This window comes from Schistocerca cancellata, chromosome 8 (assembly GCF_023864275.1).
Source record: "Schistocerca cancellata isolate TAMUIC-IGC-003103 chromosome 8, iqSchCanc2.1, whole genome shotgun sequence".
In the NCBI taxonomy this organism is placed as follows: Eukaryota; Metazoa; Arthropoda; class Insecta; order Orthoptera; family Acrididae; genus Schistocerca; species Schistocerca cancellata.
The window spans coordinates 209,951,216-210,023,304 of NC_064633.1; the positions used below are offsets into that span (position 1 = coordinate 209,951,216).

At 43.4% G+C, this 72,089-nt stretch overlaps 1 long non-coding RNA gene across 1 annotated transcript; it reads right to left on the reverse strand.

Moving 5' to 3' along the window:
* Window positions 1–17,569: 17,569 nt before the first annotated feature.
* LOC126095162 (uncharacterized) lies at window positions 17,570–36,635 on the reverse strand. The gene is made up of 3 exons (XR_007521915.1): window positions 36,515–36,635; window positions 27,219–27,323; window positions 17,570–18,065 (listed from the first exon to the last, which is right to left on the reverse strand). It is a non-coding gene; the product is annotated as an uncharacterized LOC126095162 (long non-coding RNA).
* Between the last annotated feature and the right edge of the window lie 35,454 nt (window positions 36,636–72,089).

Genomic DNA, 72,089 nt, shown 5'->3' on the forward strand with positions numbered 1-72,089 from the left:
TATCTTATCCTTGAATACTGACCGTTCCTCCTGGGACACCCTCTATACTTCTCTTAGCCAGTCATACGCCCGTAACGCCTCCATACCGCACCCAGACTCTTCGTGGGCAGCTTTCACAGCGTTTGGCTCGTGAATGTATGTCTATCACAATTCAAATGTTTCCAGTTTCCAGTTTCTTTTTTCTCTGGATTTCCCACTGTCTACGTTTCCAGCCATCGAAAGATATATTATAACTAGATAGTGAATGCCAACGGCCTTGTCACAGTGGTAGCATCGGTTCCCGTCAGATCACCGAAATAGGCGCTGTCGGGCTGAGCTACCACTTGGATGGGTGACCATCCGGTCTGCCGAGCGCTGTCGACAAGCGGGGTGCACTCTGTCATTGTGAGGCAAACTGAGGAGCTACTTGACTGAGAAGTAGCGGCTCCGGTCTTGTAAACTGACATACGGCCGGGAGAGCGGTGTGCTGACCACATACCCCTCCATATCCGCACCAAAGACGCATGTGGGCTGAGGATGACACGCCGGCCGGAGTGGCCGTGCGGTTCTAGGCGCTACAGTCTGGAACCGAGCGACCCTTACGGTCGCAGGTTCGAATCCTGCCTCGGGCATGGATGTGTGTGATGTCCTTAGGTTAGTTGGGTTTAATTAGTTCTAAGTTCTAGGTGACTGATGACCTCAGAAGTTAAGTCGCATAGTGCTCAGAGCCATTTGAGGATGACATGGTGGCCGGTCGATATCGTTGAGACTTCCATGGCCTGTTCGGACGGAGTTTAGTTTAAATTTAGACAAGTGAATATCATGCCGATAGCAGCTATCAGAGTATTAATTCAGTTACAAATAAAATTAAGCGCTAAGTTATGAAAATTTTGTACTTCATTGAACAATTTTGCTAGTAATATTGAAGATAGCCTAGCCACGCTATACATTGGGAATACTAGCAGGAATCTCCTCCAAGCGTTGAATGATTTTAAGGAAGATTACAGCAATCAGATTGAACAATTTAATTTAGGCGACGAGAAATGATGTAACATAATCGAGAATATTTTCTTTGTTTACTTAGCCCCGTGTTTCGAATATCATTTTAACGATTAACTTTATGGCGTGAAACAGTCAAATCTTCTCAGATTTCAAATACTTCATATTAGAAAAGCACTTATATGACAGTATGCTGGTCATTTCAAGGTTTTCGTTGATTTTTTTTTATTTCTGTCGAAGGATTCTACCTTACAATGGAGAAGTAGTTCTTTAGGAAGAACAACTGTAATCTACGTTAGAAAACGTATTTGATGCATGTCGCATACTTTACTGGCCTTTGTTGTTTGTCAAAGAGCTTAACTGTGTATTCGAACTTTTCTTTGACAGGGTTAGATTCACTAGAGAGTAATGAAGTTTACTTTTCATTCTATAACTGTATTTGTGAATATTTTTATTACTCGCCATCTCAAGTACATAATTGACATAAAGAAGTAATTATTCTGAGACCATACGACTGAATTAATGCCTTTTGCATATCCTTCTGTGACTTGAATACATTAATGTACTAGCTTTTGAGCAACAACTACTCGTTGTCGACAGAGTAAGCTAAAAATATTACCCCAGAACATATCAAGGAATGGATGTATTTAAAACTTCTCTTTTTTTTAAACTGGTTTCTGTGATGATAATGTCGTCAATTAGTCATACGGCTAAAGGCCTGACTAAATGTTTTAGCATGTTTATTATTTGATTTATTCAAAATTAAACTATTGCACATGTGCTCACACCAGCAGCTTACTAATTCTTGTTAGTGGCGGTTTTGACTTTACACAGCTGACGGAGCTCCACAGTTTTTCTTCAAAGCTTACAGTTCCCTGTTTGTTTAAAACCAGTTAATAACTTTCATAAAACATCATGTTACTATTTTTTTCGTTAATTCTTGTTTTGTCGGCTTGGAAACTAATTCCGACTCCTGATTCACTACTAAATGGTAGTCAATTAACACAGCAATATTAGTAACAGGCTCATTATAATTTCTTTCCATGCAGATGAGGAAATATCAATCCGTAAAATAGTTGAATAGCCTTGTGCTAACTTCGTGAGGCTATAAAGCTGTTACGCTTTCATACACGATGGTAGATCTTAGTTACAGCACTTCGGTGGCTGCGTGAGTATTCGTGTTCATCAATACGTAGATCAATGTTGACTGAGTTCTGTTACAACCCGACAAATGAAAGAAAAAGAACATGCTCCCGCATGTTGTCATTAAATATTTCATAGTTATCTGGTTGTTGCTATTCACATTCGTTCACAGTTCATGAAAAATTACGAGTTCTTCTCTGGCTAAAGAAATCTCATTTGGGCACTTCTGGAGGCCATTAATATCTATTTTCAGTAACAAAAAGTTGTTTTTTTACAAGTGTTTCATGACCCGAAAAAGAGCTTCCCCACATATGTGTGACAGTGTATTTCATTTATTTTGGAGAAGGAACTGCATAGAAATTTTCAAATATGAGTGAGAAGACTCGTGGACTGTAGTTTTACCAGTACTCTAAATTACGATTTTCTTTCTCAGAACGCTATTTGCCATGTGACTTCATAATTGTTGCCCACTTTTCAAAATGTGTTACACACTGACCTTCGGCTATGCCATTCAACATGATAGCTGTATTTAAGTTGTGCTCTCCGTTTCTTTTCAGAGTTTAGCTTCTGTTGCTTCACGTTCTGAGTCTTCAGCGACGTACGCTTGTGTGAAGTGTAGAAAATGTGTTTGGAAACGACTTGACCCGAGGAATTGAACGGTAGTGACACAAGTGAACGAACTTCAGCGACACAGACTAGCAATTTTCACTGATCTGTTAAAACGAAGCACTTCAACGTCACAAGTGCAAATAGCAGCAATAAAAATATTAATTCAATTACGGATAAAAATGGAATAAAAAGGAGTAAATCGTCATCAAAAATTAGCAACAACATTACGTAACTCATTCCTAGTAATATTGGCCATAACCTGGCCATAGTACACATGGGAAATGCTAGTGACAATATATGACTCCTGCAACAACTTAAATTTTTTTTAAGGATATTTGATTGAGCCGTGTGTACTTCCATCTTTCCACGGCTCGTTTCCTGAGCGTTGTGTGGAGCCAATATTTTTGGTAATCGACAGTGTTTGGGCGCGATCGCGCTCTAACATCTCGTTATTGTCTTTTATTGCTTCGCTTCTATTTCGTTTTTCCGCAGTTGTTCAGGGTTGGTGTAAGTTTGCACTTCTATGTTTTGGTAGTTCATCCTCCCGCCCTGTGGTTGCAGAATTTCGGGTGGGGAGTTACTTCCTTGTCTCCTAAGATCTAGTGCGGTATTATTAAGGTTAATTCTAGTTCAGTCTAGTGTTCTGTTAATCCCTGGGTATATGTGCCCGCCATACTATTTGCGCTGTATTTATTCTAAGTGAGTTGCACTGACAGTAGTTGGGGGTTACAGTCCTGTCACGGAGCTGATAAGGGGTCACATTGGTTTCGGCTTGTCAGTTGGAGGGTGTTGCCTTAGAGGTTTGTTAACATTGGCATGTCAGCGTTATCTAGCGCTACCGGGACCTAAAGAAGAACATTGTGCTGGTTAGGGAATGTTGTTACACGTTCTTGTTTTCGTTTCGATACCTGTATTTGTGAAGGCAACCGCATGAAGTAAGATCTGTTCTGAAGCTATGCTGGATCTTGCGCTCTTGGGATTTTTGGTTTTGTTTTGATCCCGACTACTTGGGTGTCAGGAATATGGAACTGTGTTGTTAATGTTTGGCTTGAACAGCGGATACGCGGCTAGTTCAGTACGTGTGTAGTGGCATGGCGTCCTCGTGAAGGCGTGCCCGCTAGATTGCTATTGCGTCTCCTCAAAGTGTAATTTCCACCTTACTAAAACCCACTTGTTAAAAGGGAGGAAGAAAAAAACTTTAGAAATACCTTCTATTTGCATTAACTATCTTACCTGTCGCTTAAGTAAATATCTGCTCAGTGATTAAGCTAATGGGAGCACCTATCCTAAAAGCAACTAGCGCACTTCTGTTATGGTGGCCCTCGTGCCTAGTTTGGTCCGAAATATTGTATAAACAGGCTTACATGCTCCGTATCGAACTTCTGATGTTTTTTTGAGTGATTGTGGATTATTAAAATTGATTAGAGCGCAAACGTTTGTATTTTACCAACCGTGCTTATAAGTTATTGATGTGATAAGCTGGAATGTAATACGAAAGTTTTAGGACCATAGGTTATCCAGGTAGAAATTTTGAAGCCATGCTGTGTTGTGAATTCATGTATTTATGTTTTATATTGCAATGAGAATTTAAATGTGGTAAACCCACGCTTTGTGATTAATAATTAAAGATTTAAAAGTGCGTTCACTTAGCACGTACGTATGTGTATTAAAGCTTGTTAGTACAGTTGAAGGATACGCTTTTTTTATTTAGTGTTATTTGATATTTGAACATTGATTATTTGTATTCATGTTAGATATAGGCAGTGTTTTGATTGACCTGTACCAGTTGCATTTATCTGTATGTGTACATTAAGAAACTAGACACAGAAGTACTATCGTGTGAAGGAAGTTACATTTAGTGACAGAACATTTATATGTTGTTATTATTTTTAAAAATTATAATAGGCGTTTTAGCTTCTTATATTAAAGCCTTTCCAGTTCGAAAGTGGTGGCCCTCCCATTTTGAGCAATTGTAAGCATCGAAGCAGGATTTACGTAGTTGGTGTTATGTATTGTATGTTATGAATAAATTATTTTTGTTAAATCCCGTCTGATATGTCAATTCCTTGGCCTCGTCCACACCTTGGTCGTAGTCTTTTAATATTAAATGATCAGACCACCGTTCCATTGCTGGCGTGATCAACGAATAAATCTACTTTAATTATTTCATCAACATAATCATTACCATCACCTTTTTCAGGTATTAGGACTGCCAACTAGTAGATTTCCGATCAGTATTTGACAACAGTTTCACAGCAACACAAAGAGAACTTTTGGAAATACATGTCGAGTTATACCTGAAATCAGTTACAAATTAATACCTTTGTAGAACCATAACTCATATTAGTAACTTCTTTACTTTGTCTCACGAATGTAAAATATGGTGTCTGTTTTCTTTAATGTTGGCAATCGCAAAAGTACCCAGAAAAACACCAAAGTTTTTCATCGTTGGTGGTGCTATTTGGAACTCAGTCATATGGTTAGCTGCATCAGATTTCAATTAAATGGTCTTAGTTTTATTATAGCACAATCTATTTCGAATTTTCTATCCACATAATGAGATTTAGCTGGTACGTATACACTCAAAGACAAAAAGACAACGCATCACAAAGGAATTTTTCGGATGAGACGGAAATCGATAGATGTGACGCATGTACAAACAAATGTCCAATTTCAGAAAAATTAGATGATTTATTCAAGAGAAAGAGCTTCATAAATTAAGCTAGTCAATTTCACCAGCTGCGGCATAGTCGCAAATACAGTGATCCAGGTACAGTCAATATTTGGTTTTTTTTTTTAAATTCCAGTCTTTGATCACACTATAAAGTCCTTTGACGATAACCGGTTTCAGTCAGTAATGACAATCTTCAGATCTACAATCTAAAAAATATACACCTACTGGGCCATATCTTTTTTTTCTTTATTGAATTTGTATTCCCTCCCAGAGGGGCTGCAGTCTGGCAGCAGCGTAATATGCCGCACTACAGCCTACAGTAGAGTTAAAAACATAATTAGGAGCTAACAAAACAATAAAAACAAGTGGAAAAAAACGGTGACAGTTTAAAACTTTAACATGGTGATAAGTTGAGAAGTGAAAATATCAAAACAAAGGGTTGGTGATGCTGATTAAAGCACATAATTAGACAAGCACAATTAAAAAAATGGTGAAAGTCTGGTTTCTAATCGCAAGAGTTAAAAAACGCACTGAGCGACAGTATGGTGTCTGTTCACAACACTTAAAAAGAGGACGCACAACACTGAACACTCACGTAAACACTGCACGATAGAGCAGATGGGGGGGTGGGGAGGACCCGGACAAATGAGGGGGGAAAAGGGGGAGGAGAGGAAAAGCAAAAAAGGGGGGAGCTTAAGGAGGGAGAGTTCGCAGAAAAGGGGGGCAGGACAGACGCGAGAAGGAGTGGTGAAGGCAGTGGAGGGGAAAGCAAAAGGACTCAGGGGAGAGAATTGAGTCACAGGGAGAGTAGATGGAGGGGAAAAAACATAATGGAAGGGGGGGGGAGAGGGAACCTGGGAAAAGGACAGAGGGAAGGAGAGGGAGGGAGGTGAGGATCAGAGTTGATAGGAGGTATAAATGGAGGGAGAGAGGGCATCATCCGGGAGGAGGAGTTGACGGAAGCCACCTTGGGAAAGGAGACGAAGGTTGTAGAGGTGGAGGGTAGGGGGTACACAGCGGTGAAGGCGTGCCAGTGGGTGGGGGTTTGAGAGGAGAGAAGTAACCAAGGGATGGGGGTAATCAAGTAGGTAGGAGGTGTAGAGGACTCCGATATGTTCGAGGAAAAGGAGATGATGGGGGAAAGGAATCAGGTCATAGAGGATCCGCATGGGGGACTGGAGGCATATACAGTAGGCAAGGCGGAGTGCATGGCGCTCAGTGATTTGGAGGGACTTATAGAATTTGGGGTGGAGGGGTCTATCTTTCAAAACAATACAGCATGTCATATCACAATATACTCTCATACAAATTGGGAAATGTACGGATAAAATAAGGTTCTATACCATGTCTTAATGTGATTTAGCCGTAATGGCATCGTCAAAACATATAAATACTCTCACCAAAGCATAGTCACGTAGAACTACAATATGGATTAAAATAGCCTACATCGCCGACACAGCTATTTTGTAACTCGCGCTACTGTACAAAACATACTGAAGTGCAGCAGCCACCAGTAATATGTTTGCCTTTATGCTTCATAGATGTCGCTCCTGTGGGCTTAGATGTATTATTCAGTTACATAAGAACCATAATATGATGAAAATAAATTAGGTAAAATACATGTAGCAGACTTTTAAATTTTGATAGCTATTATAGAAACCAATTGTGATATCTTCGTGAAATTTAAGACCAGGAAGACTTGCATGAAGGGCAACAAAACGGGACATAGAATATCTTCGTCAGATTGCTGTGCTGTAAGGCTTCAGTGGATGACAACGAAAGGAGTCCTGCTATAAAAGAAATGACACCCCAGACGATCACTACTGGTTGTCGGGCCATATGGCGGGCGTGTCAGGTTGGCATCCCATCACTGTCTGGGGCGTCTCCATACACGTCTTCGCTGTTCATCAGGTCTCAGTTCGAAGAGGGACGCATCACTGAAGATGATTCTACTCTAGTCAATGAGATTCTAGGCCAAAGACGTGTCTGTAAACGCCCTTGACAGCGGTACGATACTAACCTGGTTGTCGCGCGCCATACAGCCCGACAAGCAGGTTTGATGGTCTGAGGTGCCATTTTTCATAGCAGGGCCCTTTAGTTATCTTCTGCTGCACGCTTACAAGACAAGCGGTACGTTATGGGCGTACATTTCAGCAAGATAATGACCACCTGCAAATGAGAGTTTCTACTGCTCGCCTTCGTGCTGCTTAGACCTTACCTAGGCCAGCAAGGTCGCCGAGCCTGTTGGACGGAATCTGGCACAATATCTCTCAGCAGGACAAGCAACTACTCTATCAATCACTGCCAAGCTGAATAACTGCTTGCATAAGGTCCAGAGGCGGCACAACACGTTACTGACTTGTTCAGTTTATGAAGCTCTTTCTCTGGAATAAATCACCCAATTTTTCTGAAATTATAATTATTTGTTTGTCGGTACATGTACATCCCACTTACCGATTTCCGTCCCATTTGGATAATTCCTTCGTAGTGCGCCTTCTTTTCTACTTTTTCTTACTTTCATGGTCTTTTCGCGAGAAAGGCTACATGTAGGAGGAACCATATATTGAATCTTCTAGGAATGCACTCCGTCTTCAGGCCACAAGTTGCCCATCGGGACCATCCGACCGCCGTGTCATCCTCAGCTGAGGATGCAGATAGGAGGGACGTGTGATCAGCACACTGCTCTCCCGGTCGTTATGATGGTTTGCTTTGACCGGAGGCGCTACTATTCGGTCGAGTAGCTCCTCAATTGGCATCACGAGGCTGAGTGCACCCCGAAAAATGGCAACAGCCCATGGCGGCTGGATGGTCACCCATGCAAGTGCCGCCCACGCCCGACAGAGCTTAACTTCGGTGATCTCACGGGGTATCCACTGCAGCAAGGCCGTTGCTCTACGAATGCACAGTGTCGGAATTTTAACAGTAAGCCACAGCATGATGCAGAACGCCTCTCTTCTAGCGTCTGTCACTGGAGTTTGCTTAGCACCTCCGTGACGCTTTCGCGCTTGCTGAATGAACCTGTAACGAAACGCGTTGTTCATTTTGGATCTTCCCTATTTTATCATCTGTTACGCATTCTGGTTTCTAAAGCTACGTCCTTTGTGAGTGAGCTACACATCCTGAGGAGTATTCCAGTGAACCGAACTCTGGCATCTGCCTTATCTCCGACCAGCTTTATTTGATCGTCCCACATTAATTCGCTCCATACGCATTCTCCTAGACATTTCATGCATGTAACAGCTTCCAACTATTTTTCTGCAATTGCGTGACCTTTCAACATTGGTTCTTCGTGCCTGTTTATGTAGAAGTCTACCTCACTGACATAAGTTGCTCTTCAATAAACTGCACTGAGGAAATATGTGCGTCACACGCTATACACTGATCAAACATTATGACCACTGCCCGCGGCGACGTTGGATGCCACCTAGTGGCGTTGCGGTCACGTAACAAAAGTACGTAGGCGAGGCAGACACGGACGGGGGATCACCCTAGCTGCAAACGGGGAGACCCATTGAGATAAGCGATTTTGATAAAGGGCAGATTATTATTACGCAGACACTGTGAACGAGCAAGTCGAAAACGGCGGAGCTGGTCGAATGCTCACGTGCTATTGTCGTGAGCATCTACGGAAAAAGGTAGATGTGCAGCGAAACTAGCCTTGACGCTCAATGCTTGGACTTCCACGACTCTTTACAGAACGTGGGGTTCGGAGGCTTGTCTCCTCTGTAATGTAGAGTAGATGGTGATGTGTGCCATCTCTGCCGATAAAGTACAATGCTGGTGCACGCCCAAGTGTTTCGGAGTACACTGTCCGTCGTCCATTGTCAAACATGAAGCTCTACAGCAGATCACCCCTACGTTTTCACATGTTGACCCAGCGATATCGTCAGTTACAATTAAAGTGGGCACGGGACCATTAGAAATCACCTGTAGCCCTTCATGCTTGATGTCTTCAACGACGGCGATGTCATCTTTCGACAGTATAATTATCCGTGTCTCAGAGCCGGAACCGTGCTACAGTCTTTTGAGGAGCATTATAGTGAACTCAGTTGATGTGTCGGCGACCAAATTCGCCTGATGTAAATCCTGTGGAACCTGTATGGGGGGCCGGCCGCTGTGACCGATCGGTTCTAGGTGCTTCAGTCCCGAACCACGCTGCTGCTAAAGTCGCAGGTACGAATCCTGCCTGCGGCATGGATGTGTGTGATCTCCTCAGGTTAGTTAGGTAGAAGTAGTTCTAAGTTTAGGGGACTGATGACGTCAGATGTTAAGTCCCACAGTGCTCAGAGCCATATGAACCATTTGAACCTCTATGGGTCGCTCTCGGGCTCCATTACCGCGTACGAAAATCAGCGGCCCGTTATTTACGCGAATTGCATGACCTAACGCCACATACCCCAACATTGCCCTAAGGGCTCCGTTAACCCCGCCTCTCTCCGCTGTCACTTCCTCTCGGTTCTTGACGTGTGCCGGGGCTCTGAAGTGGTTTACACCGACGACTCAATGGCTGATGGTCAAGTGGGCTTCGCATATGTTCATGGAGGACATATTGGGCAGCACTCCTTGCCAGTTGGCTGCAGTGTTTTCGCTGCAGATCTGGCGGCCATATCTCGTGCTCTTGAGTACATCTGCTCATGCCCTGGCAAGTCATTTTTCCCGTGTACTGACTCAGTGAGCAGCCTAAAAGCTATCGACCAGAGCTACCCTCGCCACACTCTGGTAGCGTCCATTCAGGAGTCCATCATCTATCCCCTGGAACAGTCCCGCAGTTCCGTGGTGTTTGTGTGGACCCGAGGACATGTCGGAGTCCCCGGCAACGAACTTGTTGACAGGCTGGCCAAACAGGGGACGCGGAAACCGCTTCTGGAGATAGGCATCTCCGAAGCTGACCTGCGTTCTGTCTTACTCCGCAGGGTTTCCCGTCTTTGGGAGACGGAATGGCACAACAGCACGCACAACAAACTGCGTGTCATTAAGGAGACTATGAATGTGTGGAAGTCTTCCATGCAGGTCTCTCGCAGGGAATCAATTGTCCTCTGCCGGCTCCGCATTGGCCATACGTGGCTAACGCATGGTTACCTACTCCGTCGCGAGGACCCGCCTCAGTGTCGCTGTGGCTCCCAAAGACTACCTCTTGCTGGACTGCCCACTTTCAGCCGCTCTCCGGCAGATTTTTAACTTTGCCAGCACCCTGCCTTCAGTGTTGGCCGACAATGCCTCCACAGCAGCTTTAGTTTTACGTTTTATCCGTGAGTGGGTTTTATACTTCTATGTAGGTTTCAGCGCATGTCCTTTGTCTCTCTGTGTCCTCCATCCTAGTGCTTTTAGGGTGGACGTTTTAATGTGTTGTTGAGTGGCTGGCTTTCCCTTTTTCTGCTCGTAGTTGGCCAGTCACTGTAACCTGCTTTCATGTTTTACTCTCTTCTGTTTCTAGTGTGTCTCTGTTTTCTTGTCCTCTTTTGTTCCTTTTAGTGTTCGTTACCTTCCCTTCGTTCATGTGGCTTTTCCTTTCTTTCCGTCTTGTGTTATATGTTTCGTCCGTTTTATTCTCACACTTGTGGCATTGTTTTATTAGGAACAAGGGACCGATGACCTCGTAGTTTGGTCCCTTCTCCCGCCTTTAAACCAACCAACCAATATACCCCCACAAAGCTATCAATAAAGTCTCGGATCCCTGATACCCAGATTCAGTGGTTTATTTCGTTTCAAAGATGGTCAAACAAGCCATTAAAGAAGAGGTTATACTCTTTTGGCTCATCAGTGCGTGTTTGGCATGCATGGCGGACAACACCCACTTCCCCGATGCCACTCTACCTCTCAAATCAGGGACCACGCCACCACCGACGCAGCGACATTCACAGTGGTCGGTTGCAGATTCTTCAATATATCTGGGGGCGGGGGGGGGGGGGGGGGCGTTCAAAAGAAACGGTACGAAACAACACTGTGGGCGTAATTAAAGTCCTGATTCAGAAGTAATCACCAGAGGCCTCCGCACAACTGATCCGCTGTTTCACGAACTGAACAGGTTCCCTGTTGCCAGAATTCCTGTGGCTGTGACAGGAGCCAGTCTAATACTGTGTCCTTCGTTCGTTGTCCAAGTTGAGGCGCTTCGCTAAGACATGCATTTTAGAAGACCAAACTCATGGAAGTTCCAATGGTTCCAAGGGCTCTAAGCACTGTGGGACTTAACATCTGAGGTCATCAGTCCCCTAAACTTAGAACTACTTAAGCCTAATTAATTTAAGGACATCACAGACAACCTGCGATCGTATCAGCAGCGCGATTCCGGACTGAAGCGCCTAGAACCGATCGGCCACAGCGGCCGGCTAAACACGTGGAAGTTGCAGGCCGACATGACCATGTGGATGCGCAAGCTGCTCCGACTTGAACTCAGCCATTAGACTTTGCGTGACCTTGGAGCCGTGTGGACGCGCCTTATCGCGAAGCAGAATCACTCCCTCCGCGAGCAACCCACGTCGTTTGCTCTTGACGGACCCGAGCGGGCTACAGAGTGTTCCACAGCACACATCGCTGTTAATGGCTTTTTAGTACTCGAGGAATTCGATGAGTATCCGACCTCGGAGGTCGAAAAAGGTGGCAAGCATCACTTTGCCTGCTGAGGGCACAGCTGCGAATTTTTTGGCGGGAGGTGACGACACCACATTCGCTTCCCTAGATGTCAAACTACGTTATCCCTAAGCGGTATATGTAAATTTCAACCGTTTTGGTTGTTGCAATGTTTCGGAGCTTTTCATTTGAACATCCTTACATATTTCTCCAGCACACTTTGCTAAAGGACAATTGAATTCAGTAGCACACAGTCCAAAGATGAACATACCGCACCTCAAGTCTATGTATATGCCACCTACATCTTATAATGGACCTTGAACTCTCCAGATCGATGACCGTACTAGAAATGAACATTCCATTGCAGTCTAAGACAATTTCTTTTTTTAACTACTTAAGAAAAATTTGTGTACTATCAGTAACTGCATTTTGACTTCAAAATTTTGCTTGTCTTTACGTTTTTCATAGAAATAATGTAGGAAACTCTGCAATTAAAGAACCAGTTTACAAAATGCAGTGAGAAATAATAAAAGGCAACTACTTTTGGTAACTATGGGGAAAGGAATTTTAACACATAAAGAAAGAATTCTCGGGCTGTGTTGATCTCTTTATTGAAACAGAAACAACATTTGCATGGAATAAAAACGACTAGAATTTAATAAGTTCTTGCTAGTTAATATTTCTTACTCATGTAAAAAGCATGACTAGTTTGCTAAGCCTGACTAGAGAGACAGTATGCATTCATCTGATAGTTTGACACAGAGTGTTCCACAAAGAGAGAAAGAATAAATCTAATTTGAGAATGAGCAGTTTCATGAGAAAAATGTATGGAAATCTTTCGCAGTAAATAGCTTTGTGATGAATTCACTTGTTACGAATAACGGGCTCCTAAAAGATCATTAATTTTAGAATAACTACAGATTACGGAAATGAGAAAGGTTGGTGGAAGTGATAAGGAACATAATGGGAGCTACTTATAAGGGAACGCTACTACAGTGTAGCCAATTAGAAAGGTGGATGATAACAGAAAATAGGTGTGGAGGCGGATCCCACAGGGAAAAGGGAAACGAAATCGACCGCCTAGGAGATGGATGACAGGTGTCGAGGAAGCTATGGACTCCATAAACCTCCAGGAAGAAAATTCGGAAGACTATAAACTACGGAGGTTGTGAAGCGCTAAACTGCAGTAGCTATAAACAACTCGCAGTGTATTTGAACTTACTGGAAAACATACGTGTAACCCAATTAGTTGTTTACTTTAGTACATTTTTCGTCGCCGTCTATTATATTCCTGTTTTATTTCTTAAATATGGCTGTTAATTATGGGTAATGCTTAGGGGACGTCCATTAATTAGGTAAGCTCGAAATGGGGGAGGGGGTCCGTAAAAATCTCATTTAAGGATACGAGGGAGGGGGCAATAGTTAAAATATAACTCAGAGAATATGCGTTATTATAAAGGCTAATATTTTGTTTCAGGTAAGTAATTCCGAGCATAGACAATCTTTATGGCCTCTCTAAGCTGCATGCTTCACATGAGTGCATGCCCGGCATTCCCCGATTTGAAACAAGAGCCGAACAATAGTGAGATTTCATTCGAGGAGTTCCCTGCCGTGCCAGTCTAAATCACTGCGTGCCAGTCATGGAGTCACTAGTGGCATTCTGCAACGCATATAATCTTTGTTACTGTGTTCAAAATGAATCTGTACCAAAACTTTTACAGAGCGAATGGAAAGCAGCATGCGGACAAGTCGAAACAAACGCGCCACCGAGGCGTTAGTCGTTTGTGGAACAAAAGTAAGCAGAAGTTCACCGACGAGAATTATTTTATTGATCACATAACTCAAGAGATTGAAAAGTTAAGTAATCACACGGTTCAAAGGAACGTACAATCAGTGTTGTCTTTCACTTGCAGAGTAAGTAAACGTCCAGTGAGATGTAATGTATATAATACATCAACAGAACGTCAGTTTTTTAGGGACCCTTCTAAAAGGTTAACACTATTTTCACGGAATTTTTTGTCTATCTGTCTCTGCCTGTCGTCCGTCCAAATCTAATCACAACTGGCACATTTTAAATAAAGTATATTTAATCACGAGCTAAAAGCACTGTTTAATACACTTTCTAAATTTAGCTACTAAATTTTTTCTCTGAAATTAAGGGTGAAAATGATAACTTCGTTTAAGATGCATTATAACGAGTTTAATCAAATTAACTATCTTGAAAGCTGCCAAATGCCAGTGAATATTCCGAGGATATCCATTTTTATAACGGATAACGTTTTATTTTATAAAATTAATTCTGACCAACGTCATAGGTATTTTAGTAGTATGAAGCAAAAACATGAACACATCAATTAAATATAATTGTTAAAAAATTGTAGGGCAAAACTCACGTGAGGGGAAGGATGGCAGTCGCACCACATCTCACAACATCTCTTATCAAGGGGGCAGGAGGTCCATTAAAAATAAATAAATAAAAATACCCCACGTAATTAATGGACGTCCTCTTAGTATGCGGAGAAAGCCTGAGACGTAATATGGTTATTTAACAAGAAAAGAAATGTTGGAATTCTGCTAAAGGAAATGCTCTAACTATCTGTGTTTGTGACAAACGCAAATCGAGGTTTACGTGCATATCTGGGAAGAAACCGAGTGTAGCATGTGTGGCAAACACTCAACTAGGATGCAGAAGCTGACGTAGTGAGGTTAGTTTGTAGAAGCAGATTTTTAAATATCTCTTAAAACAACTATTCTGTGCGACATTATAATAAAGAAAGTCTATAAAAAGTGAAGAAGGCTGGAGGGCAGCTGGTGTAATTGAATATTCTGTATTACATCCCTAACACCACCGCATAGACCTGTCAATGAAGCAAGAGATCCGTAAGAATTGTGGAGTTACAGTCCGTTTACCAGCAAATACGAATAACTATTTTATCTTCAAAAGTCAGTTTAGTGGAAGGAGGTATAAAGTTCTCATAGCCACAGAGGTCACTGAGATGGAACTGCATGTTTAGCTAAGAAGAATGGGAGAGGGAATGGGTCCTCGTCTTGCTGCAGTACCCGCGCAGGTATTGGTCTCGTGTGTTTAGTGAAACAACAAGTGTGTTAGATCAGTCACACGTGGACTCAAACCCTGCTCTTCCACAATACAAATCCAGCAACTTAATCAGTACAGCTTTTTCGCTCGTCGAAAGTAAAAGGGCAACTTACGACAGGAGGTGGATTAACAATAACAAAGCTAGAATGAAAGCGGTGAAGAGTTGTTGAAGACACAATAAGGATTTTTCCAGCCATCTGTATTTGGGGCAATACGATGTGTATAAATAAAGGAATGTGACTGACAGCGTAGTGTTTGATTCGGCAACTCTGATTATGGACTAGGAGAGGAGGCAGGTGAACAAGTGACATGCCATCAGTGCACGTAAGATAGCGCTAGTGTCTCGTTGGGTGTTTCTATCAATCCTTTTTTAGTGAAGAAAGTTTTTCTTGTCCGTTCTGGCAATAAGTGACACGAATTACTAGCAGCGTTGTGCCATTAGATTTTGCTTCAGATATGGACACAGTGCAAAGGAAACTGTTGCAAAACTTAGGCAGGCCGACAGAGACAGTGTTCTGTCAAGGGCCGATGAGTTTCGGAGGTTTAAGGTATTTGCAGAAGGACGACGATCAACTGAAGATTTACCTCGCAGTTGAAGACCTTCTGTTTTAAGAAATGACTCAAATGTCGACTGAGTCCGGCATCTTGTGTGTGCAGATCATCGATTGACAGCCAGATTGATTGAGGCATAAGAGATAATGACCAATGGATTGGGGATGAGAAAAATCTGCTCAAAACTGGTTCCGAGAAACCTCGCACAGGACCAACATGACATCGGGAGAAAAAGGCGCGCTGACATTTTAGAATCGATTGAATATAATCCATTTTTTCTGGGACATGTCATTACTGGTGACGAGATTGAAGATACACCTCAAGGGACGCCGCTTCGGTCTCTTGGACCACGTTCAAATGACTGTAATCGACCAGCTGAAGGTTATTCCAGTATCCGACTTCCAGCACTGTTATGAGAAATGGAAGAATCGTCTCCAACAATGTATGGCTTCGCAAGGCAAGTACCCTGAAAGGTCAGTTGCAACATTATTGGAACAAAACAGTTGAAAAAAAAACAGTCTCATTTCTTTAGTTACACATCTAACAGGCTGCAAAACGCGAAATAATTATGATATCTTCGAATCAGTATTACTGTAAATCGTCAAAGGAAGGAAACCAAGAGAATCAGATTAATGTAATCCAAGAAACTTTGTTGAACAAATGTTGGTTATCCTGTCATCAGGTGGTATGGAACTGAGGAACACGAAACAGGCAGCTTCTGATTGTATTTCTATAGAAATATGTATTTACTATGGCCAAACGAGGTATTAAATATGGGGGCATTAGTAACTGTGACTGTGAAAATAATGCATATGATAAGCCATCAAGTAATAGTCAAATTAGGAACGAATTCTCAAAATTAACCATCTCTCGGAGTTTTATTCCATTTATTTGAGCCTGAAACCTCAATTTTTCTCACTTGACATTTTTGGTGTCGAGTTAAATAGAATAGATTACTGACGACATTGGATGTACTACATGTCCAGAGATGAAAAGATTAGTGCAGCAACCGCTGGAGGACCACCTAGTAGAAGTCTAAAAGCTGATATGTCTAGCAATACTTTTTAAAACAGATTTATGAGTTTGTGCTCGAAGATGCGTGCCTTGAAATAAGAAACGTTGAATGATCTTTCTTTCATCGACAGTAATTCCAAAAATTCACCTGTTCTTATATTTTTTGTCACAGAAAATAGTTACACTGCACATGACGAGCGTCATAGACTTTGCTGTGTGTACACGCAAACAAATAGTCCTATACATACGCTAGGCTTTCATATTGACCCAGAGTTAAGTTAAAAATGGTTTCCATCTTCTGTTTCCCATCAATGTTTTCGTGGGGATTCCCTTTGTTACAAAGGAAATGCTGAAGCTGATAGTGCCCTCTAAAATATTCCCAATTGCGACTTACTCTGCTCCACTACCAGCTGGCCTTATACATATTTGGATGAAAAGTCCGACTCCAACAGTCTACTCTACCTTCACAGCTAGTGATTAAAAGTATAAGAAAATTATAAAAAATAAATAAGAAACAAAACCATGGAGTTATGTGTAATGACAGGCCGTCACCTACTTTGAATGACTGACATATGCAGCAGTTATTATCCTTAATAAGCACAGGTTCCCTATCACTACGCCACACGCTTACTTCCTTTTACAAACAATATTGCTAATACCAATTACACTCTCTGCAATTCCAAAATGCATTTTGCACTGTAATTAACTAAACTGTTAAAGTAATTGCGCTTTTCATTAATCAAGGGACGAGTTCTGCATTCTACACTAGGAAGTTCTGAGACACTCGCTCTAGAAATCAGAAGACAAAAATTCTGTGTATTTTTAAATTTCTCATCAAGTACTGTTCTGATTGTCTCTTAACCACCCAGTATAGCGAAAGTGAGACATCTGTGAAACGCCTTTTCAGTAGGCACCGTGGTTGTGACGAGTTGGACGAGTGATGACTAGATCTTCAACGCTTCTTGAAGTGTTTATATACCGACGAACTAAGACAAAACATGGTGATGTGTTCGGCACGGTGACTAGCGAAGAGAAAATGTCGCGTCCCTAAAAGATACACTAACAGCCTAATCGTAAACTGCAGTTTCGAAGAAGACAGTGTGCGCTCATCTTCTCCGCTATTTCTGACGTTCTAAGTTTTCTCTTCTACTGCATACGCTAAGCACGCTTGGCTTTATGATGAAACGTCCTCTCTTTTCACGTATTCCCACGCACGGTCCTCTTCATCTGACCTGCTGCCGCTACCGTCACTGATGCTACAGCTAAATGTTCCCTTAGGTGACTTCGGGTACGCTGTTTAGCGTTCAACCCTGGCGAGTGGTAGAGAAGCGCCTTCAGGAACCGTCAGAGGAGTTGGTGGTGGTAGCAGCCGCGCAGCAATCCATCCAAATCACAGTCGAGACCTTGCAGGTAGTTCCCTGTCGTGCACACCTGCCAACACAACACAATCACATTTTTAGCTTCAAATGAAAAAAATAGACATTGACGGAAAAGAAATGGCAACACCAAAAGGAGTCGTGACGCGTAAAGGAAAGTTGGTAGGCGTGTTACTACATCTGAAAGACGAAGTCTAATTCAGATTTCGCCAGCAGCGCCGTTATGAGGTTGAATATCAGGTTTGCGTTAAATACACGCTCTAACGGTCGTGAGTGTTAATTAACTTTGAGATTGAAAGTCGTGAGTTGATGTTAGTCAAGAATGCCTTTAAGCGGCAAAAACGTCATTATCAACACCTCACTAAGTTTGAACGAGGTCTTAAAATAGGGCTACGAGGAGCTGGATGTTCGTTCTGCGATATTGTACAAAAACTTGGCTGGAATGTAGCCACCATACATGATTGCTGGCAGCGGTGGTCACGAGATAGTACGGTTGTAAGAAAAGCGGGCTTCCAACGGACTCGTCGCACTACCGAGAAAGACCATAGTATTCGGTATATGGCTCTGGCGCATCGTACTGGCGCAATCTGAGCAGCAGTTGGCACCACAGTGGTTGGTTGGTTGGTTTAAAGATTAAAGGGACCAAACTGCAAAGGTCATCGGTCCCTTGTTTCATAAAAACACAGAGCACAGTGAAACCATCCACCAGTCAGGCGAAGCACTAAAATAAAAATTCCGGGGGAAGAAAAGCCCCACGGTCAATGGTAAGACAACACGGAAAACGGAGCACAGCAACAAAAACAACATAGAGAACAAAGGCAGAAGGAATCAAAACTGCACAGCAGAGGACTGTGGCTGGCTGATCACGAAAATAATAGGATGAGCCAGCCACTCTGCAACACGTTAAAACCTCCAGCCTAAAAGATTAGGGTGGAGTCGAATTTCAACACAAAACAAAGTAAAAGATACAGCACAAAAGAGGGTGACGCAATAAAATTAGAGGGACCTATAAAAGCCACTTGCTCGAGTAAAACTTAAAACACGATCTGCCTTAGAGACATCGTCACCTAAAAGAGATGACAAATCACCCAGGAGATTAAAAGTTCGCCTGAGGGCGGTTAAAAGAGGACATTCCAACAATATATGGGCCACCGTCACGGTTTCACCACAGCGACAATGAGGGGGGTCCTCTCGACGCAGCAGATGACCATGCGTCAGCCAAGAGTGACCAATGCGGAGCCTACAGAGAATAACAGAAGCCCTGCGAGAGGCCCGCATGGAGGAACCCCACACGGTCGTGGGCACCACAGTGACACATCGAACTGTTACAGATCGGTTAGGTCAAGGACAGCTCCGTGGCAGACGCCCTGTAGCGTGCATTCCACTGGGCTCAAACCAGCGCAATTTGTAGCGTCAGTGGTGTCAAGCGAGAGCCCACTTTAGGGCAGCTTGGGGATCTGCTGGTTCTGCCTCGGTGCCAGTGATGGCCGTGTCTTGTATAGAAGAGCAGCTCTGGGCCTGCTACCAGCCTGTCTGGGTTCTAGACACACATTGTACCTGGGCTATAGTCTGGGGTGCGATTTAGTATGGTAACAGGTGCACTATCGTGGTTATCTCACACAACATGATTGCAAATTTTACGTCTGAGCCGTGGTCGGCTCGTGCTAATGCCACTATTCCTTTTAAGCATTTTGTCACCATCGAGTGGCGTCTTATTCCTCCCTCAGTTACTATAAGAATTCACCCTGATTCTGCCAACGACCTTGTCAAAGAGGGCGGAGTAGTGGACAGAGGTTCAGGGCACTCTCTTACCCATTTCATGGAAAACTGCCCCTGAAGGCGGAAGAATCAGCAATGACCAACGGCATGAGGATGCACAAGGGGTTGGGTCTCATCGGACTAGGGAAGGAAGTCGGCCGTGCCCTTTGAAAGGAACCATCCCGGCATTTGCCTGGAGCGATTTAGGGAAATCACGGAAAACCTAAATCAGGATGGCCGGACGCGGGATTGAACCGTCGTCCTCCCGAATGCGAGTCCAGTGTCTAACCACTGTGCCACCTCGCTCGGTGGATGCACAAGGCAATGGAAACCGCTGCATTAAAGAGACATAATGTGTAGCCACAGGACATGTGGCGTCTAATTGAAAAAGAAGTGTCGTGAACATCTCTTCACTGGCAAAACGTTCCGGGGAACGCCAAAAGGGAGATCACCATGAGAAAAAGATTGAATACCCAACGAAAGGATAACATTAGAGGAGTCGGGGGGAGGAATGTCAGAAGCTTGAACGTGATGAGGCAGCCAGAAAATCTAAACTGGGAAATGCGAAGGCTCAGTCTAGATATAGTGGGGTCAGTGAAGTGAAACAAAAAGAAGACAAGGATTTCTGGTCAAATGAGTATAGGGTAAGATCAACAGCAGCAGAAAATGGTATAATGGGAGTAGGATTCGTATGAATAGGTAGGTGAGGCAGAGAGTGTCTTATTGTGAACAGTTCAATGATAGGTTTGTTCTCATCAGAAACGACAGCAAACCAACAGCGACAGCCATAGATGAGGTGTGCACGCTCGGGTGGCAAGCTGAAGATGAAGAGATAGATAAAATGTATTACGATATTGAAAGGGTAACTCCATGCGTAAAGGGAAATGAAAATCTAATAGTCATGGGGGACTGGGATGAAGTTGTAGGGAAAGTAACAGAAGAAAGGGTTACGGGAGAATATGGGCTTTGGACAAGGAATGAGAGAGAAGAAAGGCTAAATGAGTTCTGTAATAAATTTCAGCTTGTAAAAGTGAATACTCTGTTCAAGAATCACGAGAGAAGGAAATATACCTGGAAAAGGAGGTACGGGAAGATTTCACTTTTAGACTACATCACGCTGAGACAGAGTTTCCGAAAGTGAAATTGAATACTCAGTGAACTGTGGATGAAGCCCGACCAACAGGCATTACATGCATTGATCAAAAATGATAGTGCATTGAGAATGGCTAGTTTCTAGCTGAAATCTAGATCTGCCAATAAAATTTAAAAAGGACGACTGATAGCTGAAATGTATTATTTACAAGTTTATAAATTATATACAAAAACCTTCCTCATGAATCGTTGTATCTATTAATGAAAAGCGGATTAAAATCCCTATAGCAGTTCCTGAGATTAGCCTGCACATATAGATAGACGCGAGGAAGTGACTTCAATTTATATATGCAGGACGAAGAAAAAATGTCGCACTTGGCTGTAGGCATGCGATCCCTCATCCCAATTGAAGAAGAAAGTACATCTAGCATAACCTAGTCCAGCCATTAGGTTCAACAGAAATGCGATTTAAAAAAAGAGGCTATGGCAACGCTGTAACTGCGTTCAATGTTGCCGACAACAGGCAGCATGAACTCTGCGCTGTGCCGGGGCTGCTTCATTAGCTCACTGAGATGAGTGGGGAACAACATGCAGACTCGCCAATGTTCGAGTCGCGTTCGCTAAAACTTTATTTTCAGTCAAAGCACATAATTGTATCCAATTTGTATCTCCACAATGCAGTACCTTCTGTATTTCTTTCTGCTACTGTTACCTTTATTTTAACGTTAAGACATAACGTAAACTTCATATAGACATAATCGAGCACTTTGTTTCGTTCGTGACACAAATAAAGCCAACAGAAAATAATAGTGGATACAGTAATATCGTTTTATCCAATGAGGTACAAAAAATACAGTACGAGGCTACACTAGATTGCACGTTATGCTACGCACAATAATTCCATTTGGTACGTTTGACGTCCAAACAGCTGGTACGTACACGTACGAGCCATGTATGCTTTAGAGAAAACGTTCAAAGCGACCACCTTGCATTTGCCAAAACTTCGGCATTTGCTGGATTGTTCGTCGTGGGACTCTACGCAACTCGTCTGCACCCACCGAAGCCGAAGCTTTGTGTCCCGGCAAATAAAAATCTAGTGGATTAAGGTCCGGAAAACGTGGCTGCAAGAAGATGGCACCACTACGACCAATCCATTCCCTTGAAACATTTTATTTAAATAGTTACGCACGTTCATTCCAAAGTTGGCGGTGTAACCTCTAGCTGAAACCATAGCTGTTGTCGAACACCAAGTGGAACGTTTTCTAACGCGCCCGACAAAGTATTGTGGAGAAGCTTACGATACGTGGGCCCAAAAGCACTGCTCCCACAATTCCGCCCCACAGGTTTATGAAATTCAATGAAATGAATATCCCTAGCTGCATATAGGCGTTGATATAACTCAACGGAGACAGTTGAAAATGTGTGCCCCGACCGGGACTCGAACCCGGGATCTTCTGGTTGGCTCTGAGCACTATGGGACTTAACATCTATGGTCATCAGTCCCCTAGAACTTAGAACTACTTAAACCTAACTAACCTAAGAACATCACACAACACCCGGGATCTCCTGCTTACACGGCAAACACACTATCCATCTGAGCCACCGAGGAGAGAGACGGTAGTCCGACTGTAGGGATTTATCTCTGGCACGCCTCCCGTGATACCCACATTCGCAACTTATTGTCCCACACTATATTCATAGTGATCCTGCCCATTATACTCATTACTCGCGGCTTTACTGCCGATTCCCGTAAGAGTAGTCCGGACACTGCTTGTGCATCCGCACAGAAGAAGATGGTCAAATGGCCGGTGAGCCATATATATATATATATATATATATATATATATATATATATATATATATATATATATATATATATATATTAAGCACATGTCCGAAAGAACAGATACCATCTTCATATATATAACCACAGGTTTATGCCAAGGCGTGCCTTACAGCCGAGTTCACTGGTGCCCTGTGGATAGTGTTCCAACCAAGAAGGGCTGCTGTGCAAGTTGAAAATATCTCCACGAGTGAAACTGAATTCTGCAATCCATATCAGGTAATTTGTAAAATGTTCGTTATCTTCCACTTGGTGCAAAAGCTATTCGCAAAACTATTTTCGTCGAATACGGTCTTTTGCTCGCTGGCGTTGAGTCAATGTGTAATGCTACGGACGCAGTTCTTCATCGTGTAACACTTCGACAATCAGTCTTTGAGACATCTGGCACTGCCTTGCAATATCACTGGTACTTCGCCGAGGTAATGGAAATGACCGTTTGGCGTCATTGGCCGGGAGGCCCCTTGCGGGGCAGGTGCGGCCGCCTTGGTGCACCTGTTATTACATTCAACGTCACGTTTTCTTGACTTCCGCAAGGCGCTCGATACAGTTACCCACAGTCGTTTAATGAACAAAGTAAGCGCATATGGACTATCAGACCAATTGTGTGATTGGATTGAGGAGTTCCTAGATAACAGAACGCAGCATGTCATTCTCAATGGAGAGAAGTCTTCCGAAGAAAGTGTGATTTCAGGTGTTCCACATGGGAGTGTCATGGGACCGTTGCTGTTCACAATATACATAAATGACCTGGTGGATGACATCGGAAGTTCACTGAGGCTTTTTGCAGATGATGCTGTGGTGTATCGAGAGGTTGTAACAATGGAAAATTGTACTGAAATGCAGGAGGATCTGCAGCGAATTGCCGGCCGCGGTGGTCTAGCGGTTCTAGGCGCTCAGTCCGGAACCGCGCGACTGCTACGGTCGCAGGTTCGAATCCTGCCTCGGGCATGGATGTGTGTGTTGTCCTTAAGTTCGTTAGGTTTATGTAGTTCTAAGTTCTAGGGGACTGATGACCACAGATGTTAAGTCCCATAGTGCTCAGAGCCATTTGAACCATTTTTTTGCAGCGAATTGACGCATGGTGCAGGGAATGGCAATTGAATCTCAATGTAGACAAGTGTAATGTGCTACGAATACATAGAAAGATAGATCCCTTATCATTTAGCTACAAAATAGCAGGTCAGCAACTGGAAGCAGTTAATTCCATAAATTATCTGGGAGTACGCATTAGGAGTGATTTAAAATGGAATGATCATATAAAGTTGATCGTCGGTAAAGCAGATGCCAGACTGAGATTCATTGGAAGAATCCTAAGGAAATGCAATCCGAAAACAAAGGAAGTAGGTTACAGTACACTCGTTCGCCCGCTGCTTGAATACTGCTCAGCGGTGTGGGATCCGTACCAGATAGGGTTGATAGAAGAGATAGAGAAGATCCAACGGAGAGCAGCGCGCTTCGTTACAGGATCATTTAGTAATCGCGAAAGCGTTACGGAGATGATATATAAGCTCCAGTGGAAGACTCTACAGGAGAGACGCTCAGTAGCTCGGTACGGGCTTTTGTTAAAGTTTCGAGAACATACCTTCACCGAAGAGTCCAGCAGTATACTGCTCCCTCCTATGTATATCTCGCGAAGAGACCATGAGGATAAAATCAGAGAGATTAGAGCCCACACAGAAGCATACAGACAATCCTTCTTTCCACGAACAATACGAGACTGGAATAGAAGGGAGAACCGATAGAGGTACTCAGGGTACCCTACGCCACACACCGTCAGGTGGCTTGCGGAGTATGGATGTAGGTGTAGACGTTGGGCGACCTGCGCTGTATGGGGTTGAAATGATGAAGACAACACAACACCCAGTCCTTCAGCGGAGAAAATCTCCGACCCAGCCCGGAATCCAACCCGGGCCCGTAAGACGGCAATCCGTCACGCTGATCACTCAGCTATCGGGGCGGACTTCGCCGAGGTGATTGATGAGCTTTCAAGAATCGCGTCCTGTGCTTGTGGAGTACGTCCTTGTACGACTAATGTCCATTACTTGTTGACGAAGATAACCGGTTTGACGAAGGAGTTGTTCCAGCCGACAAAAACATTCTTATCCGGATGGCGCCTTTGCGGGTACCGTGCGGCATATGCACGAGCAGCGGTAGCAGCTTCGTTATTGGATGCATCCAGCACCAAAAGCATACCGTGGTATCCATCGTTTGTACATCCATCGGGAAGCCACTAACATGAACTTGACAGGACCAACTATGATTGTGCACTGCACAGTTGGTAGATATATGCATGCAGTATAACGGATCCCACTGTAAAGTGATAGGCCATTGTTACATGACAAGATGATGTCCGGCTTATACGAGAACTAGGGAATGGATCTCAGCAAAATTGAAAAAGAACATGACGAGGAACAGCTCCCTGGTGGATGTGAGTTTGATGTCCCAGCAGTCCTCTTAGTAAGCTACGACGGCTGGTACGGTAGTGCAGAATGACACACATTCCTCTGTGCATTCCCAAGCGCTGCACGATGTGACAGTGTTGCCGCTCCTCGTTTTCAGACATGTGTTTTAAGAATCCACCCGATATGATTATGATAAATAAACTTTTGTCTTGAATGACTGGATAAGGAATCGCATGCCGACCTCAAAGTGGCATTTTTTCTTGACCCTATATACATTTAACAACGGTAGGAACTGATTAAACGATTTCTGAATGTTGCACAGTTCCACTGTTAGAAATTTCTGGATGATGGTATAATGAAAAATGAAATATAGCTACACAAGGAGTGAAGTTCTTTACCGATACATGGGAAAAGGCTTTGCAGAAATGGTCTACTTTATAATGTTTATGACTAAGATAATGGAACGTAAGATACACACGACAATACAATCCTTTATAAGTACAGAGTGATACATGATAATGGTTATGACTATATTAGGAGCTAAGATGTGTGTGAGGAAACAATTACACTCGCGATGATTACATACGAATGTGTTACCTGAAAATCGAAATATTGTTTCGAAACTTTTAAAGAAATTGCTTGACTTGCTTTCAGAATGCTCGTTTAGTACATCTGGGCCAATGTCCCAGTAATAATAGAGAGCTGAAAATGCCACTTACCTTTCGGCGGGACGAGGCCACCTTCTCCAAGACATCGTCTAATTATTATTATTATTATTTTATTAGTGCTGTTATTACGATTTCAATTCCTTTGCTCACGTGTTTCAGAGGTGGTGTCGCTGCAACGCAAAGTATGCAGTCTTTACCGAAGCTCTATGTTTAAAACAAAGCATTGCTAATAAGATGAAGCGCATGCAATAAATTTTTAAGCTGGAGATAGTTACAAGAATGACCTGTCCGTACAGCTTAACGCTCAGAACCAGATGGGGATCGAACCCATACTGTGGATTGATTTTTATCGGCCTGGTATATCGGTCAGCCTGAATGTGGTTTTCAGGGAGTTTGCCACACTTATTTAGGCTAAGGCTGGGCTGGTCACCAATCTCAAAATCAGGAAATAAGATACACAAATCGTTAAATTACGATAGAATGCGGAACAGAGTTTATCCGAGTCACAGATAGTTGCCGCGTATCACTTCGTTCTCTCAGGTTAACTGCCGACTGTGGCTACAGCAAGGGCATCCGGCCACAAAGAAAAATAGTTCACTGTACTACAAAAGCAGCAGACCTTGTACGCTGGGTAAATGCTAGTAAAGAGAGAGAGAGAGATAATCACGAGATTGTGAGATAGCTTATTAATAGCTTACGTGATGGTCCTATTTTCACTATTATTTCTGTTATTTCATCACTCTTGCGAATGCTTTCCGGAAATGTCGTGGTGGTGATACAAAACGTACGGAAGGCACTATTTTTAAAAGGAACAATCAGTCACAATTTTAACTTGAAGACGACTGTGAGTTTTATATTCGTTGTTAATGACGTAACTTACGAACAGCTCTTTCGCACATGATGTAGGATAAGTTATGAACATTTAGACGTGGGTACGAAAGATATTCATAAGGAAAAGACAAAAAATGGTTCAAATGGCTCTGAGCACTATGAGACTTAACTTCTGAGGTCATCAGTCCCCTAGAACTTAGAACTACTTAAACCTAACTAACCTAAGGACATCACACACATCCATGCCCGAGGCAGGATTCGAACCTGCGACCGTAGCGGTCGTGCGGTTCCAGACTGTAGCGCCTAGAACCGCTCGGCCACTTCGGCCGGCGGGAAAAGACACAGGTAATCTATTTATAGTAAACAATTAGTATGAAAAATATGGTCTGCATAATTTTTACGATGTAATGGTCACAGTAGACAAATTTCCATTTTTTTGCACATGCAAGGAAAAACTGTTCCCTGAGGAGCGGTGTGAAAATAACCAAAAATCAGACGTGTATGGCTTTATCCTGCGACAAGTGACTACTCGATAACTAATCATTCCGCACTAAACAGTGCCATAAAACTACCCTTGTCCTTTTTACGTGGGTAGTAAAGTACTTATCACTAACCTTGTCAGTGTCGCTGGTCTCCTGCCGAGGAACGGTATACTGGCATTGCTGCGGAGACGGCAACTGGTGGCCCGACGTCGAATTCTCTTTATCGCTCGTCTGCAACTAAGCACAGAGGTACACGCTAAATAATACGCTCAGGAACATACATTCGATTAGATTCTGTTTCTTTTCCTCATAAAGCACTGTTAATTTGTCTTTGGAAATTGAGGAAGCTCTAAAGCTTCTTATTTAACAAATCTTATGATAAGAGATTGGTTCGTCTAGTGGTTCATATAAAGTTCAATTCATTTTCCTCTTCTACCGCCTGTGATCTGAAAGATCTTAAGGATAATACCAAATTCTATGAAGCAAATATAAAGTTCATCACAAATTATTAAATTATTTAATTACATAAAGATGAGAACAATGTTCTCTGACCGCAGCACTTTTTTGCATCAAGCACATTTCATACAAATATACCCAAAATTATAAAATGAGTATGTTACACTATAAGATTAAAAAATTATTTCAGAAATAAATTTTGCACTAATGAGTTACATTTTTGCAATTTTAGTTATATTTAACCTTCCTTCGATTAATTCCAAATAAATAACCTCTGTTATCACTAACCGGATGATCAGCCAGTAAACTTCCATATCTCATATTGACATTTGACATTAAACGACCATATAAGACTATAAGTATTCCGCTGTTCGGTGTTCTCCCCCACCGCACGGTGTGCGGTCAGTTACTCTAGACTTCACTTCCATAACGTGGTTATGGTGACGTCATACTTACATTTATATGAGATAATATAAGACTGGGTTATTGTAATTAAGCAGTATGCGTACGAAGAAAGGTGGAAAAAACACGAGAGAGTTTTGTCGACATCGAGGTCAGTAGCGTAGGCGCTCAAACTCGGACTTGACAAGAATGGATCAGGAAACCAGATTCAGCGTTTTTGAAGAAATCATGCAGTAATTCGCCCCACGTTGACTCAGGAAATACACCGAAAACGCGAGCTAGAGTAATCAAACGGGTATTTGTACAACGTCTCTCACGAATACGAGTCCATTGCCATAATCAAGGCACGCCTATCTCGGTTCCTACGTTCGAGTCCGGTTTCAAGAACACGATGATTTCTGTATGTGCAAGAATGGCATAAATCGGTGTCAATAATAGCACTTCCCAAGATATCCACGTAATTACCAAGAACGGAGCCTGCTATTTTTATTAAAGTGTCTATAAATTGCATCAGAGATATTATAGCACTGATATACCCAGTTAGGAATTGGTTTCTCGGTGATGAGACTACCATCTGTTTCATTTTCTCTCGGCTCACATAATTATCTGATGCAGCTTGAACTGTTCGTAATCCGTGTAGTTTCCAGTAACTCGGATGAAAACACCGATAAATAATAAGATTCATAATCACGGCTTCAAAACAGAACAACGGCTAACGGTGTGTTAACCATAATGTCTGGCGCATGTTGTCCAATGCACCTTAACCAGTGGACAAAACTGTGTAAGGATACGTACGTTAGCAACAGCTGATCATTATTGTGTGACCTACCCTCTCCCCAGAGTTTGTCGGCGGGGTGCTAAAACAACGTGTGTTCATTGTAATACAGCAGGCTTGATCGGTGACGTCGAATCTAAATATCTTGGTTTGCTCAGGGAGTCGGATCTCTTTGAGTGGGTAGCGCCTACCGTGCAGATATTCTGCTCTCCCGCAATGTTAGCCGGGTTGCCTAGCTCGCGGCACTCCAGCAAGTTTAACGAAATATCTACCTTGACTACTATGATACAACATGAACGTAAAATATTGATTTCTTTAAACTAAAAATGCTGGAAATTTCAGAACAGACGCACGTAGTATCGAAGAAAGCACGAGTTTTACGCCGTCATTCGGTCGAAGTCAGGTCATCAGTTCCCGAGGGATGCAACCCTCAATTTCCAAAGACGTTTGTAAGGGGCGGTCATAAATGCAGAACTCCGATGCGGATATATAATCACCGGCGTGTAGGTTCAAATGGCTCTGAGCACTTTGGGACTTATCTGAGGTCATCAGTCCCCTTGACTTAGAAATACTTAAACCTAACTAACCTAAGGACATCACACACATCCATGCCCGAGGCAGGATTAGAACCTGCGACCGTAGCAGCCGCGTGGTTCTGAACTGAAGCGCCTATAACCACTCGGTCACAGCGGCCGGCACCGACATGTAGGCAAGGGGTTGATGTGAAATTCGCATCTTTCCGACGTACGTACAATAAATGCGGAAACATGAACTAGGCGACCGTTTTTACCAAACGCATCCGAGCAGGACCAACTCGATGTTATTCTTTTCTTGGGTGCCGAAGGACAAAATCGGTAGACGTCCGTCCGAGAATGAAGAATTTGTATGGGGCAGCACGTCTGTCGAAAAGCACCGTTGTGGAATGTTGCGCCAAGTTCTGTGCTCTTCAAAATTCGACACAAAACGCCGGTCGATGTGGGAGGCCGCCCTCATCCATCAGTTCAACTCAAGTGGGAGATACTGAAGCATCCATCCTACAGTCCTGACCTATCTGCATGCGTGTATGAAGCCTTCGTTGCTTTAAAAAGGCCTAGAAGTGTCGACGATTCCCATCCAATGAGGATGTGCAACAGACGGTTCTGGACTTCTTTACGCAGCAGAACACGGTGTTTTATCAAGCGGGTATCTTCAACCTAGTGTGTCGGTACTATGATTGGCTCAATGCCCACGGCGACTTTGCATGATTGGCATATCGATTCTGGATTGTATGGGCTTCGAACGAAAACTTTTGGATTGCCCCTTACAGGAATTTTGGTGTAATTCATCTTCATGGATGTAACCTTACGGGCGTACACCTTTATTACATTAATACAATAGGACCTTTCTTAGCCATCATATACAACCGCTCACCTGACGAAAGGTCTGTTCCTAAAGACTGGAAAGTAGCACAGGTCACACCAATATTCAAGAAAGGAAATAGGAGTAATCCATTGAATTCCAGACCTATATCATTGACCTCAATTTGCAGTTGGATTTTGGAACATGTATTGTACTCTAACATTATGAATCACCTTGAAGAAAATGACTTATTGAAACATAACCAACACGAATTCAGAAAATATAGTTTTTGTGCAACACAGCTAGCTCTTTATTCCCATGAAGTAATGAGTGCTGTCGACAAGGGATCTCAGATCGATTCCGTATTCCTAGATTTCCAGAAGGCTTTTGATACTGTTCGTCACAAGCGACTATTAATCAAATTGCGTTCATATGGAGTATCGTCTGAGTTGTGTGACTGGATTCGTATTTTCCTCTCAGAGAGGTCACAGTTCGTAGTGACAGACGGTAAATCATCGAGTAGAACAGAAGTGCTATCTGGCGCTCCGCAAGGTAGTGTCATAGGCCCTCGTCTGTTCCTGATTTATATAAATGATCTAGGTGATAATGTGAGCAGCCCCCTTAGATTGTTTTCAGATGACGCTGTAATTTACCGTCTAGTAAAATCATCAAACGATCAATTCCAATTACAAAACGATCTAGAGAGAATTTCTGTATGGCGCGAAAAGTGGCAATTACCACTAAACAAAGAAAAGTGCGAGGTCATCCATATGGGTACTAAAAGAAACCAGATAAATTTTGGGTGTACGATAAATCGCATAAATGTAAGGGCTGTCAATTCGACTAAATACCTAGGAATTGCAATTACGAGCAACTTAAATTTGAAAGACCACATAGACAATATGGTGGGGAAGGCGAAACAAAGACTGCGCGTTGTCGGCAGAACACATAGAAGATGCGACAAACCCACTAACGAGACAGCCTACATTACACTTGTCCGTCCTCTGCTGGAATATTGCTGCGCGGTATGGGATCCTTACCAGGTAGGATTGACGAAGGACATCGAAAAAATGCAAAGAAGGGCAGCTCGTTTCGTGTTATCGTGCAATAGGGGTGAGAGTGTCACTGATACGATACGCGAGTTGGGGTGGCAGTCACTGAAACAAAGGTGGTTTTCTTTGCGAGGAGATCTATTTACGAAATTTCAATCACCAACTTTCTCTTCCGAATGCGAAAATATTTTTTTGACACCAACCTACGTAGGGAGAAATGTTCATCATAATAAAATAAGAGAAATCAGAGCTCGAACGGAAAGATTTAGGTTTTCCTTTTTCCCATGCGCCATTCGAGAGTGGAATGGCAGAGAAGTAGTATGAAAATCGTTCGATGAACCCTGTGCCAGGCATTTAAGCGTGAATTGCAGAGTAACCATGTACATGTAGATGTAGAAATATACTGTTACTGGATAGTCCAGTCACCCATTTTTATTGATGACTTTTAATTCACACGATCGAGTTGGAAATTATACAATTTCAGCTTCAGACGTGTTTGCTGCTGAATTATTGAACTAAATCAAGTGATATAGAACACAACGATGTCGAAAAGCAGTTGTTCTAATATAGGGATAAAATAGTCCAGTACTCACACAAGAACTGGTATATTTTATGATTACAGTAGTACTGATTTGCGCGACTGCTACGGTCGCAGGTTCGAATCCTGCCTCGGGCATGGATGTGTGTGATATCCTTAGGTTAGTTAGGTTTAAGTAGTTCTAAGTTCTAGGGGACTCATGACCACAGATGTTAAGTCCCATAGTGCTCAGAGCCAGTACTGATTTTTGATGATACTACGATTTGAATCACTTTATGTACTTCAGGTTTCAGCTGATGTGGAGCGCCAGAAGCGCATCCGAAGATGAAACTCTACAGTTTCGGTGTCAATCATGTGAGCTAATGCTGTAATAATACGTGATGAGTTGATGGAAGTGCACAGGAACGATGCATTTACAATGGTTAGTTTGCGCAGTATCTTCCATTATGGCCAAACAACTCTGAATGTTGGAGAACAAAGTGATAGACCATCCCTCTGTGAAGACACGAGGGCCGCATTAAGGAGTGGAGGCCATGGTGGTCAAAGACTGGCGCATCAGAATAATGGTGATAGGGAAAGAAATTCAAAACAACTCAGGGATCATTTTTCAACATCTTGCATTCATTTTTAACATTGACAAATGTCGCCACCCATTGGTTCCGCAGCTGCTTACACACATTCAGATAGCCAACCGAACAGAGGCTACAGTAGAAATGTTGCGGCTGTGTCAGGCCAATCCAGATGACTGCTTCAGCCGCATAACTACCATGCACGAGCGCTGAACATAGGCGCAAACAAGAAAATTAACATTGGAAACATGTGAATTCACCAATGTCGAAAAGGTAACGACCCGACCGTCATCGGAAGAGGTCATCCTGGTCATTGCCATGGCGTGGTAACATAATTTCCATCCACAGGTCATGACGGGCCCATCGATAACGACCGACCGTAGTCTCATCCTTTGATAATGACGTCATTGCATGCAGCATGGAGGGTTACGGGGTCATCATACCGCTCTTCCGGCCGTGACATGGAGTAGCTACAACTCAATCAAGAAGCTTCTCAGTTAGTCTGACGACGCTGAGTATAAGCCATTCAAGTTTTCCCTCCAAGAAAAGCTCTCTGACAGTATCGGGAATCGAAACCAGGTCCTCCGTATGGCACTCAGCCGCTCTGACGACTCGGCTACAGGCGAGGACGCTATGGCCTGAGGCTAAGAAATTATTCGCACAACGGTCAAACCATCGGCGGCACATGCTACCGAAATCTCATAACGAGGTTCCAGGAGAAGGTCAAGAGGAAGAGATCTACGACAAAGGTCCCGTTCATTTTCGCAGGGGTCCCGGCGGAGGTTCGAGTCCCTCCTCGGGCATGGGTGTGTGTGTTTGTCCTTGGGATAATTTAGGTTACGTAGTGTGTAAGCTTAGGGACTGATGACCTTAACAGTTAAGACCCATAAGATTTCACACACATTTGAACATTTTGATTTTCGCAGGACACAGATACGCATGTTTCTTTATCCTATCAAATGCTGGCTCGCTTTCCACCTAAACATTCTGCTAACGTGGTATGCAATTATTTCTTCTTCATTATGAGGAAGCCATTGCGTGGCAAACATTTTCATAAAGAAGACGTGATTTTCGAGATGGAGCGCTTCCTGAACAACCAGGATCTCCGCCAAGTCATTCATCATTGGGCAAAATGTGACGCAGAAAAGGATGAATATGTAGAGAAGGAGTAAAACCATACATCGCCACAATATTTTATCAATAGAAAAAGGGCCATTTCAATATTAACGAAATACAATAATCGAGTTCACTGTAAAAATCAGTTTAAAGAATTGGAGATTGTACATGTACGGGGTGCTCAAAAAGTCTCTCCGCAGTGCCGTATGATTGTTAGCCGCGCGTGCCATATGCCGCAGTGAATACTCCGAAATGAAGCTCAGTGAAATACAAGCTATTAATTTATTAAATGTTCATTTTTGCTTACAAATTTTCACATTAAATGTTGAAAGTGTACCCCCTGTTAATGAGTACACAATTCAGTTCGTCTAATCATGTTTCAAGACACAAGCTGTAACATTTCTTCTGTAACAGAAGCAGTGAAAGTTGATATTGCAGTTTTCAATTCATCGATGGATTCTGGACGGTTTTTATAGACCGTTGCTTTCGCTGCACCCCAGAAGAAAAAGTCAGGTGGTGTAAGGTCAGGCGATATTGGAGACCAAAGTCCCTGTGAAATTATGCGATCACCAAAATCATCAGCAAGCAGTGACATTGAAACGCGAGCTGTAAGCACGGTTGCACCATCTTGTCGAAAATAACCGTTCAGTATTTCACTTAACACAAGTTCTCCTATGAATGGGTACAGAATATCACTGCAGTATAGTTGGGCATTTATTGTTTCGTTGTTTCGTCACGCGCAGTTTCCAAGTTCCAGCTCATAATTTTCAAAGAAATAAAAGAACTCAGTAAAATATTACTCGTGAATAAAACAGTTTGGTTGGGGAAATATTACTTTAATGACGCGTTTCGCCGTTGTAGAGTGTCGTGACGTTATTATGGACTGAAAGCCGTTCGTAGAACTGTTTTTCTGTGGAATAATAATATTCACAGATCGAGCTAACTGGGGCATGTGCCTCCGATACGGTCATGACGGCAGGTACAGTGGTTAAGCGATACGTCAGCACTTGCAGACTTGCACATATCATGTTTCACTGATCATAGTACAATGAAAACTAGCTATTACAGTAGAATATGTCAAGCGTGTGTACACCTGAGCTAGGTAGCTGAGTACCTGCAATTAACCTGTCTATGTGCTAGACACTGAATCTACACCTGGAGTTATCGTCTGGGGTGCAGGAGCACTATCGCGGTTATCACCTGTTGCAGTCGTTGTTCTTTTATACTTTCCATATGTGACTCAGTTCTTTCCGCAGGTTTTTAGCGTCTAATACGGCTTCTGCCCGATGCACTTAGTTCCCCAGAACAGAACGTTTCTGCGGCGGTAGCTGGTAGCGTGCAGATATCGATACCTGGGTGGGTTTCCAGTGTGGTTGAGACAGCCATTTGATTTACTACGGACGAGGACGTGAAGGAATGGAAAGGCACCATCTGTCTCTATCCCCTTCGTGAACTTGATGTTGCTGTGGATATTGTTCATGTTGTCCAAGAATACTGCTCGTTAGTCTGGGATCCGTACCAGATAGGATTAATATAGGAAACAGAGGCGATCGAAATAACAGCAGCAAGTTTCACTACAGGTTCACCTGGTAAGCGCGAAAGCGTCTCTGAGATGCTCAGCCGAATCCAGTAGCAGACGCTGTAAGGGAAGCGTTCTGCATGACCGGTTTCTTCTACTGTTCAAACACTGAGAGGGTACGCTCCTAGAAGGCTCAACCAATATATCGCTTCAGTCTACATATATCTCTCGAAGAGACCATTAAGATCAAATTAGACAGATTCCAACCCGCGCGGAGGCTTACCAGCAATCGTTTTTCACGCGAGCCATACGCCACCGGAACAGGAAAATTGGGAAGTGAGAGTGTTACAAAAAATACCCACCGCCGCACATCGTCAGGTGGCTTGTGGAGTATACCCGTAGTAGCAGAAAGGAGAACGACTGCACTACGAGAGGATCGTGGGAGTATTCGACTGGATCTTCGACCGGATCTGATGAACAGACGGATGACAACAGCTGAAATTCGGGCAGAGAATGAGGGCGGAGTATCACCACGAACCGCCTGGAACAAACTACGGGAAGCTGGGTTGAGATTGGAAGCAGCCATGCGTAGAATATACCAGAAATGAATTGGGGAATGTTTCAATTAGGGTCTAAAAATACAACCGGTTGAAAATTGGTGCGCTGGCGAATAGATAACATCAAATCACACCGTAAGGAACAAGTAAAAACTTCACCTTCTTAAGCATAAGAGTAGAGTCAATGTAACAATCAACAAAAAAAATAAAAATAAAAAAACATTGTAAATAATAAAAAACATGTTGCATACCTAAGCGAGGAAGATAGTTTAGACAAGAAGAGAATAGAAGCTTTCGAAATGTGGTGCTACAGAAGAATGCTAAAGATTTGATTGGTAGATCAGATAAATAATGAGGAGGTATTGAACAGAAATGGGGAGAATAGGAGTTTGTGGCACAACTTGATTAGAAGAAGGGGTCAGTTGGTAGGGTATATTCTGAGGCATCACAGGATCACCAATTTAGTATTTTGGGGCAGCGTAGAGGGTAAAAATCGTAGAGGGAGACCAAGAGATGAATACACTAAACGGATTCAGAAGGATGTAGCTTGCAGTAGGTGCTGGGAGACGAAGAAGCTTGTGCAGGATAGAGTAGCATGGAGAGCTGCATCAAACCAGTCTCTGGACTGAAGACCACAACAACAACAAACCTAAAAATTAGACTGTTCCAAAGTGAGATACAAAGAGTTGCGGGAACACCCCTTACTCACAGTAAGGGGATTTACAAACCCAAACAAATCAATGCGTTACAGAAAAAGCAAAGAAAAGGACATGCATACTAAGAATCACACAGACAAAATTACAGTGAAGAAAAGTGTAGCTTGTCGGAAACATAATGGTCAAACAAATAAAAGTTTGAATTAATACAGAGGTATACAAATGTTGGTGAACAAAAATAACACCTACAAGCCAAAGAAAACAACGAAGTCCACAACGGATCAACAGAGAGGCATACTGTCATTGGCTCTTTCTATGCTCGATCCGCGAGAGTAAAGAAAGTGAAACTTAATACATGGCCCAGTTAAATATATATCCTATGCCAGTAATTCGCGGCAAACAGATATAGGTGCAGATGCAGCGAAAAGGATCGAGTAGCAAGAGACCTACTTCACAGCAGTCGGGGATGCGTGTCCACGGCGACGTAGACACGTCGTCGACGTCAGGACGCTGAGGGTGCAGGCGCTCGCCGGCGGCGTGGAGCTGCAGCTGCAGCTGCAACTGCCGGATGTAGTCGATGGCGCGTCGCAGCGTCTTCACCTTGCTGACGCGGCGCCCGCTGCAAAAACAGCCACCACTGAGTGTCGCCCACAGTCCGTGCAGTATTATTATTTATTTATTTGCTGCGCTATCTTTATGACCCGCCGCATAGATATGACGCATCATACATTCCACTAGTTACACAATTAATAAAAAAAAAAAAATGGTTCAAATGGCTCTGAGCACTATGCGACTTAACTTCTGAGGTCATCAGTCACCTAGAACTTAGAACTAATTGAACCTAACTAACCTAAGGACATCACACACAAGATTCCCGAGGCAGGATTCGAACTTGCGACCGTAGCGGTCGCTCAGCTACAGACTGTAGCGCCTAGAACCGCACGGCCACTCCGACCGGCACACAATTAACAATTATAACCCCAGTACAAAATGAAATACAATGGTCGTAGTCAATCCAATTACTGTGAACAATGTTGTTTAATAATACAATAAAAATCAAAGTTCTGTCAGTCTTTTCTGCTGCCTATTACTACTTAATCTAAAAGATACAGTGGTCAAATTAAATGTTGCATACGACGAATCCTTTACTGGAGTTTTGATCCATAAATACGTTTATTTGTAGTATTATTGTAGTGTAAACAATCCATACTTGTGCTATGTCCGCGGACCTAACCGAATCACGCTCGCCCTGCCGCCACGCAGCCCGGCCGCACGTGCGCGGTGGTCGGCCTTAGCTTCACGTCGCGGCCACCAGAGGTTCATGGCGTTATCTCCGGCTGAAGACGTCGCGCCATTCAATAGTTCCTGCCCGCAGCTCCCTCTATGGCCACAAGATATAACGTGAGCTCAGACCTGACGCCACCCCTCTCCCCCCCTTCCATCCTCTTTCTTCCCCACCTCCCCTCTCTTTGCCCCCTTCTCTCCCCCGAGTCCTTTTACATTTCCCTCCTCTGCCTGCTCTCATTCCCTCTCGCGTCTGCCCTTCTCCCCCTTTATTAGTCCTCTCCCTCCTTGGTTCCCCCCCCTCTTTTCGTTTTTTCCTCTCCTCCCTCCTTGTTTTTCCCCCTCCTCCAGGTCCCCCCCCCCCATCTGCCTTTGGATCGGGAGTGCCATATTTGCGCCGCCATTTTCGTGCAGTGTTTTACGGTGTGTTTTTCCAGTGAGTGTTCCGTGTTGTGTCTTTTGGGAAGTGTAGCGAACAGCCGTCATACTGTCGCTGGGTGTGATTTTTTTATCTCTTGCGAACAGAAACCAGACTGTCGCCATGTTTTTTAATTGTGTATCTACTATGTTACTTGTCTGATTCCTGTGTATTTTATCAACATTGCCAACCCCTTTTGCTTTCTGTTTTAACTTTCCGCATTTTTACGCCATTTTACACTTTAAATCACCATTTTATCGCCTGTTTTTCCTTGTTTCTTTCTTCTTCCTTTTTTTAAAAAAAAGTCTGTAGGCTGTCGAGCAGCGTAGTAAGCTGCTGCCAGCTCGCCCCCTTCGGGGGGGAATTGAAAATCAATAAAGGAAAAAAAAAAAAAAAACTGACGCCACGGCCACCCGCTCTTGCTCGCTAGCTGTGTTAATATCGAAGTGTTACTGTATAGATCTTATATGACAACCTTGGGCTTAGAACTTAGTTACGATTTGGACTGCACTGTGGATTTTTGAATTGTATTGCGAACTTATTACGTAGCTACTTGCTATGAGAGCAATAGACGGTGCCTGCTTCAGTGTGGAGAATAAAGATAAGTAATCTTCCTGATCGCTGGCGCCTTACTTTGAGACTAATCTTTTCTCGGCCATCAGATCTCGCGTCACACCCGGGTCACGTCCTGCTACCAATTCCAACTTATGTTTGCCACTCCAGGCAGACATAAAAACTTGTAACGTGAGGGGACGGTAGGCACAGTCTGCGGCAACCGAGTCACCTGTAAACATCGCAGTACTGTCCGCCCCCGGTAGTTGAGGGATGACCGGCACGGTAGCTCAGCGTGTTCGGTCAGAGGGTTAGCTGCCCTCTGTAATAAAAAAACTGAGTTAATCGATCAACAACGAACTTAAACGGATCTCTTAACCGTCCGCCCCGAGCAGATGCAACGAACAACAGCGAACAAAATGAGATAAAAAAAAGTGGTTAGCACGACAGAATGCCAATCCTAAGGGCCCGGGTTCGATTCCCGGCTGGGTCGGAGATTTTCTCAGCTCAGGGACTGGGTGTTGTGTTGTCCTAATCATCATCATTTCACCCCCATCGACGCGCAAATCGCCGAAGTGGCGTAAAATCGAAAGACTTGCACCCGGTGAACGGTCTACCCGATGGGAGGTCCTAGTCACACGACATTTTTTTATCGCAGTACTTGTTCTGTGTGTCCCTACGAGAGAAGTGTTGTTTCAGGAGGGTTAAAGCAACAGTAGCGTATGATCAGAGGCTCTGTATACTCACTCTCATTGAGCAGGGAGTGAGACAGGTGTGTCGCACTCTATGTCGCTGTGAGTCAAAGTGATATCTCTAGATTTAGGAACAAATTCCTAGCGGCAGGCTCAGTTGAGGAGCGCTATAGAACGTGGAAGAAAACCAACAGGTGTGCGGCACCAATATCTGCGTATAAAAGCAAGCAGAAACCTTCAACACAATGCTACACGTCTACGGCGGCAGTTCCAAAAATCTGCAGGAGTGCAAGAGTCAACACAAACGATGAGAAATAGGCTCCACGAGCAGGGATCGCGTGCCAGAAGATCTCACAAGGCTCCTATTCCAAATCGGGTCTCGTCTAGCATTTCCACGAAACCACTTTTTGTGGACTAGGCCGCAATGGGACACAACGCTCTTTTCTAATGAGACGCCTATCAGTCTGCGCCCTGGCAATACTGATATTCGTATATGGAGGCAACAAGGACGACGTTTACACCCTAACTGTATCGTAGACCGCCATTCTTATCAAGGCGGTTCAGTCATGTTTAGGAAATTATGTACGGCCGCGGACACCCATTGCGCCATTACATGGGAGGATGACTGGTGTGAAATATCGGGATGATATCCTTGCACGCATTGTGACTCCATTTGGTGAACGTATTGGACCGGGGTTTCACTCTGATGGACGACAGCGGACGCCTCCGTCGTCATAATCTTGTGAAGACCTTCCTAGTGGACCACAGAATCAGTTGAATGGAATGGTCTCCATATTCTGCAGTTCTAACTCCACTGAGAATGCATTGCCCATGCTAAAACGAGCGGTTTGTAGTCGTTCTGACCCGCCAGAGTCCTTATAGGGCGCAACAGAGGCCGGTGTGGAGGAATCGGACAATGTTCTACAGGCTTATCTGGGAGATTTGGTAAGCCTTAACACTTACATTATGTTCATTGTGCCTGTTTTCAGTACCCAAAAACGAATTCATTGTGCACGTCTAAATTTTTTAAATCATTACTTGGCGAGCTCAGAGCCAAATAGGCCAACTCAGAACGGACGAGTCAGCACGGTATGCCGTCAATACATGAGATGGCGTTTCGCATCTGGGCAACTCCCTGGTCATTCCGTCAGCCACTGCTGTAGTCTTGGTCGTCCCAAGATCGGAGAGCAGGGCCTGTCCTTCACGAAAACTGCCCTCCTGAAACGTGCAGTCGGCTTCACTCTCCTAAGCACACGACGAGCTGTCCACAAGAGTGACGAGGTATCGAGCCGCCCTGTACTGCGATGCGCCCAGCAACAGACAACGCCTACTCATGCTGCAGCCCGCATGCCCTAGTGTCACCAGCTGCTCATTCACCTGCGGTACCCGCTGAAAAGCGCTGCACGGCACTAGGGAACAGCTACATTAATTTGTGCATTCATCCTGACAATGAAGTGTCATTCTAGATATCGCTGTGTTACTGACGTCTCTGGATGTACCAACGGATCACTCACACACCACCGCTCGACTCCCTAACCCATAGCAACCTTGGCCAATGTCGGCTCCTACAATATTCTGTCAGAGAAATCATTATGACAATCTCAGTAGCAGTTTCATATTGGGGTACACTTTTAGAATAAAATTTATTGGCATAAAACGTATACATGTATGTGCTTTTTAAAATACAGAACTGCTTTCGGTTATTCGTTGACTGCATTCCATTCAATAGTGGGACTAATAAGAAACGACTCTTAAAAGGCTAAATCTCGGTAATTGCCAAATTTGGCACTGTTCATTCAGACACATCGATGTACGCTACAAATCTCATTCTGCCTTATAACGGTGGTGTGTTGTATCACATTCAATACAGAGGTTGTTAAGGGTATAAGTGTAGATATTGTGATCATTGGTACCTTTGTGCGTATCCACTTCAGAGTCTTAGTTGTCTTTTCCCTGCGTCTAACAGTCTTCCAGCAAACTAGGTTTAAGTAATTCTAAGTTCTAGGGGACTTATGACCTCAGAAGTTAAGTCCTATAGTGCTCAGAGCCATTTGAACCATCTCATGTCGACGGAAGTAGTTAGTCACTGGGCACGGAGGGTGAGGTCATCAGAAGGCCGTTCGGCGGAGCTCCACGATTTGCAGCGGTCATGAAGACCGTGCACTGTTGTCATACCCGACAACCCTGACCTAGCCCTCTCGGATTTCCATGTGTTTTGGCCATTAAAGGATGCCATTCGTCGAACACATTTTCAGGAATATGAGGAGGTGATTCACACAGTGGTCCGCCACCAGGACAACAATTGGTACCGAAAGGGTATACACGCTCTTGTTTCGCACTGGAGGAAGCCCATAGAATGGGATGGAAATTACGTGAAAAAATAGGGTTTGCAGATAAAACACCAAACTTTCGTGTGTGTAATTCCCATTATGTTCAATGAGGAATTGTTGAAGAAAAAATGCAGTGATTTACTTTCTGGGCAGCCCTCGTACTTGGAGGAGCTAACCAATCTAAAAACATACTACTCCTAATGAAACGTCCCCTTTGAAAAATTTAGAATGACTGTGCTGATAAACTTCTACGTTATTTGATACAGAAACAGCTGAGTAAAACTGAACGTACTCAGACAGTTTTCTCTTTACTTATTCTGATCATCCCTAAACTGACACACAATATTTTAGCGCAACGCAATCTGACTTTCAATAATCCCTACCAAAGAATAGCCCTGATTAACAATAACCTATACTTCTCATGAATCACTTACCTCACAAAAATCTTCGTTACTCGAACTATTGCAACACAGCGTGGGCCAATACTGCCAGCTAAATAAAAGATTCTAACTTCTGAAGGCCCTAACTACTGATAGGCATATAGATAGCAAATGAAAGATTCTGATAGAGAACAAACAATGTATTTACCTTAATAGTGTTCAAAAGTCATCATATATATCTATCAGTTCATAACAACCATCTTTACAAATTTCCTTTTTCTAGCAGACACACGTCCAGATCGTCCGCTCATAGTAACCTCTCAAAACTCTGGCATCTCTCTCCCCACGTCCACCACTGCTGGCGGCTCACCTCCAACTGCCCAACACTACGGGCTGTTCACATCCAACTGCCCAATACTACACTAGCGAATATTCCAACAATGAATCCAACCAGCCACAGACTGCACACAGCGCAGTCAGCGATTTTCATACAGAGCGCTACGTGGTGTCACCAACATAAAAACTTAAACAGCCTACTTACACTAATAGCTGTAATTATTAGTCTGCAAATGAATTAAATACTAAAGTAACGTTGTTCAGTACACTGTCCTCAGTTAGCAATAAAAACATCTGTATTTATACCGGCAGGACTCTGCATAATGTTGGCCATCTGACAAATCGTTCTTAATAGGAGTACTTTCGATTTTTCAACAGGAAGCGCAAGTTTGAACAAATATTGTACTATGGTGTTAACTTGCCACAGGAGACACGAAGTTTCAATTACCAACTCGAAAAAACAAAGTAGTGTAATTATTTTTGTGTTGGTTTGTTTGCAGTCCTGATACATGTCAAAATCCCCGCACCACAGCACCCTGGCAAGCTGCAAGCGGGGCCAAAACAAAATGGCGCATATCATTGGTAACATGGATTATCGTGAGGTGATTCGTTTTCTGCTTTGACGGAGAAGAATGCTCGACCACTTCATGGAGCGTTGGTGGAAGTGTACGGCAACAGTCCACCGTCAAATGACAAGTATGTGATGAACACAGGCCTGAACAACGAAGAAGAAAACGGTAGACTGTCTCTCTGGGAAGAATTGGAAATCGTAACGGAGGTGGAGGCCATAGTGCTCGAAGATCGGTGTATCACAGTCCAAGAGATAGTGGAAAAACTGAAAGTCAGTATCAGTTTTCAACATCGGGTACGAAATTTTGAACTTCACAAATCCGCCGCTAGCTGTGTTATGCAACCGATCACTGCACTTAAGAAAGCCCGAGACTACAGCTAAAATGTTGTAACTGTAACAGACCAATATATACGACTGGCTGCTAAGCACCAATCATCGTGGGCGTGTTTTGGGAGTATCACTACGTTCACCAGGCAAAGACGAGGTTTTTTTCCTTTACTACGAGGTATGACGCTAATAGATTACGCTGGTAAGGTGGAAACGGTCACAGCAGCATACTACCGAAATCTACAGAAATGGTTACTGGATGCGTCAATGTGAAGGGTCGCGGGGAGTTGTCCAGTTGGGTATTTTCACTCCACAACGACGCTGCAGCTAATTCTCCATAGGACATGTTGCTTCCTGCCGCTACTAAATTTTGCCTGTCTCCCCGCATTTCCTGAGACTGCACCGAATGACACCTGCCTTTTTCCTGGAATGCAAGCTTCTACGATCAAGGTGCCTTTCAATTGTACCGCAATGAGGGGTGAACATAGACGGAAAACAAAAATTCGCATCTTGGACGTGACTGCGCGATTTGTAGCACACAATAATACGAAAATACCTGTAACGTAATGTCGCCCCATGTACACTTTCGGCAGAAATGGGTGCCAAAGAAAGGCAGTATGGCAACACTGCAGCAACGTGTACGAGGAAAATCTTCGTTCAGCTGTGCTGACCTGTTTGTGCAGCGGCAGAATTTTGCTTTTGCGGAGGAGTAGGAGATGAGATTTTATCATCCGGTCGACAGCGAGGTCATTAGAGATGGAGCACCAGCTCGGATTAGGGAAGGATAGCGAAGGAAATCTGCCATACCCTTCCAAAGGAACCGTCCCGGCATTTGTCTGAAGCGATTTAGGGAAATCACGGAAAACCTAAATCTTTATCGTCGGACGCAGGTTAGAACCGTCGTCCTCCAGAATGCGAGTCCAATGTACTAACCACTGCACCACATCGCTCGATTTGCTTTTGCGTATTCCAGTTTAATTTCAGATCTAGAAGTAGTCTCTCTTTCTCTCTCTCTCTCTCTCATTCTCTCTCGCTCTCTCTCTCTCTCTCTCTCTGTTTCTCATTTTAGACCATGTGATATCGTGATTGACTTATTCAACGTTAACAGCAATTACAGATAATCTCATACAAATTACTTAATATTAACTAGGAGTAGAGTACAATCGTTTCTATTACTTCCCTTTTGAAGGCATATTTTGGTTCGAAACGATCACTCTCTTCCACACACTGTACCCCTTCATACTTTCCAGTCCATTAATTTATCAGAACTGTTTCTCTTTCCCTTCTCCCAAAGTAAAAATAAGAAAACCCGACAATTATGAGTAGAATCCGCGCTCTCCAGGCTCTGTACAAACTAAATTATGTAATAGTTCATCTAAACGTTTTGACGAATGAGTTAGCAAGTATGAAAACATGTGACATATAAGGCCGTATCTTTTGACTGCATTGACTTAGAGGTTTAAAACTTGTACACCGCCAAGAAACCGTGGATCGTAGTATTTGATATAAATTTGAACTTGACCCATTACCCGTACCTGAGGAAAAGGGGGCTTAACAGACGGACAGGGAGGTAGACATGGACTGTAGAGTAATCTTATAAGAGTTTCGTTTTCATCGATTGATGTCCAGAACACTAAAAACCGACTCCATAACTCCCCTTCTTGGCCTATACATGCTTTTTTTATTCTAGATATTTCCGCTTCAACCATGGAAATCGCATAGCTATATCATCGAGGTGCGTTCTTTCGCAATACTTCATTGATTACATTCGAACCTTCTATCAGGTAAACCATAACCCCGTCCTTAACCCCTCGAAGAAAAACAGCGCTAGCAGTGGACTCGAAACCAAGGGAGGTGGTGGAAGGATAGGGGTGGATAATGCGTGGAGCAGAAAAACGTTTAAAGGCAGAATATGTCTTTAACAGAAGAAGAACAATAGAGACGACAATTTGAGAGACTTCGTTGGTCTCATACAGATATGATTTTATGTATATAGACTGAAGCGACGAGTGAAAATTTTCAGCAAGTCCAGGACTCGAACCCGGGTCTCCTGCTTACTACACAGGTGTGTTAACCACTTAGCCACCGTGGCCCAGAGGTTTAGACAACTGCACTGATTAACCTGCCATGCCTCCCTCCTCGATCCAAAGTAGATGGGGTCGACGCCTCCCTCTTCGATCCAGATTCTCACTGCCGCTCCCATGTACTTTGGATCGAGGAGGGAGTCGTGGCTGGGCCATGGTGGCTAAGTGGTTAACGCATCTGTCTACCGAGCGGTTCTAGGCGCTACAGTCTGGAACCGTGCGACCGCTGCGGTCGTAGGTTCGAATCCTGCCTCGGGCATGGTTGTGTGTGATGTCCCTAGGTTGGTTAGGTTTAAGTAGTTCTAAGTCCTAGGGGACTGATGACCTCAGAAGTTAAGTCCCATAGTGCTAAGAGGCATTTGAACCATTTTTTAGCATCTGTCTAGTAAGCAGGAGATCTGGGTTCGATTCCTAGCCTTGCTAGAAATTTTCATTCGTCAGTTCAGTCTACATACACAGAATAGAAACGATTGTACGCTCATATCTGTATAGTACTCAATAATTTCTGTAAGGCCTGTTGTAAGGAGTCTATAACGATTAAGTAGCTACTTACCATCTCTCGTGATCTAAATTTAGAAAGTAAAATAAACACTACACATCTACTGGAATTTTCGAAATTTGGGTACTTTAACGCAGTACACTGCTACTGCACTAACTGGACAGCTATGGAGTACTGAATGAAGATACCTGTCGTATATACAGGGTTGTTCATTGATAGTGACCGGGCCAAATATCTCACGAAATAAGCATTAAACGAAAAAACTACAAAGAACCAAACTCGTCTAGCCTGAAGGGGGAAACCAGATGGCGCTATGGTTGGCCCGCTAGATGGCGCTGCTATAGGTCAAACGGATATCAACTGCGGTTTTTTGAAAATAGGAACCCTCATTTTTACTGCATATTCATGTAGTACGTAAAGAAATATGAATATTTTAGTTGGATCATTTTTCTCGCTTTGTGATAAATGGCGCTGTAATAGTCACAAACGTTTAAGTACGTGGTATCACGTAACATTCCGCCAGTGCGGACGGTATTTGCTTCGTGATACATTACCAGTGTTAAAATGGACCGTTTACCAATTGCGGAAAAGGTCGATATCGTGTTGATGTATGGCTATGTTTGTGAATATTACAGCACCATCTATCAGAAAGCAAAAAAAGTGGTCCAACTAAAACATCATATTTCTTCACGTACTACGCGAATATGTAATAAAAAATGGGGGTTCCTATTTTTAAAAAACCCAGTTGATATCCGTTTGACCTATGGCAGCACCATCTAGCGGGCCAACCATAGCGCCACCTGGTTTCACCCATCAAGCTAGACAGGTTTCGTTCTTTGTAGTTTTTTCGTTTGATACTTATTTCGTGAGATATTTGACCCGATCACGATCAATGAACCACCCTGTATAATTACAGTGTTGCCAAATTGCTTATCTTTTTCTGCCAAGAAATGGTCTGTACGAAATTTTGTCAGACACTTGTGTACCGTCAAATGTAAAGAACAGATTGCGCGAATTTTGGTTCACCCTGTATAGAAAAGAACTAACACCGTGTCCAGGTTTCATGGACGAGTTAATAACTGAAACTGTATGTGGCTACGCTCGGTACGCCGATGAGAGCGAGCGGAAGCAGTGTGTGCGCATGCGCCAACCTGCCGGCTGTGGAGGCGACGAGTCGGCGCAGCCTGGAGAAGGCGCAGTTGACGGCCTGCACGCGGCGCCGCTCCCTGGCGTTGCGTCGCTCCACCAGCTGCGGCGCCGGGGGCGGCAGCGAGGCGGCCAGGGGGGCGGCGGCGGAGGGGGCGGGGCCCGGGGGCGGAGGCCGGGGGCGGCCGCGGCGGCCGCAGTCCGACACCATGCGCCGCAGCGCGGGGCGCCACCTGCTGCGGGCCGAGGCCGGCCGTAGCGTCACGGCCCACTGTAGGCAAACAGAGCGTGCCGTGTACTGTGGATCATCTGTGGAACAAGGAATATATGGGTTATAAATATAGAGTTTTTAAGAGAAGTGTCACATATTCTGACAGGCGATAATATCGCTCAAAGCTAGTGGAAAAGTTTCTAGTACAATATGTCCGGGAACGAACACCTGTTGAGAAATGCGCTAATCCTTTCTCTGATTCCCATCCGTCTGTTACGCGAGGGAAATAGACACTGCAGGCAATGCTGCAAGTGGTTACCACTCATTCTGACACATCCTTCAGCTCTTCTTCACATTGAACCACTATTTTAAACACAAAAAAATGTTCAAATGTGTATCAAATCTTATGGGATTTAACTGCTAAGGTCATCAGTCTCTAAGCTGACACACTAATTAACCTAAATTATCCTAAGGACAAACACACACACCCATGCCCGAGGGAGGACTCGAACCTCCGCCGTGACCAGCCGCACAGTCCATGACTGCAGCGCCCCTGACCGCTCGGCTAATCCCGCGCAGCTTTAAACACACCTAACTACATTAGGATTGCGTCACTTGCATCGGTTGCACGCTGCTGTTACGTCTGAACGTTGTCGATGGTCTGGGCAGATACCAGTACCTTCAAAATTGGATGATGCCCCATTGTGCATAAAGCACAGTCAACATCTTTCTGCAGTGGTAACGTTTCCCAATAGCGCTGTTAGCTCGTCACGCAATAATCAGTGCTACGCAGCACCTGTTAATACGTTTGGTAAAGTGTATGATACTTTGAGTATCACCCACAATTCCTACTTGTACGTTGAGAAATGCCTCACCGCCAAGAGTCCTCGAGGATCTGCATCTACCCACGCATAGATGTTGTAGTAATTTACTATGCCGTCTCTTTTGAATCCTGCCTCATTTCTATGTAAAAAAGAAGTGTCACATATTCTGATAAGCGATAACATTGCTCCAAACTAGTGGAAAAGTTTCTAGTACGATATGTCCGAGAACCAACACCTGTTGAGAAATGCGCTAATCCGTTCTGTCATTCTCATCTGTATGTTACGCGGGGGAAATAGACAGTGCAGGCAATGCTGCAAGTGGTTACCACTCTCTCTGACACATCCTTCAGCTCTTCTTCACATTGGACCGCAGTTTTAAACACACCTGCCTGCATTAGTTTTGCATCACTTGCATCGGTTACACGCTGCTGTTACGTCTGAACGTTGTCGATGGTCTGGGCAGATACCAGTACCTTTAAAATGGGGTGGTGCCCCATTGTGCGTAAAACAGTGTCAACATCTTTCTGTAGTGGTAACGTTCTCCAATAGCGCTGTTAGATCGTCACGCAAAAATGGGTGCTACACAGCATCTGTTAATACGTTTGGTAAAGTGTTCAAATGGTTCAAACGGCTCTGAGCACTATGGGACTTAACATCTGAGGTCATCAGTCCCCTAGGACTTAGAACTAAACCTAACTAACCTAAAGACATCACACACGTCCATGACCGAGGCAGGATTCGAACCTGCGACCGTAGCGGTCACGCGGTTACAGACTGAAGCGCATAGAACCGCTCTGCCACAGCGGTCGGCTTTGGTATTGTGTATGATCCTTTGAGTATCACCCACAATTCCTGCTTGTACGTTGGTACTAAAGTGATCCTGATGCCTCACCTCCAAGAGTCCTCGAGGATCTGCATCTATCTACGCATAGATGTTGTAGTAATTTACTATGTCATCTCTTTTGAATCCTGCCTCATCTCTATGTAAAATGCAGGGTGTCAGCTATGGACATTCAAAGGCCCATACCTCAACAAATATTCGTTTCCAAGTATACAGATTGTTGAGGGTGTGAGTGCAGATATTGTGATCATTGGTACTTCAGTATGTATCCGCTTCAGTGTGTTAGTTCTTTTTTCTCTGCATCTAACAGTTTTCCCGCAAACACATCACATAATTTACAACCTGATGTTCTCTACACGCCGGCCGCGGTGGCCGAGCGGTTCTAGGCGCTACAGTCTGGAACCGCGCGACCGCTACGGTCGCAGGTTCGAATCCTGTCTCGGACGTGGATGTGTGTGATGTCCTTAGGTTAGTTAGGTTTAAGTAGTTCTAAGTTCTAGGGGACTGATGACCTCAGAAGTTAAGTCCCATAGTGCTCAGAGCCATTTGAACCATTTTTTTTTCTACACAGTCGTAACTGCACCACTAAGTGGACTACACTTGTCAGTGTAGACTATCCGTTTTGCATCCACGTGTCCACGCCTCAGCACCTGACTTGCTATCCAAGGGAGAATAAGCTCTTGCCACATCGGCTTGGATGTACTAAACAACCTAAAAACGTACTACTCCATATAATTATAATTATTAGTCTGTAAATCAAGCAAATATTTATGTAATGTTCTTCAGTACACTGTCCTCAGTCACCAATAAATATATCTGCATTTACACTTCTAACATCCTGCACAATTACAGGAACGTTTCTTCTCGTTTCTACCAACCTACTGTAGGAAGAAATTGCCTGTCCAAAAGGTTTAGAGATTGACTTTATTCTCTGTGTCATCGCAGGAATTATGATGGCAATTTTAACTAACAAGTGTAAACAACAACTGTGCAATTGACCAGTTAGTTGTGTAGAAGCAACGTTAAAAGTGGACGTGTGGCTGTAGTGTATCAACGTTGTTGTATCACAAATCACAATGTAACAACGTCTTTAATCAAGTTATAGTATTTCTGGCAAATGAGTATTCCACTAATAGCAATATTGTGCAATATGGTGCGAACCCTATTGTTGGGAAGCCTTTTAAGAGGTGGAGGCGTTATAGTGGCAACTTACTACGTCAAATCTACTTGGAGAGAGCACATTCGCTTCCTTATAAGGTAGCGAGAATTTCTCTGGTCGTTGATTGGCCGAAAGATGTGAGGCGCTAACTCCAGTACCATTACTCATTAGAGCCGAGTGGAGGCCGCCACAGAGAACGGTCAAGCGCGTAAGGTCACTGCAGAGAAGTTCGTTAAATGAGTTAATTATTTCATTCAAAGTGTTAACTGCATGAAGCAGGTGCATTATTAGAGTAGGATCGTGATGGTCAAAGTCAGCGATGGCGTGTGTAATGGCTGCAGCCACTTGTTGAGAAATATTGCATTATTAGAGTGGGTTGGCAACACCCACAGTGAATAGACGCGGGTGTGACGCCCGCATACAATTTATTGCGATCGCGAATGTGAAGTTTCGGTAACTGAATGAGTTGCAGTGTGGATAATTTAGTTCACTGCTCAGAATATTTATGGGAAATGATGATAAGCAGTTTTGGAATTGGGTGTTAGCAAATTATGTGAGTGACATAATTTGTAATCATTTGATGTGGCAAAACTTATTGCGCAGAATAAAAATATGGCACCCCTAAAATAAAGTAAAAGTGCTCTTTACTTTTAAGTATAGCCTTACAGTCTTATAATCTTAACCTAGCAGCAATACGTCATAAATGAAGCTATGACCGACAGTTATCTTCTGCAGCGAATGGGACGTCATGATCTTTAGAACACATCCTTACACAAGTAAGAACCATAAACATTGCGAGGCATGATACACTACTGGCCATTAAAATTGCTACACCAAGAAGAAATGCAGATGATAAACAGGTATTCATTGGACAAATATATTATACTAGAACTGACATGTGATTACGTTTCCACGCAATTTGGGTGCATACATCCTGAGAAATCAGTACCCAGAACAACCACCTCTGGCCGTAATAACGGCCTTGATACGCCTGGGCATTGAGTCAAACAGAGCTTGGATGGCGTGTACAGGTACAGCTGCCCATGTAGCTTCAACACGATACCACAGTTCGTCAATAGTAGTGACTGGCGTATTGTGACGAGCCAGTTGCTCGGCCGCCATTGACCAGACGTTTTCAATTGGTGAGAGATCTGGAGAACGTGCTGGCCAGGGCAGCAGACGAACATTTTCTGTATCCAGAAAGGCCCGTACAGGACCTGCGACATGCGGTCGTGAATTATCCGCTGAAATGTAGGGGTTCGCAGGGATCGAATGAAGGGTAGAACCACGGGTCATCTGAAATGTAACGTCCACTGTTCCAAGTGCCGCCAATGCGAACAAGAGGTGACCGAGACGTGTAACCAATGGCACCCCATACCATCACGCCGGGTCATACGCCAGTATGGCGATGAAGAATACACGCTTCCAATGTGCGTTCACCGCCAATGTCGCCAATGTCGTCAAACACGGATGCGACCATCATGATGCTGTAAACAGAACCTCGATTCATCCGAAAAAATGGCGTTTTGCCTTTCGTGCACCCAGGTTCTTCGTTGAGTACAACATCGCAGGCGCTCCTATCTGTGTTGCAGCGTCAAGGGTAACCACAGCCATGGTCTCCGAGCTGATAGTCCATGCTGCTGCAAACGTCGTCGAACTGTTCGTGCAGATGGTTGATATCTGGCAAACACCCCCATCTGTTGACTCAGGGATCGAGATGTGGCTGCACGATCCGTTACAGCCATGCGGATAAGATGCCTGTCATCTCGACTGCTAGTGATACGAGGCCGTTGGGATCCAGCACGGCGTTCCGTATTACCCTCCTGAACCCACCGATTCCATATTCTGCTAACAGTCATTGGTCTCGACCAACGCGAGCAGCAATGTCGCGATACGATAAACCGCAGTCGCGATAGGCTGCAATCCGACCTTTATCAAAGTAGGAAACGTAATGGTACGCATGTCTCCTCCTTACACGAGGCATCACAACAACGTTTCACCAGGCAATATCGGTCAACTGCTGTATGTGTATGAGAAATCGGTTGGAAGCTTTCCTCATGTCAGCACGTTGTAGGTGTCGCCACCGGCGCCAACCTTGTGTGAATGCTCTGAAAAGCTAATAATTTGCATATCACAGCATCTTTTTCCTGTCGGTTAAATTTCGCATCTGTAGCACTTCCTCTTCGTGGTGTAGCAATTTTAATGGCCAGTAGTGTATTAGCAGTAGAAACTTTTTGACAATGCTGACTGGACTACACTCTTCCAAATTTTTAAGGTGGCAGGAACAAAACAAAGGGAGCGAAAGCTCATTTATAACTTCTATAGAAACCAGACTGCAGTTATTAGAGCCGAAGGACATGAAAAGGAAGTAGTAATTAAGAAGGGAAAGGGACAGGGCTGTAGCCTATCCCAGATCTTACTCACTACGCACACCGAGCAAGCAGTAATGGAAACCTAGGACAAATTTGGAAAAGGAATTAAAGTATAGACAGAAAAAAATAGATGTTTGGTGATGACATTGCAATTCCGTCGGAGACAGCAAAGGACTTGGAAGAGCAGTTTAATGGAATCGACAGTGAGTTGAAAGGATACAGGATGTACATCAATAAAAGCAGATCAATAGTAGTGGAATGTAGTTGAATTAAATCACACAATGCTGAAGGAATCAGGTCAGGAAACAAGACACCAAAAGTAGTAGATGAGTTTTGCTATCTGGTCAGCAAAATAACTGATGACGGGCGAAATAAATGCAAAATGCTGACTGTCCGGAAAAATACGAACAATTTGTTAAAATGTAATATACTAAAATGTTAGAAATTCTTTTCTGAAGGTATTTGTCCGGAGTGCAGCCTTTTATGAGAGGCGTTAAGCAGTTCAGTTAAGAGGAGAGTAGGAGCTTTTGAAATAATGCTACAGAAGAATGCTAAAGTTAGGTGGCTAGGTGATGTAAGTAATGAGGAAGAGAAGCAATATGTGACACAACTAGATTAAAAGAAGAGATCGGTTGATTGTCCATATCAGACATCAAGAAACAATCAATTTAGTATTGAAAGGAAGTGTGCGAGGTAAAAATCGCAGAAGGAGACCAAGAGATGAATACAGCAAGCAAGTTCAAATGTATGTGTGTTTCAGTAGTTCTTCAAAGGTGAAGAGGCTTTCTCAGATTAGCCTTGCGTGGAGAACTGAAATCAATCTTTGGACTGAAGACCGCAGCAACATACCTACATTATTTCAGGACTGCTACATAACAATACATTCCGCAGGAGTCGAACGCAGCCGTCGTGGGAAGTGTCAGTGAGCGGCGTGGCAACTTAGGCCGATGTCCTCTGCCAATAAGATACTAGTGGGCGCCATCAATATGGAGGAGCGGTCTCTCGCTCGTGATCGTATGGCCGCGCCTAAGAAAAACCTTCTCTCAATCGGCTGTTGGCAAAATCGAAGTGCCAGGTGGCTCGCTCCCACGACAGCGAACATATAACTCACTGGAGACAGCACAACGGTTTGAGAAGAAGAGATTCATCTAGACCGAGTAACTGGACAGAAGTGGGGCAATTGTGACCATACTGGAGCTTTCTCCGATTGAAATTCCCTTTTGACCCTCTGGATTCTCGTTTTTCGTACTTTGCTGGAATCTCGTTTAGCAAATACAGGAATGGAAGGCTAAACAGAATACAGCAGATTCCTTCGCTGCCTCTGAAGGTTCAGATGTCGTTGGGACGTTCGTCTACAGTCGTCCCTCCTTAATACTGAAGTGTGTGCTTTCCACATGCGATCGCCTTGGCATCCATTGACTGATCCTTTTACATATAATGAGCAGCCAGGAAAGCAGGAGCGTACAAGTTAACGAAGTATTCGTACTACAATACTTACGAACTGCAAACGTTTTACCCCCGTACCTAGCAGACGAGCGTACTTTGCTTTGACGTAGCAAACAGCAGCACTGATTGACAGCATCGTGGTATGTCGCAGCATGTGTTCCAATGTTCCACAAGGCACTCGCGAAACAAGGAAAAATAATAACAATAGCGATATCTCAAAGATGAGACGAAAAAAGCAGTATGTATTACATACAATAAACCATTAATGAAGGATGAGAACATGGCTTTAGACAAGAAATTTACACTGGAAATCGGCACCTTTTGAAAGCTTTGAAGTTAAAGCATTAGTCTGACACATTGTTGCTGAAGTTACCATCCCGAAGACTCTTTTCATTTAGCTCTCCACGTTAGTCTATCCTCTTCATCCCTACGTAACTACCGCTACCTACTACACATTTTATTGAATCTGCTTCTTGTTTTCAAGCCTTGGTGTCCCTCTACCGTTTTAACCACACCATTGCCAAATAAATCAACATAACACTTTCCTAATGCCTCAGGGTTCGTCCTATCAATATAACCATTCTTTTAGTCAAGTTACGCTATACCGCTCTGTTCTTTCGAATTCCATTCAGCGCCACTGTGTTGGTTTATAGATTCACTCATATGTTGTTTAGGATTCTTCTGTAACTGCACGTTACAAAAGCTTTTATTTTGGCCGTAGTGTTTATTGCCCAAGTTTCATCTTCATACAGAACTACCCTCCTAACTTCCTCCCTACCTTTGTCTCCGGCTCTCACCAATTTGAGTTTGATGAGAAGTTAAACTACGAACAAAAACTTTTGTTGGTGGTAAGTTCCTATGGGACGAAAGTGCTGAGGTCATCGGTCCCTAGGCTTACACACTACTTAATCTAACTTACGCTAAAGACAATACACACACCCATGCCCGAGGGAGGACTCGAACATTCGACTGGGGGAGCCGCGCGAACCATGGCAAGGCGCCCTAGACTATGCGACTATAATCTAGCATCCATCGTTCCTTCCTCCCTTCCTTTCGAAATGTGCATTTTTTGTCAGAGACAAGGAGACAAGCTAGAACCAATATGAATATTTGCTGTGAAACGCAGAGTTCCTACTTGGCACAAGAAAAAGAACGAAGATTACCGTTTAACGTCCCCCCGACGACGAAGTCCCTTATAGACAAAGCAAAAGGCTCGAGTGGGGGTACATGGTGAAGAAAATTGGCTGGGTCACTTTCAGAGGAACTCTCTTGGCAGCGCCTGCCGACGTGGCCGCGCGGTTCTGGCACTGCAGTCTGGAACCGCGAGACCGCTACGGTCGCAGGTTCGAATCCTGCCTCGGGCATGGATGTGTGTGATGTCCTTAGATTAGTTAGGTTTAACTAGTTCTAAGTTCTAGGGGACTAATGACCTCAGCAATTGAGTCCCATAGTGCTCAGAGCCATTTTTTTCTCTTGGCAGTTTTCCTAACTTGTGTTAGGAAATCGTGGGAAACATAAGATTTGGTGGCCGGACGTGGACTCGAAGCCCTGAACCATTGAATATGAAATCAGTGTGTCAGCACTGTGTTACCTCACAAGGTCCCTAGCTCGGATCGTGATGTGTTACACAACTGTAATGAGCCTCCAAGCCATCTTAGGTATAACGCCAAAGGTCCGAACATGCGAGTGAGTGAGGTGGCGGACTTGAAATCCTCGTTTCAGTGTCCAGATTTAGGTTTACTTAAAGGACATATGCGAATGCCGAGATTGTTTCTCTGAAAACGTCACGGCCGATTTCACTGCGCATTCTTGTCTGACCGAAGATCGAGTTTCCTCTCTAGCGATCTCGTTATCGGTGGGACGTCAATCCTAACCTTCCTACCTACTGAAAGTACAAGCTTTAAAATACGAAATGCGCTCCGATCCCCCTTATTTCATACTGAGTTTACGATAGCATTGCTGAAATTCTGCGCTCTAGTTTCTGAAAACTTACCAGTTATTGACGTTCATCAATGGTTAACACAGCGAAGTTAGTGTTCGTCTTTTTCATTGACCTGTCACGTGAATCCTGAAATGGAACATGGCTTATGCCTTTCACTCCTGCTCTGAAGAGGGGCAGCAGCCTTTTCAGTAGTTGCAGGGGCTACAGTCTGGATGATTGACTGATCTGGCCCTGTAACACTAACCAAAACGGCCTTCCAGTTGTGGTACTGCGAACGGCTGAAAGCAAGGGGAAACTACAGCCGTAATTTTTCCCGAGGGCATGCAGCTTTACTGTATGATTAAATGGTATTCTGAAGGTGGCAGGGGGAAAATACAGGGAGCGAAAGGCTATTTACAATTTGTACAGAAAGCAGATGGCAATTATAAGAGTGGAGGGACATGAAAGGGAAGCAGTGGATGGGAAGGGAGTGCGACAGGGTTGTAGCCTCTCCCCGATGTTATTCAATATGTATATTGATCAAGCAGTAAAGGAAACAAAAGAAAAGTTCGGAGTAGGTATTAAAATCCATGGAGAAGAACTAGAAACTTTGAGGTTCGCCGATGACATTGTAATTCTGTCAGAGACAGCAAAGGACTTGGAAGAGCGGTTGAACGGAATGGACAATATCTTGAAAGGAGGGTATAAGATAAACATCAACAAAAGCAAAACGAGGATAATGGAATGTAGTCGAATTAAGTCGGGTGATGCTGAGGGAATTAGATTAGGAAATGAGACACTTACTTTAGTAAAGGAGTTTTGCTATTCGGGGAGAAAAATAACTGATGATGGTCGAAGTAGAGAGGATACAAAACGTAGACTGGCAATGGCAAGGAAAGCGTTTCTGAAGAAGAGAAATTTGTTAACATCGAGTATAGATTTAAGTGTCAGGAAGTCGTTTCTGAAAGTATTTGTATGGAGTGTAGCCATGTATGGAAGTGAAACATGGACGATAAATAGTTTAGACAAGAAGAGAATAGAAGCTTTCGAAATGTGGTACTACAAAAGAATGCTGAAGATTAGATGGATAGATCACATAACTAATGAGGAGGTATTGAACAGAATTGGGGAGAAGAGGAGCTTGTGGCACAACTTGACTAGAAGAAGGGATCGGTTGGTAGGACATGTTGTGAGACATCGAGGGATCACCAATTTAGTATTGGAGGGCAGCGTGGAGGGTAAAAATCGTACAGGGAGACCAAGAGATGAACACACTAAGCAGATTCAGAAGGATGTAGGCTGCAGTAGGTACTGGGAGATGAAGAAGCTTGCACAGGATAGGGTAGCATGGAGAGCTGCATCAAACCAGTCTCAGGACTGAAGACCACAACAACAACAATATTATAATAACCGCTGAACTGCTTTAAAAAGCAGGTATGACACTGACTGAACAACACACACACAAACCCATTATCTTTGAAACTGTTCCCACCTACGAAATTGTACAAACGAAACACAAAGGTTGCAGAAGGTGGACAAATTTGGTACCCTGACTCTAATCTAAAAACTGATGACAGCATCAAAAACGATAAAAAAGATATGAATAAGGCGACTCGAGCGCAATGGCAAGAGTTTACTGCTACACTGTTCACAAAGTAATGTGAATCTATAAATTCTACGCCACATTTCTCGAAACTATCGAAATGACTGGACTTTGTTCAGTAATGGCTCTTCCTACTTTTGATGACACCAGTGACAATATCCAACATCAATTTATATATATCGCATTAAAGAGGAAGTGAAATACTATAATAAGGACAGTTCTTCATAGCGACACATCCTTTTAACAATGAATCGTCACCAATTCGACCTCGATTTTAAGGAGAAAAAAATACGTATGGAAGGTATCGGCCCCAGCCATTGATCCTACTCGAAAAGCTGGGCCATAATTATGATAATACGGACTTATGAGCTTCTGTAAGTAGAAACTTTAAATTTCGCGCGCACCAGTTTGTCACTTGCTCAGATCCACCGCAGTCGCCTAATGCCAGAGCGAGTTGTTGACGGCGGTGTCACAACCAGAAACCTCCTACTGAAGGCAAGGGAAAAGAAGGGGGAAGTGGACACATCTACCGAATGTGTTTGAAATCTTTTTCGAGGACACTTGCTAATACTGAGCGTAAGTCATGTGAGTACGACACATAGTACGACTAACTCAAGCATATGAACGTTCAATATTATTTAACAACATTCTCGTATTGATATTCGGCACCTTTATATAAGCCTCAAAAGTAAAATAAAGTAACTGCAGAATTATTATGAAATGAAGTTAATTGTTTTCGATTTACAATTTAATTACGTCAATCAAGTTGAAGAATAGCGCATCTCCTGCGTATGTACTTCGCCTTAACATTGTCAGCTTTAAAATCCAAAGAAAACAGCACACAACAGTGGTGTTCATAGTGAACTGGCGCTTCGGTACTTCTTTAGTGACACATTCCTTCAGTTTAATCATTCGCACTGTACTCGTGAATCGCAACATAAAAATCCTCAATGCAAAAAGATATCTCACATAAGCTACTACTTAGAACTGCCACTTTGACATAATGAAGAAAGCATGTTACCTCTTACTCACTCCGCTGCACAGTACGTCACGCTCGAACATTAAGCAGTTGAAATGGAACGGAGGGCGTGACGAACGACCGGTTTGCGCGAAATTTAAGAGTCTCAAGTGGGGAATATCATAATTATGGCCCAAATTTTCGCACAGGGTCGATTTCTGGGGTTATGTTCTTGCAAATGTGCTTTCTTCTCATTAAAATATGAGGGAGAATTGGTGATGTTTTCCTGTAAGTCGAAAATTATATTCAACCTACACTCAAACGGCCGAACAACAGGATGTAAATAACAGGAGTCAAGTCAATGGTCCCCTCCACCTCCAGAGAACGAAATACATCGGATGTGGGGGCGTTTCAAGATGCTAAGAAAAAGTGGAAATATGTCGGTATCAAAAAGACGCAATGCTGCTGGGATGAACGTCGGATTCCAGCTGGGAATTTGCATTGAAATCTGTTCGAAATTGCAACTACAGATGATCTCCTATTCAATTTGAAGTTTCACATTCCATAGTAGTCAGTAGCAACGTCATGTTGGGGGCGGAAATTTTGTTACTTTGACAAGGGTTTATTTCATCAATGAACGAGTACAACAAAGCACTAGCACTGAACTCTCTCAGTGGACAGAGATTTGAAACAAAAAGTGATACTGATTATCTCGCAAAGGATTGTACAAAACCTTGTAATTTTTATTTGATCAGGTGAATATCCGCCATCGAGGAACATATTTATAGAATAAAAAAGCACTTCAGTTGCTAGTAATTTTCTTAATGCATTCCACGACCGGTTTCGAAGCTTAAAGCTTAAAGCTGCCACCAAGTAATTATGAAGGTATAAATTTGTGGCGGTCGGGTCAGTCAGTCACGGGGGATGACATCTGCATCAAACAAATGCATGGAAGCCTAAGACCAGCAACGATAGCGCCCGCTTGGAGAGTACGACATGGGAGTGACTAACAATGAAGCTGATTTTCATTTATAAACTTATAACTTTTCTTGAGAAGTCAGTTACCGTTGAATGCCGCTTTATCAGATAAGCTGAACACTCTGAGACATGTAATCACTTCCCCTCGCTCTCCAACGCGGGTTTGAACCATCGTCCTCTCGAATGCGAGTCCAGTGGGCTAACCACTCCGCCACCTCGCTCCGTCGCTCAGGCAGGAATCGTTAAGACAACCTTAGAGTAACCACGGTGCGCACGGAAGCATTTAAGCAATCGCTCGTCCGTACGCTCCATACGCTATTGGAAAGGGAAGCCGTTACATGTGAAAAGTATCCTGTGCCTTGCATTTTACAGCGGTTTGTAGAGTATGTACGTAGATGTAGATATGTGAGCGGATCGATGCTACAGCAGACTTGTCTATCCAACAGCTGAATGCGTGCCGAGCGGCTATCAAAGATTCGCTCTCGTAAATAAAAATCAGCATGGAACCTGCCAACGGTGAACTTGCGAAGCCCAGTTCTCTTTATTCGTCCACGAGATCGAGAGGGTCGTTGAGCTCGGTGCCCAGGTTGATGCATTGTTCCTTGACTGCAGGGGGCACTTGAAACAGATCCGCACTGTCGTTTAATGAAAAAAGTACGAACTTACCGCGTATCTGACCAGATTTCTGATTGGATCCAGAACTTCCTTGCAAACAGAACACGACTCGCACTGTTTACAATGTATGTTCAAATGGTTCAAATGGCTCGGAGCACTATAGGACTCAACTGCTGAGGTCATTAGTCCCTTAGAACTTAGAACTAGTTAAACCTAACTAACCTAAGGACATCACAAACATCCATGCCCGAGGCAGGATTCGAACCTGCGACCGTAGCGGTCTTGCGGTTCCAGACTGCAGCGCCTTTAACCGCACGGCCACTTCGGCCAGCCACAATGTATGTAGCTTCGCACTGTTAGCAATAAGTATCTTTGGCTTACTTATGTATAATATGTAGTGATGTACGAAAAACTTTCTGGTCAATCAGTCTATTGCTGAAAACCATATCAAAATCGATACAGTAATGCCTGATATTAGCCTTCACATACGGACAGAAAAACGCAGCTTGGGACTTTATAATACAGGGCTATTACAAATGATTGAAGCGATTTCATAAATTCACTGTAGCTCAATTCATTGACATACGGTCACGACACACTACAGATACGTAGAAATACTCATAAAGTTTTGTTCGGCTGAAGCCGCACCTCAGGTTTCTGCCGCCAGAGCGCTCGAGAGCGCAGTGAGACAAAATGGCGACCGCAGCCGAGAAAGCGTATGTCGTGCTTGAAATGCACTCACGTCAGTCAGTCATAACAGTGCAACGACACTTCAGGACGAAGTTCAACAAAGATCCACCAACTCCTAACTCCATTCGGCGATGGTATGCGCAGTTTAAAGCTTCTGGATGCCTCTGGAAGGGGAAATCAACGGGTCGGCCTGCAGTGAGCGAAGAAACGGTTGAACGCGTGCGGCCAAGTTTCACGCGTAGCCCGCGGAAGTCGACGAATAAAGCAAGCAGGGAGTTAAACGTACCACAGCCGACGGTTTGGAAAATCTTACGGAAAAGGCTAAAGCAGAAGCCTTACCGTTTACAATTGCTACAAGCCCTGACACCCGATGACAAAGTCAAACGCTTTGAATTTTCGGCGCGGTTGCAACAGCTCATGGAAGAGGATGCGTTCAGTGCGAAACATGTTTTCAGTGATGAAGCAAAATTTTTTCTTAATGGTGAAGTGAACAGACACAATGTGCGAATCTGGGTGGTAGAGAATCCTCACGCATTCGTGCAGCAAATTCGCAATTCACCAAAAGTTAACGTGTTTTGTGCAATCTCACGGTTTAAAATTTACGGCCCTTTTTTCTTCTACGAAAAAAACGTTACAGGACACGTGTATCTGGACATGCTGGAAAATTGGCTCGGTGGAGACCGACAGCGCCGACTTCATCTTTCAACAGGGTGGTGCTCCACCGCACTTCCATCATGTTGTTCGGCATTTCTTAAACAGGAGATTGGAAAACCGATGGATCGGTCGTGGTGGAGATCATGATCAGCAATTCATGTCATGGCCTCCACGCTCTCCCGACTTAACCCCATGCGATTTCTTGCTGTGGAGTTATGTGAAAGATTCAGTGTTTAAACCTCCTCTACCAAGAAACGTGCCAGAACTACGAGCTCGCATCAACGATGCTTTCGAACTCATTAATGGGGACATGCTGCGCCGAATGTGGGAGGAACTTGATTATCGGCTTGAGGTCTGCCGAATCACTAAAGGGGCACATATCGAACATTTGTGAATGCCTAAAAAAACTTTTTGAGTTTTTGTATGTGTGTGCAAAGCATTGTGAAAATATCTCAAATAATAAAGTTATTGTAGAGCTGTGAAATCGCTTCAATCATTTGTAATAACCCTGTACATGTAGATTTCGGCCAAACTTTGCTTCACTGCTTTTCCCGCCAGACACCGCCTCCTCCCCAGCTGAACAGTCCGTAGCAACCAGAGATGTCACTCCAAATATCAATTAAATGTGGAAAAAACGCATATATAACACAATCATCATTACTACAAACAATAGATTACATCAACAAAGCCTTAGTGGAAGACCGCATCAAAATCCCTGCAATTGTTCATTAGATTATCCATAACATACAGATAGGAAAACACTGCGAGGGACTTCAACTTGTAATAATTATTGATGATTTAGTGGCTGACGTCAGAAGTTACGTGAGTCTCTTTGCACACGATGCGCTTGTCTACAAGAAGATAGCAATGCCAGAAGACTGTAGCGAACTGCAGAAAAACCAGCAGAGGACTCATAATTGGTGCAGGAACTGGCAGTTGATACAGAACGTAAATAACTGTAACGTACTGGACATAAAAACTGGCGAGGACCTCCACTACTGTTAGACTGCACTATAGGCGACTGATCACTGGAAATAACAAACACAGTATAATACTTAGGAATAACCATCCGCAGAATTACCGCGTAAAACACATAGCGAAGGAAGCAGATACCAGACAGTGTGATTCTTTGGCAGAATCTGAAGTAAATGTAATTCATCCACAAAAGAAAAAATTTACAAACCACTATTTCGACCGGTTTTAGAGTAGTCTTCGTCACTCTGAGACCCTTACTAACAAGGAGAGGTCTGCAGTGGTGGGATAGGCTTTTTAAAACCATCTATACGTTTATGTAGGTTAAGATCCCAGGTACCACACACTGCAGCTATTCTCCCTGGTGGGATCTCATTTGCAAGTAACTGATGAAAAAAATTCCCAGATTTTGTATGATACTCAACAGCGTTAAAAAAGTTACGTAGAAAAGTCTGGTTGCATTGTGTAATGCACAGGTTAGTAGCTGCCACAGATGAAGAATGAGGGTTCGAATCTCGCCAGGTTCAGCAATATTTTTTTAAATTTTGAAATCTTTATCGAAATGACTTTGATCATCATTTTTAATCAGTTAATTGATTTACATGTAAGTTTTTATTTCCATTCCTTTGTCCCATCATAATACCAGCTTCTCCATTGGCTCTCATTTTTCCTCCTATAATTTTTTTTCCACTTGACGTCTTTGTTTATGTGTTTTTAATTAATTTTACGTATTAATTTCGATTTAATTTCTTTTGTTTTATCATCCTCTTTTTTCGTCCACATTATTGCGATCTTTGTATCTATTTTATATCTTGTCTGAATTTTGTTGTACTTACAAACACTTCTTTCACTTAAATCTTCATCTGTGTTACTTCGCTCATAGTGGAATAGGTATTCAAGTTACGTTTCACATGTTTGTATGACGATTACCACACAAAAAAGCTGTACATCTGGTAACGAAAATTACGTTTTTCACGCCACAGCATAGTCAATATAAATATATTATTTAGTCATTTGTTTTTTAACTAATAGATCGCAAACTTCAAATAATTGAATATGATAACAGATAAATGTAATCAAGTTCATATTCACAAATATTCCAACTGGAAAAAAAGACAAAGAAAAAATGAAACAAATGAAAAACGTTCACACATTGATTTAAGGAATATAAATCAAAAAATTACATTTAAAGAATTAATTGAATAAAAATAATAATAAAGATTTAAAAATAAAAAAACTGCTTCATCTACCGAGATTCGAACCCCCAACCTCTTGCGCGAGAAGCTATTATCCCGTCTATTACAGCATCGTCAAATACTCAGAAACGAGGGCTTATGAGGGTTAATGACTGCAGGGTGTGATACCTGGGATGTTAACCTATATCACAGCATATTTGGTTTCAAAAAGTTGATCCCACCGCTGGGGACCTCCCTTTGTAAGTAGAATTAATAGTGTTGTGTTGTTGTGGTCTTCAGTTCCGAGACTGGTTTGATGCAGCTCTCCATGCTACTCTATCCTGTGCCAGCTTCTTCATCTCCCAGTACCTACTGCAACCTACATCCTTCTGAATCTGCTTAGTGTATTCATCTCTTGGTCTCCCCCTATGATTTTTACCCTCCACGCTGCCCTCCAATACTAAATTGGTGATCCCTTGATGCCTCAGAACATGTCTTACCAACCTGTCCCTTTTTCTTGTCAAGTTGTGCCACAAATTTCTCTCCTCTCCAATTCTATTCAATACTTCCTCATTAGTTATGTGATCTACCCATCTAATCTTCAGCATTCTTCTGTAGCACCACATTTCGAAAGCTTCTATTCTCTTCTTGTCCAAACTATTTACCGTCCATGTTTCACTTCCATACATGGCTACACTCCATACAAATACTTTCAGAAACGACTTCCTGACACTTAAATCTATACTCGATGTTAACAAATTTCTCTTCTTCAGAAACGCTTTCCTTGCCATTGCCAGTCTACATTTTATATCCTCTCTACTTCGACCATCATCAGTTATTTTTCTCCCCAAATAGCAAAACTCCTTTACTACTTTAAGTGTCTCATTTCCTAATCTAATACCCTCAACATCACCCGACTTAATTCGACTACATTCCATTATCCTCGTTTTGCTTTTGTTGATGTTCATCTTATATCCTCCCTTCAAGACACCATCCATTCCGTTCAACTGCTCTTCCAAGTCCTTTGCTGTCTCTGACAGAATTACAATGTCATCGGCGAACCTCAAAGTTTTTATTTCTTCTCCATGGATTTTAATACCTACTCCGAATTTTTCTTTTGTTTCCTTTACTGCTTGCTCAATATACAGATTGAATAACATCGGGGAGAGGCTACAACCCTGTCTTACTCCCTTCCCAACCACTGCTTCCTTTTCATGTCCCTCAACTCTTATAACTGCCATCTGGTTTCTGTACAAATTGTAAATAGCCTTTCGCTCCCTATATTTTACCCCTGCCTCCTTTAGAATTTGAAAGAGAGTATTCCAGTCAACATTGTCAAAAGCTTTCTCTAAGTCTACAAATGCTAGAAACGTAGGTTTGCCTTTCCTTAATCTATTCTCTAAGATAAGTCGTAAGGTCAGTATTGCCTCACGTGTTCCAGTATTTCTACGGAATCCAAACTGATCTTCCCCGAGGTCGGCTTCTACTAGTTTTTCCATTCGTCTGTAAAGAATTCGTGTTAGTATTTTGCAGCTGTGGCTTATTAAACTGATTGTTCGGTAATTTTCACATCTGTCAACACCTGCTTTCTTTGGGATTGGAATTATTATATTCTTCTTGAAGTCTGAGGGTATTTCGCCTGTTTCATACATCTTGCTCACCAGATGGTAGAGTTTTGTCAGGACTGGCTCTCCCAAGGCCGTCAGTAGTTCCAATGGAATGTTGTCTACTCCGGGGGCCTTGTTTCGACTCAGGTCTTTCAGTGCTCTGTCAAACTCTTCACGCAGTATCGTATCTCCCATTTCATCTTCATCTACATCCTCTTCCATTTCCATAATACTGTCCTCAAGTACATCGCCCTTGTATAGACCCTCTATATACTCCTTCCACCTTTCTGCTTTCCCTTCTTTGCTTAGAACTGGGTTTCCATCTGAGCTCTTGATGTTCATACAAGTGTTTCTCGTATCTCCAAAGGTCTCTTTAATTTTCCTGTAGGCAGTATCTATCTTACCCCTAGTGAGATAAGCCTCTACATCCTTGCATTTGTCCTCTAGCCATCCCTGCTTAGCCATTTTGCACTTCCTGTCGATCTCATTTTTGAGACGTTCGTATTGCTTTTTGCCTGCTTCATTTACTGCATTTTTATATTTTCTCCTTTCATCAATTAAATTCAATATTTCTTCTGTTACCCAAGGATTTCTAATAGCCCTCGTCTTTTTACCTACTTGATCCTCTGCTGCCTTCACTACTTCATCCCTCAAAGCTACCCATTCTTCTTCTACTGTATTTCTTTCCCCCATTCCTGTCAATTGTTCCCTTATGCTCTCACTGAAACTCTGTACAACCTCTGGTTCTTTCAGTTTATCCAGGTCCCATCTCCTTAAATTCCCACCTTTTTGCAGTTTCTTCAGTTTTAATCTACAGGTCATAACCAATAGATTGTGGTCAGAGTCCACATCTGCCCCTGGAAATGTCTTACAATTTAAAACCTGGTTCCTAAATCTCTGTCTTACCATTATATAATCTATCTGATACCTTTTAGTATCTCCAGGGTTCTTCCATGTATACAACCTTCTATCATGATTCTTAAACCAAGTGTTAGCTATGATTAAGTTGTGCTCTGTGCAAAATTCTACCAGGCGGCTTCCTCTTTCATTTCTTAGCCCCAATCCATATTCACCTACTACGTTTCCTTCTCTCCCTTTTCCTACACTCGAATTCCAGTCACCCATGACTATTAAATTTTCGTCTTCCTTCACTATCTGAATAATTTCTTTTATTTCATCATACATTTCTTCAATTTCTTCGTCATCTGTAGAGCTAGTTGGCATATAAACTTGTACTTCTGTAGTAGGTGTGGGCTTCGTATCTATCTTGGCCACAATAATGCGTTCACTATGCTGTTTGTAGTAGCTTACCCGCATTCCTAATTTCCTATTCATTATTAAACCTACTCTTGCATTACCCCTATTTGACTTTGTGTTTATAACCCTGTAGTCACCTGACCAGAAGTCTTGTTCCTCCTGCCACCGAACTTCACTAATTCGCACTATATCTAACTTTAACCTATCCATTTCCCTTTTTAAATTTTCTAACCTACCTGCCCGATTAAGGGATCTGACATTCCACGCTCCGATCCGTAGAACGCCAGTTTTCTTTCTCCTGATAACGACGTCCTCCTGAGTAGTCCCCGCCCGGAGATCCGAATGGGGGACTATTTTACCTCCGGAATATTTTACCCAAGAGGACATCATCATCATTTAATCATACAGTAAAGCTGCATGGCCTCTGGAAAAATTACGGCCGTAGTTTCCCCTTGCTTTCAGCCGTTCGCAGTACCAGCACAGCAAGGCCGTTTTGGTTATTGTTGCAAGGCCATATCAGTCAATCATCCAGACTGTTGCCCTTGCAACTACTGAAAAGGCTGCTGCCCCTCTTCAGGAACCACACGTTTGTCTGGCCTCTCAACAGATACCCCTCCGTTGTGGTTGCACCTACGGTACGGCTATCTGTATCGCTGAGGCACACAAGCCTCCCCACCAACGGCAAGGTCCATGGTTCAGGGGGGGGGGGGGGGGAGAATTAATAAAAGAAACAGGAAAGATTCAACAGAGGTCGGTTCCATAGGTCACTGGAAAATTTAGTAGGTGCGAGAGCATTGTGGAGTTGCTTAAAAAGCTCCAGTAGCAGACACTACAAGAGAGACGTTGTCCGTCACGGAGAGGTTTACTGTTAAAATTCCGAGAGAGCACTTTCCGGTACAAGTCGGACTAAATATTACTTCACCCACATACTTCTCGCGAAATGACAGCAACGAGAAAATCCGAGAAATTAAAGATTATACGTTGGTTTACCGACGGTTTATCTTCCCAGTCACCATGAGGGAACGGAACAAGGAAGCGGGAAACACACGCTGGTACCTGAAGTACCCTCCGCCAACCGTAAGGTGGTTTGCAGCATATAGAATACTAGCTGTCCGGCTCGGCTTCGCACGGATAACATGAAGCACATACGGCCAGACAGCTTGATTGGTGTAGCGTATTTTGTTTCGGCCCACGAATACAATTCAGAGAACAACATTAAGTAACTGAGTATCAACATTTTCATGTAACTTACGCGATGTGATCACCCCACGCCAGCAAAGTTTTCTGCAGATATGAATGTAATTTGCTCCATATACAATTGGCGTTTGGAATGACATCTCATGGCAGTGATGGGAGCATATCGCGATATGAGTAAAAAGTTTACAGTCAATCTAAATACTGTATGTGCTTGTGAGTAATTCAGTACACGTATATTAGAGGGTGACTGAAGTGGCACAAATCAAAGAAAAGCTAAGAAAAATACACATACTTTCGTTCGAGTTACACCACTGTTGTTGTGACGCTTAGTACGTACTGTGATGCATTGTTGAGACTCATTAACACAGTTCTTTGTCATGGCAGAATTAGCCTTGCCACGCAAAGAATCATGGCAACATTTAGGTTTGATTCAAGGAAAGCAGAAATCTGAAAACTGAGCCATCTGCTACGGCTCTGAAAGACCGTATTAGTAAACGAAGCAAAGTTGGTGAACTTGCTGAAGTACTTTTCCGGAAAACACTTTACTTGAAACAAAAGAAGAAAGAAAAAATCATATATTTTGGATTCGCATGTGTTTTTGCGGTGCAGTTTTTCTCAAACAATTGCAAATAAACTATTGATTATAAATATTTCATTATTCCAATCTGAAAGTCTCATGTCACAGCCCATTGACGAGGTTGTTATCTTTTCGTCAATGGTCACGTTTATTACGATACTTCAAAACTGAGTAACACATTGCCCGTTGTTCAAAAAATTTGCGGTGAGGGGAGAGTCCGAATTGTAACTGGTAATCTGAAGTGAAGCAGAAACTGGAATTCTAAAATTGTGGTCATATTTCAAAATGCTTCTCTCAACCATCTGTAAAAGTATTTCGAAATCTTGTATATTCATCCGCAAGGAATTTCTAAATTCCAACCAAAAAGATCATGCCTATGTCTTTATGATCGTTAAGTGCCGTGGTCTGTATGATCTCTAAGAGGCCTAAACCGCTTTTTCGCCATTGCAGGTACGTTTCCCAGTCTTCTGTGTAATCTGAAAGTGTCCAAACAAATAACATCGTGTTCGCCTCTATGTTTTATTCGAGGAAAGCAGGAAGCCTAAAGCTGAATCATTTGCAGCGCTGGTGCAAAACTTCCTTTCTTTAAAGGAAGTAAAGCTGTGTTTTACTCAAGGCTTAAATAATTGAAAGGCACAGGTTTCAGTCTCGTATTTATTTTCACTAGGCAGTGGTTCTAAAACGATTGCGATCAGTTGGATATCACTTAGCCGACTCAAATGTCCATAACCAGTTTTACCGGAAAAGGGGAAGGAGCAGTGTAAGGTGGAATCCGAACCACTTTTCCTCATTGAGAGATGTATGCTAGCTAGCACAGTGAAAAAAATTGGCCCGGCTGGGACTCGATTCTGCAACTTTTCGGCTCCTAGCCGAAAGCTCCACCACTTTTTTTGTATGTGATCCGAGCCCTCCAAAAATAGATCACATTTATCTGTCTTTGAACGTAGGATGATCCACTAGAACATCGAACAAGATGCGAATTTAGTTACGCTTTGCTAAATCAAGACACTGAGGCTCTGCCGAATTATGGCCGCTGTTCGATAGGTGGCAGTGGCATCGTTACACAATTTAAGGTTAATGCATCGTAAGTCAGACAGTTTTTACGAAATTTGTATAAATTATGTACTAAAACATTCCTCGTGGATAAGTGTATCTGTTAGTGGAAACCGGATCAAAACCATTACAGTAGTTCCTGAGGGTAGTCTGCACGTACAGATGGTCGCTGGGAAATGACTTCGATATGTATATAGAAATGAAATGATGATATGGGGTTGAAGGTCAGTCGTCCCCAACTAGGGAAGTTAAGCCACCGCGTTGCAAGTCTTTTCAATTGAAGCGACACATTGGGTGACTTGCGGGTAATTTCCAAGAATGATTGCCTATCGAGCGCCTGGGCTCCTATCGATATATATCGAGCGTGTGATTCGATGTCGACCATACTATAGTGGTGGCGCGAATTATGGTAAAAGTGTAGTGCGTTGCCAGGGGAACATATTTCATCGTTTGCAGTGTGAATAGCAATAAGTGAAAGCGTTGCAGTTTCGAGTGCTGAGAGCCTCACATGACGAAATCTAATTCCTCGTTTATATAGCGTGGAAAATTATACCTCTTCCGATATCTACGAGTCTATTTCTACAACTTGAGGTTGCCTGGAAAAATTAACCCTACTGATACTCTCCTGCTATCTCTGACTGACATAGTAAAAGTGTACCCATGTTATAGGAAAAAGAATTGTTGCTGGCGGCTTACACAACACGAGCAATAGTGCACGGATAAGACGTGGATGACGAGTAAAGTAAGTAAAGTTACTACTCCTACTTTCATTTGTTATCAACTACAACTTAATAAACGTTCGTCTTTTGTCGTTGCTCTAGTGAATATCCATAACTCGCGCCACCAGAGTCGTGTGGTTGACATTGACTCTCGTTCGATATACAGGGTGAGTCACCTAACATTACCGCTGGATATATTTCGTAAACCACATCAAATACTGACGAATCGATTCCACAGACAGAACGTGAGGAGAGGGGCTAGTGTAATTGGTTAATACAAACCATAAAAAATACACGGAAGTACGTTTTTTAACACAATCCTACGCTTTTTTAAATGGAACCCCGTTAGTTTTGTTAGCACATCTGAACATATAAACAAATACGTAATCAGTGCCGTTTGTTGCATTGTAAAATGTTAATTACATCCGGAGATATTGTAACCTAAAGTTGACGCTTGAGTACCACACTTCCGCTGTTCGATCGTGTGTATCGGAGAGCACCGAATTACGTAGGGATCCAAAGGGAACGGTGATGGACCTTAGGTACAGAAGAGACTGGATCAGCACATTACGTCCACATGCTAACACCTTTTTATTGGTCTTTTTCACTGACGCACATGTACATTACCATGAGGGGTGAGGTACACGTACACACGTGGTTTCCGTTTTCAATTACGGAGTGGAAAAGAGTGTGTCCCGACATGTCAGTCCAATATGTGTTCAATGTGGTGGCCATCATTTGCTGCACACAATTGCAATCTCTGGCGTAATGAATGTCGTACACGCCGCAGTACATCTGGTGTAATGTCGCCGCAGGCTGCCACAATACGTTGTTTCATATCCTCTGGGGTTGTAGGCACATCATGGTACACATGCTCCTTTAACGTACCCCACAGAAAGAAGTCCAGAGGTGTAAGATCAGGGGAACGGGCTGGCCAATTTATGCGTCCTCCACGTCCTATGAAACGCCCGTCGAACATCCTGTCAAGGGTCAGCCTAGTGTTAATTGCGGAATGTGCAGGTGCACCATCATGCTGATACCACATACGTCGACGCGTTTCCAGTGGGACATTTTCGAGCAACGTTGGCACATCATTCTGTAGAAACGCGATGTATGTTGCAGCTGTTTGGGCCCCTGCAATGAAGTGAGGACCAATGAGGTGGTCGCCAATGATTCCGCACTATACATTTACAGTCCACGGTCGCTGTCGCTCTACCTGTCTGAGCCAGCGAAGATTGTCCACGGACCAGTAATGCATGTTCCGTAGATTCACTGCCCCGTGGTTTGTGAAACCCGCTTCATCGGTAAACAGGTAGAGCTGCAACGCATTCTCTGTTAATGCCCATTGACAGAATTGCACTCGATGATTAAAGTCATCACCATGTAATTGCTGATGTAGCGACACATGAAACGGGTGATAGCAGTGACGATGCAGTATGCGCATGACACTACTTTGACTCAGTCCACCGGCTCTCGCAATGTCCCGTGTACTCATGTGTGGGTTCATGGCAACAGCAGCTAACACATCAACTGCACCCGCTTCTCCTGTGACGAGCCTGTTACGGACCCGTTTGCGTGCTACGACCATACCTGTTGCATACAGTTGGCGGTAGATGTTTTGCAATGTGCGGCACGTTGGATGCTCTCTGTCCGGGTGCCGTTCAGCATACACCCTGCAGGCTTCAGCTGCATTTCGTCGACACTCGCCATAGATGAGTATCATCTCCGCCTTTTCAGAGTTCGAATACACCATGGTCACAGTTCCTACAAACACTACACTATCACAGACGTCTGGTAACACGGTGTACTACAGTTGGTCTGCGTGCGGAGACGAATGCAGAATAACAATAGCAGCAAGCGCTACATGCGGACACTGTGACAGCTAGACCAAACCACAACAGTGCACTACAGCCACACTCGTAAACACGGTCGTCATCGTAAACATGTCCCTGCAGATGCTGCTCGCCGACCGTGGCCCGTGTTTGTTACAACAGGCAACTGAACGTCGGAGGTTTCAAGCGTCAACTTTAGGTTACAATATCTCCGGATGTAATTAACATTTTACAATGCAACAAACGGCACTGATTACGTATTTGTTTATATGTTCAGATGTGCTAACAAAACTAACGTGGTTCCATGTAAAAAAAACGTAGGTTTGTGTTGAAAAAACATACTTCCGTGCATTTTTGTGTGGTTTGTATTAAACAATTACACTAGCCCCTCTCCTCACGTTCGGTCTGTGGAATCGGTTCGTCAGTATTTGATGTGGTTTACGAAATGTATCCAGCGGTAACGTTAGGTGACTCACCCTGAATATCGTTAGGAGCCCACGTGTTCGATGGGCAATCACTCTTGGAAATTACCGACCTGCGTGTCGATAATGATGAGAAATGATGAGGACAACACAACACTCATTCCCCGAGGGGGGAAAATCTCCGACGTGGCTGGGAATCGAACCCGGCCACGCTGCATAACAGGAGAGAGAGAGCAAGGCAGGTTTAAAAACATAAATTCTTGTCCTGTTGAGAATGGGCTTTCTGATCACGATGCTCAGCTAGTTACAGTATATGACATCGC